We start from the raw sequence: 62,315 nt of genomic DNA, 5'->3' as shown, positions 1-62,315 counted from the left end.
CTAATTAGTGAGATATCTCTCTTGTTTATGATTACAATGCTTAAAAGTGCTTATGTTTTTCCTGGTTTTAGGTCTCAAACTAAATTAAAATCAGCTCGCACTTCGCGCACGCAAAATTTGATCGGTGAGATACCTGGCTAGTTTGTGATTGCCAATTCTAAATATAAGAAATTTCCAGTTTGGGCTTCTCGGTCGCAATATTAGTAATATACTTCACTTGTCTATGATTACAATGCTGAGAAGTGCTTAGAATTTTTCTTAGGTCTTAAAGTGAAAAAAATGAGCTTGCGTTTCTCGCTCGATATGAAGTGTGTCATCTTCAGCACAATCCCGCATGTCAATCAGTGCTTAAAACGTGAAATACGTGGCATGATCACAAAAATAGTTCTTAGAATTAACTATTTTCAGCTCGCCACGCTCCGCAGTATTTCATTAGTAAGATAATCAAGATACATAGGCCCTATGCTCTTCATCAATTCCTGCTAACATTATCTCTTTTTCAGAACATGCAGTGTACATAGCTATTGAGCGCACTTCGCGCGTTTAATAAGTGGCATTTTTTATCATGCCCCCAATTGACGTTACCCACGGTACGCCGCTGACTGAAACAGTCAAATATGTTGGGGTTTAAAATTTGATAAACTATGTTCTCTGCTCGCTTGTACTAATTCTAAAATATCTCTTTTCTACAATCTTGTGTCAGGTTTTGAAGCCACGAGACCAAATCCTGAATCTTCCTCATGGTTTCAAACATACTCCGAGGTATAAAATGTCTATTTCTAGTACATAATTCAATTCGAAGATCAGGCTAAGCGGAAATCTTTTCATGTATAGACAAACTATCACTCGGCATCATGATGGACCATTGGGCTTCATGGACCCTCATCCCTGTATATCTTATTCAATGATTAATTCTCGATCTGTATTTTGTTATGTGATTGGAGTCCCAGAGTGAACCCTTTTAACCCTGGTTAGTATTGAGTTCTTGGAAAGCTGATGTACGTCATAACATTTACTCTGAATTTGGGGGAGTGGACCATCACTTGGAATCATGCATGGCGTGTGTTACTATAGAGCGTCTTATGTTACGTCGGAAATGAATAACCTAATTTTTAAAGAACTGAAATCGGTTAAAGAATAACTTTTATTTTATATACATATATGTCTTGCTAAAAATGTGGTAATTCAGCGTTATATTACAATAAGAGTATGAGCATCTGCCTCACTGCAAAAACGAGTAGTTTTGGTTTTTTTCCTCATTTTTTTGTGTTGATAACAAGTGAAATGATATTTCTTTTAAATTGTGAGGCCTCAGGCTATGTCCTTCCAGTGACGTGATGAGACAATACTTTACGGGGCTGAGTTGTAAAAACAATCAAAGAATAAATTCAATGAAATCGTGAAAACAAATTAGACAAATAATGATAAAGTTACGAACATTTGGAATTTCGAAATCACTTACAATGCTAAAAAAATGGAGACCCTGTCATTATAGCTATGCGACCAAGTTTTGTGATGTCATAACTGTAAGTCCAACTCTCAGCTAAACTCTTTGTTTCATTAAAACCTGCATATCTTCCTCCCATGATAAACTCACCATCTATGAATAGAATTAAAATATGCAGATAACTGGTGAGTTGTACAAGGGTGGCATCACACGTTGTGGTCTCATTGCAAATGGGAGGATGACCGCATCATAGACAAACGCTAACTTCAAAACAAAAGAGTCGGTGTCCCTCTAAACTTTTAGTAGATGGGGTTTTGACTGAAGATCATGTACAAATGAGTAACGCTTGTAATCAATTATTTTCATGAATAGGAAATCAGTTGTCATCTAGTCTTCCCGCTAGTCAAAAACTTTTCCATGATTACCTTGGTAATCGACTTCCCTGTTCATGTTTCTTTACTCCTGTCGTTGAAAAGGAAGTTATTTACATTGTTCATAATTTGAAAACAAATAAGGCTGCTGGGTATGATGGCCTATCTAATAAGCTTATTAAAGAGGTTATTGGTGTTATTGTTTCTCCTATTACTCATATATTCAATTTATCTATTGTGCATAGAATCGTTCCTTTGAGTATGAAGACAGCCAGAGTTGTGCCGATTTACAAAAAGGGAAACCCTCAGGAAGTTGGAAATTACCGGCCCATCTCTCTTCTTACATGTTTTTCTAAAATTCTTGAAAAAATTATTTCTGTTCGTGTTATGAAATTTTTGAAAATTGATAATATTCTGGCTCCTGAACAATTTGGTTTTCGTGAAAAACACACTACCTCTCATGCTCTGTTACATTTTATTGACAAAATTTATTCCGCAAAAGATAATGGGCTACATACTGTCGGTATATTCCTAGACTACTCCAAAGCCTTCGACACGATTGACCATGACATCCTTTTGTATAAACTATCTTTCTATGGATTCCGGGGTAAGGCTTTGGAGTGGTTCAAGAACTATACCTCTCTGATAGAAAACAGTTTGTATTCTTAAATGGTGTTAAGTCTTCTATGCAGTCAATTACATGTGGAGTGCCACAAGGTTCACTCCTTGAACCTATCTTATTTCTCATATATATTAATGATTTCCCTCAGTCATCAAAAATCCTTTCATTTATCCTGTTTGCAGATGACTCAAGCATATTTTTTTCTGAAAAGAACCCCTGCAATTCATTGCAAACTATCAATTCAGAATTGATTTATGTTAACAAATGGATCATTGCTAACAGGCTTTCCTCAAATCTTGTTAAGACAAATTACATGTTATTCAGCAACACCCTAGCAACATTGCCAGATAATATTAAAATCAGTGATGCTCAGATTACTGAAGTCTTGAGTACAAAATTCCTTGGGGTACACATTGATAGTAAGCTGAATTGGAAAGTTCACATATCGTATTTATGTAAACTTCTTTCCAGAAATTCAGGAGTCATTAATTCATTGAAGAGTATATTCCCAAAAAAATATTTTATGCATGTTGTACTCAACTCTCATTGTGCCTTACTTGAATTATTGCTTCATTGCCTGGGGTAACGCTGCTAAAGTTCATTTAGATGGGTTATTAAAAGTCCAGAAAAGGGTAATTAGACTAGTATGAGGAGTAAGTTCACGATCTCACACTAATATTTTGTTTTATGAAAACAAGTTCTTTATTTTACATGACATATTTGATCTCAACCTCGGTTGCATTATGTATCAAAAGAGAACTTCCACTTGCCCTTGCTTCATTATGTGTTAGAAATGACCAAATCCATTCTTACTATACAAGACAAGTTTATTTTCTCCACTTGCCATTGGTCAAAACTAGGTTTCGGCTAAATACATTTGTTTATACAGGGCCAAAATTATGGAACTCCCTTCTTCATTGAAGCAATCAGTTAGCCTTAGTGTTTTTAGAAACAAGACCGATTTACTGAAGAAATACTTGGATCAGTAAACGAATGCCTGCTGGTTATATCTTGTCTAACTTTATAAATTGTATTATTCCCACAATTATCTATGCAAAAGTAGAGCTCTGCTTGTTTTCTTTATTTTTTCCTCTTTTCTTTCTTCTTTCCGAATTTCAGATTCTTATACTTTAGGTCTAATAAAATTTGTTTGCATCATGCATTTCACTTTTTTGTTACTTTTTAGTGTATCTTTTGTAAATATGTATGTCTGTACTTTGGTTATTTACTCAAATTTTTTGTTTGCTTGTTCTATGATGTTTTAAATGATTGCTAATGTAAGTTTATAACATTCTGGTGGCCTATGGCCCACAAGCTAAGCTTCTTAGTAGGTCACCACGTTTCATTTCCATCTATTATCATGGGTGTTACTAATATACCATAAAAAGTAGTGCATGTATTATGAATATTATCCTGTAATTATTAGTTTTGTTCTTTGCTATTTACTTGTATCGCAATGATTTACTGTTGTTGTTTAATATCGGAATTGAAAACGAAATAAAGATTCATTCATTCTTTCAACTTTCGATTTTTTGGGGGGTCATTTTTTTTCTCAGTCTTTCACCGATTTCTCTGTTTCACACAAGCTAACTTGATCCCTTGCATGGTGTATATGCAAAGAAACTCTTCAAAATTCTTGCTGCTCACAATTAGGACAAGTTTTGTTTCTAAAAATACTTTTTGTGGGTGAGGGGTATCAATCCCCCTATGACTCCATCAGTTGGCCAGTATACCCCTTCATTCCCGTGACGCAGTCGTAAATTCATAAACACTTTAAACAGAGGGTTGGTAAAATGTGAAGTAAAATATAAATACTAACTGATAGAGGATTCCTGGTGGGTGTTTCATAAAGCTGTTCGGAAGTTAAGAGCGACTTTAAGAACGACTGGTGATCCTTTCTTGTGGCAAATGGTATATTCATTGGCGATGGTTTAGCGCGTAAGAAAGGTTCACCAGTCGTTCTTAAAGTCGCTATTATCTTACGAACAGCTTTATGAAACGGCCGCCTGGGTATATTGTATGTTTATTACGAGTGAGCACGGCGAGCAAGGACAATACACATTTTTTTTTTAGTGAAAGAACATGACTAAGTAACGAATAGTTATCAGATAATGTACGACCACCTATCTCCAAATAATCATGTCTCTACTGGGGCGCTTACTTCATGTACTTACTTCGAGGAATCAAATTCTTCAGAACTTGGAATACGAAACCTGTTACATTTTCTTGTTATCATCAAAGCCATTTGAGATAATTAAATTTAAAGAAAATGCCATTTGAATATATATATTGCAAAGCAAGTCCTTATTTTATTGACTCTTTCATTCTTTGACAATATTACGGCAAAAGAAAAAGAAATTCCAAAATTGAATGCCAAGAGATGTAATATGAGGTGGGGGCAACATTTTGAAGATGCACAACCAAAATCAACTTTCAACTCTTGAAAGTCGACTGGAAATAGACAAGAGTAATTTCTTTAAAATAATTTTCTCCTCTTCTTAAAATTAATTTTTTTAGAAAGTCAAAAGGGGCCTAAGCTTTCGATCCTAGCAGAATCTTCGTCGGAGGCAAAATGACAAACATATAAAGTGGAACAACCATACCACAGACAAGCTACAGCAACACTAGAAACAAGGAGACAAAAGGGGCATTAGTGAGTAGAGAAGACCAATCAGGTTAGTGAAAGGGATGAAAGAAAAGGAGTAGGCAGACACAAAGGGAAGTTAGTGTAAGTAAGGCCAGTAAAAGACCTCAAGCCAAGAGGGATTAAGATAATGAGGCAGGCAACCTCAAACAGGATCTGGAACAAAACAGTGATAAAGGGTATGAGGAAGAGATGGATAGCAAGAGAATTAGTGAGAGGTGGGTCAAACGGGTTACAAAGAAAGGCATAATAAACTGGTGCATAAGAGTGGGGGGAAAAGGAAAAGAATGGGGAACAACTGATAATGTGCAAAAGACATATAAGTATATATGATAAAGCATTAAACAAACTAAACTAAGTGTAAAGATGTATCTATGAGTGATATGTTTATAAATATATCCAAAAAAGAAATGTATATGAAAAAATATAAATACACATATGGTGTAACTGATATTGTAATCCGCTATATAGGTGGGTGTGACGGGAAAAAAACATAAGACTATATAGTAGGAAACAAAAAACCTGTATATGTGAAAAAGAGGAAGCAAATTGCCTTAAAAGGTAAAAGCAAATATAAAAGAGAGGGGGTGTATTATGAAGAAACCATAGTAAATTTTTGTATGTCATGGGTGGGGATAATCAGTGCCCGGAACGTCCATATAGCAGGAATGTGTTGGGCTAATGACGAAAATCTGTGTTCGTGGAGCGATGTTAGGGGGGGGGGGAGGTTCTGCATCCTTTTCAGACAACGGGGGGCGGGGGCTTTCACGGAAGGCGGCGTTGAGGAGTTTTCGGAACCGGTCGGTTCAATGAAATGCATATGTTAAATAATGATAACAACAGGAAAAGGAACAATTATCGATAGGAATTATTTTTTCTTTGAGTTTGAATAAATTTGCATAACCAATGAAGTTTATAATTCTAGAACCCCCCCCCCCAAAAAAAAAAAAATGAAAAAAAATGAAAAAATAGCCTTTTGCGAAATTCCCTCCACCTTCGGACAAGAAGCGAATGTTCCAGTTTTCTCCATTGAAATGCATGCTAGCGCAGCAAGTGAGCATATTACCATGAAGCTATTAATAGCTTCATGGTAGAACACAGGCACTTACTGTAAATAGCTTGCTTCATGACCTCCCCTTTATGCGACCTCTTGGTGCACCATTGACTACCCCATCTACGTCAGTTGGCATATATGCAACCTACAAACTTCGTTCTGTAATATAATAAATTTCTTCTGTTGGGTTCAATTTGTATATGTAGCCCTTAATGCGAGGGGGTGCTCGAACCCTCACAAATCAGGGCCTAATTCATGGGCATGGTTCTTTATTGACACTTATTATATCAAAGTCGATTGAAATAAAATTTGTAATAAAATAATGAAGACACCGTTTTCCGTTTACTAATATCGTTATACGTCTAATCGAAAAACCAAGGTGATTTTACGTTTCCTATAAATATGATAAAACATAATACTCTATGGACATGACGATACGATATTACCAGCACACTACTACAGATCAAAATAAAAATGAAAGGCGTATGTGCCTATACATACCTCTGCTAGCAGTGGGCCTATTTTGTACCCCGACGACCTGCTTGCTATTTCTTTCACGGAAAGGTGGGCCTCAGCTAGCAAGCAATGTATGCCAATCTTTTTAATCCCAAATCCTTGTAATTCTCCTAGATCAGGCTCTGTTTTGGATCTTTCAAATGTCTAGTTTTGTATAACACATGCAGTGTTGAAAAAAAACGAGAATCCCTTATATTTTATTAAAATTCGCTTTGACTTCATGCCTTTAATCCTTCTAAGAGGAGCTAAAACTAATATACGTATCCCATAGGCGGATCCAGGGTGGCCCGAGGGGCCCGGCCCCCCCCCCCCCCCCCCCTATTGGCGGAGCAAAAAAATGAAAAAAGGGGGAAAGTAAAAAAAAAGGGGGGAAAGTAAGAAAAAAAAGGGGGAAGGAAGGAGGAAAAAGAAGAGGAAAATAAGAGAAGGGAGACAGGTGAATAAAATAAGGTCTGGGGAAGTCTTGGAAAAATGACTTTAAAAAATATTTCATGTCACTATATTAAATTTTCGCTCGCGCTTCGCGCTCGCATTGCCTGTTTGATAAGATACACATCTTGCTCAATAGGCTGATATGTAGCTCTAAATATCAAGTTTTAAAGTCAATATACAATGCATATTTCAGCTCAGACATCGAGTTTTCAATATTGATTGATTGATTCTTTATTTCCATGCAAAAAATGATTATACAACATAAAATATAATGACAAATTTTCACAGTAAAATAACAATAATCAATCACTGCATGGGAGGGGACAGTCATAAGCACAAAGGCTTGAAAAAAGGAAATCCCGCAAGAAAGACTACGGCCCTGAATATAAATCAATATAAGTCCATAGTTAAAAATTACAATAAAAGTAGGACCAAAAGGATTTATAAATCGATGTTTTTAAGTGCTCTGTAAAATGTCCGTTTTATGTTGTAAATATCATTTGCAGCATTTTGCGCTGTGCGCTCGCATTATTTGATTTGCCAAGTAGGCCTTCATAATTGTCTTTGTTTATTCCATAAGATTCTTTATATATTAATTCTATACCAAACTAGTTAAAATTTCACTTTTATGACAGTTTAAAGTATACATCCAAAGAATCAAAAGTATTTTATAATGACTTTATGTGGTCATCATTGTAAAGGGGAAGTATTACTAATCAGATATATAACTTCACTTTTCAAAATGATGATCAGAGATTGCAGAAATCAGCTCTCAAAAATGATTTATTTCCATGCCATATTTCTGCCTTCCACCGGTCCTCTTGCGAGCTCCAGCTGAGTGACGTCACACAATGAGCAGTGAGCACTGAGCTGAGCTGACAGCAGCCCATTGGAGACGATCTTTCCAATCAGCGTTTTTTGCTCTTAGAATTGTTTATTCCTCTTAAGATTGGTCTTGTTATATAGATAAAAGTTTGAATTTACTGAACAGTGAAAAAAAGTGCACATTTAACGTATTTTGGTAACCGATATTTAGTTTAGATTTTTTTTTTTTTCAAGAAATATATGTGAATAAACAAAGCATATTTTCACGTAGAAATCACACTTGCGTCACATTAATGTTATAGTCAATATAAAGCATAGACATTCTTCTTTATGACTGAACAAAAATTATGAAATTTCATTAAGTAGCAAAGTCAGGAACCACAAAAAAAACACGGCAATATCCATCGCGAAATGACTGAAATTGCAGTTGAATTGCCGAAGCATTATTAGTAAACAGCGGCGAGCGGACTTTATTTCATATATCTTAAAAATGCCTTTTTCGATAGGGCGATGGTCTGTGGCCAAATGCGTTGGCCATTGTTTTGTCATGTGCGAGGACCCTGGTTCGAAACTCGGATTTTTTTTTCTGGGTATTTTTTTTTTATTCCTTCCCCGTCCCTACCCATCTTTTTTTTCTCTTTTTATTTTCTTGTGAAATTCTATTCAGACCTGTATTTATCAAATCTTGCTTCTTAATTGCTGCTTTTGATTTTCAAGTTCTTGATTAGATTATTTCTACTCTTATTTGGGATGGGAGGGGTAGAGTTAAAAGTCAAGTCCACATCAACTAAAATTATTTGAATAGAGTAATTTCCCTTGTTGTTTTTACTCAAAACAGTCATATACACAAAACAATGATATGCAAATTAGAGTTGTCACTCACATCACATTCGTTTCTATTTATTGTGGCATTTTGTTTTTTATTCTTTGCAGATTTGACGATAGGAAACTCTTCATCTGATCACAATAGGTTATATTTACGGAACTGTTAAAATAGTAATTATATAAATTTGAATCAAAGTTTTTATGAAATTTCCTGCAATATCTTGTTATTTTTCTTTAAATTCAAATGAATTTTTGATTGCGTGGACTTCTCCTTTACTCTTAATGTAGGGAATGCATAGCAAAAGACTGTCGAGTGGACAAAATCGATCTTTCCAGTTCACAATTCAATAAAAAAACGGGCAAAATAACACAGTCCTGGTTCCCTTATAGTCTGAAGTTGTCGAAAACAGAATTCGGATGTCACATTACATGAAGAAAACGGTAAATTCGGAAGATATTGAAGAGGTCAGTAAGGTGGTTCAGTGTATTATGCACAGAGGGATGATGAGCTCGATGATTGTGTGACGTCATTATTCTCGACTGTTTTCACTGCGTGAACTGTCGGTCTGGGGGCGGCTGGGGGGCTGAGAAGGGTCTCTAATAATTTCATTTCTTGCATTTCCACGACATCAATAAGACTTTTTAGTGACATATTTGTGTATAAAAAGACAAGACCTTTCCATTCATATATAATTTGTCTATAATCATCACTTTCGTGAATTTTCTTTGGATGTATACTTTAACAAGAATTTCGTATCGCGATTGGCGCTCCCTTTAATATTTACAAATTTATCAACTCATGAATCCTATTCATGATTACAAAAGTGCTTAAAATATCCAGTTTTCAGGCCTCAATGTCAACAAATTTCATTCACTAATTAGGCTTATTACATTAATAAAGATGATAATAAAATTTTCATGAATTCCTAATAACTAAATTGTCCCTTTTTCAAAAACTAATATCGACAAGTTTCATATCGCGCTTAGAAAGAGGAATAGGAAGATAGTCATGATTTTCATATGATGACAAAATGTCCTTTAATAGGCATAGAATGTCCAGGTCCTAGGTCAAAATAATAATAAAAATATCAGCTTGCGCTTCGCACTTACATCATTTATTAAGTACTATCCACATCCACTTCACAATTCCCCTACATAGTGCTTAAATTCACCCTTTCATACCGGATCATATATTTTATGCTCTGATTTTCATGATTAAAAATTAAATTCATTCAGAATGCCCAGATTCTGTCTAACTCTAAAACACGCGCACACATGTTTATTTAAATACGCAGCTTGATCTTTATTCAAAACGTGCTAAAATTATCCAGTTTCAGATCAGAACATCAAAAAAATTCTGCTCGCGCTTTGCGGTCACATTATTAATGTAGTAAGATACCAAATTACCCATCCTTTTACATGATTTACAAAACATGAATAGGGTGTCCTATTTTTAGGTCTGAAATCTCTCTTTTCGCTCGCATCAATTGTTTGGTTATTTACCTATACCGTTAATGATTACAAAAAATGCTTAGAATGTCAATTGATATGTTGAAATGTCAAAAAAAAATAGCTCGCGCTTCGCGCTCGCATTATTTAATAGTTGAAATATGGCTTAATGGCTAACTGCAAAACGTCCTTAACAGGTCCCTTTCGATCAAGCCAGAACCCATAATAAAAATTTCTGCTCGCGCTTCGCGCTCACAGTAATTATCTAGTTACATACGCAACTTGTTCAGGTCTACGTCTACAAACATTGCCCAGGATGCTCAATTTTCAGGACAAAATACATTATATCCTACCTAGATTGAAGACTGTATAGTGATTGGTTCAAATAGCATCATGTGACAAAATATATTTCAGCTATGATGTTGCGTGACGTCAGACCTCGATATATTTTTCGCTATACCAATATTCTGACGTCATTATTTCAGAAAACTTGATATTTAGCTAAACTCTCGGGCGCACCGGCCAGTGAGCTCTCTCTCCCAGGCAAGTCCCGTGATGCGTCGGCGCAGGCACTAATCTGCGTTCCGCTGAGCGCGGTGGCTCGAAGAAAAGTAGGTAATTCAACGCAAGTAACCGGACTTTGCAAGCTCAGTGCATAGATTTTGGTTATAAATTATTAAAAGCAGAATATAAAACAAATATATCAGGCGTTTTATTCGAAAGCATAGTGGAAATTATTAATCCTCGGTTGGACTGGCAAAACTACTATATTTCCCTCTGGGCTTCGCCCTCGGGAAAAATAGTAATTGCCAGACCAACCTCTGATAAATAATTCCACTATACTTTATCAAAGCCTGATATATTTGTTTAATATGCTTAGCTCGCGCTTCGCGCTCGCACTATTCAAATAGGGCTTATGAGATTATTACACTTTTATGTTGTTTTATAAGAATAAAGCTAAGAAATGACTATTAGGACATGGGCGTTTTGCCCCCCCCCCCCATTTTTCACGACCAAGAAAAAAAAAGAGAAAAGGAAAGAGATAAGGGTGAAATATAAGCCTATTTTTCCAAGTGTTATGTAAAAATCTATCACAAACTTTGATTTATGTAATAAAAAGTCAATATTTTTGCTCGCTCGCTCGCAACTTCTTATTGATTTTGCGCAATATGCCGTATTGACCCCTCCAAATTTTTGGCACATTACGCCACTGGGAAGAAACAAACAAAAATCAACTTTGAGCGGCCGATCGGGAAAAATATGGGTGAAAAAAAATTCGGGCCCCCCCCCCCTATTGGCGGAAGCTGGATCCGCCCCTGTATCCGTATAAGAAATACCCCATTAATTGTTTTGGACTATATAGACGTGCACTTAGAAAATTGAATACACTTGTTGTCAAATTATAGGGGCCGCGGAACCGGGGCATGGGGAAAGAACTTTCAATGAATGTTCAATACTCAAGTAACTGGTAAAAAATTGTTATAATATTGTGATGTTATGCTATGATCAGCCTCTTATTAAGACACACAAGACCTATAATAATATTTTTTAGTATTGATTTTTCTGCATGCCCAATAAGTTTATGTTAAAAAGGTATGCCATAAGAAAATGGGCATTTAAATCACGTTTTATTAAACTTTGCGTTTGTCATGGTCTGTATAGAACAATGTCATGTTACATAGAAGTTTACATGAGTTTAAGATGACTGTATAGGTTGTAATGTGTATTCGTATATCTTTACATGGATACAAGCTGCTTTTTGTATGCATCAGGGGCCGCGGAACGGTTTTCAAAGTGGGGGGGGGGGGGGGGCTGGGCCAAAAGTGGGGGGGGGGCTGACCATGCTAAAAATCACAATCATATGGTCATTTTTACGTGTTTGTACACGGTTTTGAAAAAAAAGTGGGGGGCTGAAGCCCCCCCCCCCCCCAGCCCCCCGGTTCCGCGGCCCCTGTGCATTACGTTATAATGTCATGTTTTATTTTTGTTGTTGTTGTTGATTATTATTATTTTTAAAATCATTGGTATTTTTGTTTATGTTTTTTTATTATGTTGATTCAATCCCGGGAGGGGCCCCTTCCATTGACGAGTGGATACCATGCGCGACCATGGGGTCTCGAAAAGCACCCTAAACACGTATTTTCCATATTCTGAAAATGCACCCTTAACAAGTATTGGCGTATAAAACGATATACTCTTGACAAGTATTCCCTGAAATGTTTGTGTTTTTGACACCCTTATCACGTTACGTACGTAACGTGCCCTATCTTGAAAAAGACATCCTTTTTACGTCTTTTTTGATCGCGCATGGTATCCACTCGGCAATGTAAGTGCCCCCCCCCCCCCCCCCGGATTCAATAAAACACACGAAAAAAAATGTTTACATCACCGAGATTGATCCTACGACCATTAGTCTCGTTCCCAATCATGTAAAATATATAATGTAAAAACATGAACAGGACTTCAAATAAATGTGTTTTGCACCTTTACAAAATAATTTTAAGTATGATATAATACAAAAAAAATCAATAATTATTTTTTACTAAAAAGACAGTCTGATATTATTTAACTTGTAAAGTTTGTATGTAAATGAGATAAGAGCATCTGATTATCGTAGATTATGTATAGAAACCTTTAACCGAGATATTTTTCTTTCGAAAATTTCATTGAAAAATTTAGTTGAAATTTTCAAACAGATTTTCAAATATTAATATCTTTACGACATTGTTTTATTTTCTATTATCATTTTCTCCTTCAAGTTCATGATTACCGGATCATCCGAGATTCCGAGTCTTCCGTCGAGGTCTCGGAAAACTCAGTTTTAAAATAAGGTCTAGAAACGTAGACTTTAAAACCGTGTGACGTAGCGTTACGTATGTTATTATATATGCTGTGTGATTTGGACGGACTGGGTGACTGGATCTGGAACTGAGTGAAGTCGTGTGAAAATATACGCCAATACTTAGGAAAACTACAAGTTCCTGTATTTTGGGGAGCTTTTTGTAATATAAAGAACATACACTCTATTTAAAGCAGTCTCAGAAGTGAAACATCTGTCGTGAAACCTCCTCCTTCGGCCAGTTTGATTCAAGTTTTTTCAACTATATTCAGCAGTTGTTTGCACTTGACCAGGCCAACCGCCACGGCACCGATCCGCCGATCGCACCGGGAAGTCTGCACGGAGTTCACGTACAGCTCGGCTACGTAACTACTGAATTCACGCACGCATATCTCGATCTCGGAATCGGGGTTAAACTAGTGAACATTGCTCAAAAATAGTAATAATCACTTTGATTTCAATGAAATAATATATTTAATGAATAAGAACTCATGAGATAAATAGTAGGACAGCAACTAAATCCCTTTGTCTTAGAATAGAGAAGTGGAACAAGTCTTGGAAAATGCCACCGTTATTACGTCAGCCTGCCGCCGTGGTTCGGGTTGCCTTGTCCGGATCAAAACGAGCACAACGCCTAATTTCAACTTCAGGTAATTCTAATCATATGGTTACGTGTAGGCCTACATGTAAAAAGGGTGTGTCTGTTAAAGGGGAAGTTCACTCTGAAGAAAAGTGCGTTGCATAAATGGCAGAAAAAAAAATATAAAAAATATTGGTGAACAGAGGTTCGAGGAAAATCCATCAAGAATGTTCAGAATTTTAAGTTTTGGATTTGTTATGTCAGACTCAGATTCATGCATGGTCATGATCGCGATGTTCGGAAAATCAGTGGGCATATCGATGTGATTGAGAGACTTTGTAAGAAGACATTTGGATGATTTGCTAACAATTACTGGTGGGGAAATTCTTGCCAAGCCCAAGTCGGCTAGTGCGAAACTGCATTTGCGCCGCGCCAACAACAGTTCCATACATGTATGTTGCTTTATTAATATTTATGATAATAATCAAGTTTTTCACTCTTAAAACTTATACTACTGTTGTGAGTTATGTTTTTTGTATGAATTATTGCCATTGCATTTAGCCCACTCACACGTATTGCGAGGACCGAGGTTACACTATACTAACCTCGCACTACGAACGTGTTTACACAATGGATTTTAGAGTTGTCTGTTAACATCGCTTCATAACGCGAATAATGTTAGCCGAAACTCGTTCCGCTACTCACCAGGACTTTTTCTGATGAAAAGCGTTCCATTTTCAATTTTTGAAATGTTCCTTATAATATAAAAAGCACATAAAAAAGAGCAAAATCGCTTACCCTCAGCCTGGAAAGTGGCTTTGCATGTCTCTTCCATGAAAATAAAAGGAAAGCCGTTGATGGCGCTAATACAATTCACAACCTTAATTCAGCTTGTCTGTATTTTAAAAACTTGATTCTTGATTAATTGTATGCACAATTCCCATGATTGTTTGATAAAATATAGACACCAATAACTGCAATAACTTAAAAAAACTTTTTTTTTTTTTGCTGACGATAATACTTTTTGGAAAACATAGCGATGACAAATTAGACAAAAAAATTATAAAATTCTACGTACCTTGAACGAAGCCCCTAGTGCTACCGTTCTTTGTCAATAAACGTTCCACCAAAGTCTTTACTGTAAGAAGATTGGACACTGCCAACTTCGCGTAACGCTTTGCATTGATTTACGTGTAAAATTGTTTTTGTGCCTACATGTAGTTCTTTCCCTTGTAGTGTCTTTGATATGAAGATAAATTGCGCACCCTCTTCAGCTAATTAGACGAAAAATTTGGGAAATAGAAGCAAGCTCTGTATTTTGTCAATGAGAAGAAAAATCAATACTTAAATTACGCTATTTGAGGGATATTCATCATATTAGGGGGAATTGACTTCACATCGTTTGGTAAGTTTCGTAGAAGGACTTTATTTCATAAAACCTCTTCTGAAATTCGCGGGAGTTTGTTGCAATTTTGCATGCGCCGTGCCTTTAATTTTCCTGTACACGGCAGCATATTAAACAAATATATCAGGCTTTGATAAAGTATAGTGGAATTATTTATCAGAGGTTGGTCTGGCAATTACTATTATTGAATACTTTTTTTGTTTACAAGTTGGACTATATTTTAAAAGGTATTTTTGAGTGTGTGTTGCTGCCAATTTATTATTATTATTATTATTACATGTATTTAGTGATACTTTTCACGACCTACATGTATGCAAAGCACTGCCTAAATCTACTATTGTACATAATGTCAATTGGATAAAGCTTTAACATTGTAGTGAATGGGGAATTTCCAGGTCTCTTTACCACTTTTGAGTGTTTTTTTTTTATAGCCAAATTGCCCCAAGTCGCATTTTCTTTCCCTGTTTGTCACTGTTCTAAGACGCAACACAACTTGGTTGATTGCATACTGAAGGAGGGGGGGGGGGGGCTCAGGGACTTGCATTCATGTACTGTACATCTTGTGTGGGAGAGATCTTCCCTTCCTCTGAAGCCCGATCTGGAAAGAAAGGTCTGGAATACTGTACATGTAGGCCTACATGTATATTCAATGTACATATATATTTAGGTTTACATGTATATCAAACATTCTATGGGATGAGTAAATTTCAGTATACAATTTACTTATGTTCCTTTTTGCATGGGTACAGACAAGAAAATTTACAGGAGCCGAGAAAATTTAGATTTGTTGGTACATGTACAGTACAGTACTGTACATGTACATGTACACAATAACTTTGGCTTGCCATACTGTTCATGTACTTTCACTCTAATAAATCTTACTTTCTTTATCTTTACCAACAGTTTGCTCCAGACATCTTATACAAAGGAACTGCCTTAGGTCACATCATCTGAGTAGGTTAGCTATTCCTGTGCAATGCAGAGCATTGAGTACTTCTCTACCCCATCTCTCCACCTCGGGAGATGATGATGGGTCAAAGAATGACCCACCTCCACCAGCCAGGAGATCATCCAGGGGTGGAGGAAGTAGCAGCAGCAGCGGGGACGGCGGAAACAAATCAAGCCAGCTTAGTTGTCCCAAGTGTGGTGATCCGTGTACCCATGTTGAAACATTTGTCTGTGAGTACAGTACAGTTAATGAATTCAACAACAAAAAAAACAATACTGTACAAATGTAGTTCTATAAAATAGCAAAAAACTATGCCAGTTGAAATTTATGGATATGAAAGAAGTTTTTGCAAATGGTAGCACATTGGAAGCAGAAAATTCTTTACATGTAATAAAGTTTTAGAATAGAGGAACTGCCATATGAATACTATTTTTTAAATTATTACTTGCTTGTTTTAAAAATTTGATTGATTAATTATTACATACACGTACATCCGTTTGTAACAAGTTTGTGAAATACATATGTATCATGCTTTAATATACAAACAACAATTGAGGTGTACATGTATGAAAGAAACTGTGATAACCTGAATACGTCAACCTCCTTGAACACCATATCTGATTATTATGTTTCATATCTTGTTTTATCTCTGCAGCTTCTACACGTTTTGTAAAGTGTGAAAAGTGCCATCATTTCTTTGTGGTGTTGTCCGAATCAGATAGTAAGAAGAGTATGAAAGAAACTGTTGCTCCTAAATCAGATAGACCACCTCCTCCACCACCAAAGAAGGTAATTGTTATTAAAGCTTAATAATACATGCCTATATTGCAATATGCTATATGTACATGACTGCACTAGTATTCAAGCAAACAGGGAGGGGCTGAATGCAACATTTTATTTCAACAAGAATTTTCCCTTAGGGCTATAAATATCTTGCTAAATTAGTCGCAGAGAAAGACAGAAAGTTTCTATTAAACATACAGTGCAGTGTACATGTATGATTAAAACCTACATGTGCATGTGTTATAAGACTATTCATCTGACTTCTGGGAATGACCCCCCCCCCTTAGGTTTTACATGTGTAAAACCTAATAAAACAACTCTTCTGACTTCGGAAAATATCCCCCCAACTCTCTCTCGCTCTCTCTTCTTTAGAGCTTTCAAGTTAAAATGGACAAGGTACATGTATGTGTAGAGGAACAATAAATAAGAAAGCACTTGAGAGACTTACGAAAAACAACCTGTCCGAGTCATCAATATATACCCCAGGTCATCTCTCCCCCCCCCCCCCCCTCCATCCATCAACACATCCGGGTACAGATTTTTTTGCACAGCAATATTCAGCAATGAGTCGATTGAACACAAATGTGTGACCATCAGGAATGTTATTTTTTGTCAGGATTGCTATTTAAATACATGTAATTACAGTTCATGTAGATCAAAGTTCTACTACATGTACATGTACCTTTAGTACCATGACTTTATTGATAAACATCAGTGTTTACAATTTCAGAGGTGATAATCTGATGGACATCATTGTGCATACCATTTGAAAAAGGGTTGTCGTTGAATGCATGTTGGGTACATGTTGGGTACACTTTGAAACATGATGCATACATGTACAATACATACACCTCCAACAACATGTACATACATACATGTATGTACATTTACACAGTCAAGTTGCATAGTAAGTTCCCCGATAAGCACTTTATACAAAGTATTGATCGTTGAATACCCAATGAAAGCACATATATACATTGGACATGTACATGTGTACATGAACTGTCAAATGCTCGGGATACTGATAATCATACGTATACACATAATTACGTATGTCTTTGGGTGTTGCAAGAAACTTGCAATCAATTGCAAGCATATTCATCAATTATATGTCTTGCAATTAATTGCAAAATTGCGATTAGCTGCTAATCAGCTTCTTGTGACAAGGAGTGTTATTGCTACAGCTAAAATTGATATTGCACTTGTAAAATTGCAAAAGAATATTTGCCATTGATTGCAAATATTTTCTTGCAACACCCCTAACATTTACGTTGTACAAATGCACATGCAGCCTGATTGGCCCAGTACCTCAGCTACTCGGAAGCCTGCCCTGTTGTTTTCTTTGCTTTTTATAACTTTTCGTTTGATAGCATTTTTTTTATTAATCTCATATGAATCTTTTTAACATCATTTTTTTCTAATAGTTGAAATTGATTTTTTTCTTGATTGCAAATTTGAGTAAGATGCAGATGTTTGAAGAAAATGATGGCTGTAGGAAAAAAAAAACAATTACATGTACTGTAACAGATGTACATGTATGTGCATTTCAAGAAATAACACTTATACAAGGACACAATATTTGTCTTTTATTACGTACCAAAAATTGGTATTTCACCAATATCAGTAGCACTGTCTTTTTGGATGTTTACCATTATAGTGTATGTCCAGTTCAGTAGTGTGTACATAGCGGTCCTAATCTGTGTTTAGTAGACAGTGAGTATAAAGTCACCTTCATCATGAAAGGAAATACATTTTCAGTGTACAAAGGAAATGTATTTCCTTCTAAACCTACTAGAGAATGTTCAGTATCCCTCAGAATAGAGAGGTCGCTTTAAATACTGTTTTCTTTACTGCCTATAGATTCATTATGAAAAAAAGAATAACGCCAAAGTACAGTCGGGTGTACACTGTATGATGAAAATCTCCCCAAAGACAATCAAGTGTTGAAACTTACATGTACATGTACAGCTTTAAAACTTGCAGCTACATGTAAGCCCTACATGTATGCCCACGATAACTCTACATGTAGCTACATGTACATGTACGTTTGACAGGAATTGTAAATAAGTGTTTATATTAAAAATCAAATTATATGCCACAGTTACATGTACATGTACATTGTAACTTGGCCCTTTCAATGATTTGCAATATATATTCAAATCAAATAGAAATTGCATAGGATCTACAATTACAATCTACATCTAAGTTAACACCACACATTGAGATCTATTGCATTTTGAAATTGATTCAATTAAAAATTATTTGTGAGACATGGCCCAGGGTCCTGTTTCATGAAGGCTTTATTAAACTAATTTGCAAGTTTGATACCAAGTTTACTTTTAGCAAGGTATATTGGTTTTAGGAGGTCAATGCAAATTTCAATATTGTAACAAATTTGTCATGAAACGGATCCCAGATGTTGTTTGTAAGTAAAGTACATTATTCATGTATAGGCCTACATGTATGTATATGTGGTACAAGATAAACTCAAGCAAAATTGATTCATTTTGAAAATAACGGAACTACATGTAGTTTTGAACTTTCTCTGTAACACAGAATGAGACAATGAATATTTGTTGATGCATTGATTATAGCATTTTTTTTCTGGTTTCTTCCTTCCTCAGATTTTTGAGTACTTGGACAAGTACGTTGTTGGTCAGTCACAAGCCAAGAAAGTGCTGTCAGTAGCTGTATATAATCATTACAAGAGAATTTACAACAACATCCCAGCACCAGCTCAAAAAAATGGAGGAGACGCTGAGGGCAAAGGTCAGAGTGGAAACTTCACTCCCAGGGGTGAGTGTTTTATTGCCAAAACTAAATTATGACAGTTTGTTCCCTTTTCTATGATATACTCTCATTTTCTATCAAGAACTGGGCAAAGATAAAAGTAGATTATTCATGATAAACATTCAGAGGGGAATTTTTTGAAGGACACATGCCTGACTGGCTGTGTTATGCAGTGACACATTCTATAGAACACCAAAAATACAGATGTGCTTTCATTTTACATGTACAGTACAGTACATACATGTACACACTGTACCTAAAGATTTACTTTACTCGTTTTTTAATTCTGTCTCCTGACTGAAATCAATATACATGTACATTGGTAAGCTGCCGATTTGTCTATTGCCAACTCGTCCACTCATCACATGGTCTACATGTACCTTCATTAACGCCATTCCATCCATCAACATTTCGTCTATTTGGTCCAATAATCACTTTGTCTAATCACCAGTTCATCTATGACCATTTCGTCTAATAAAACCAGTTGGTCTAACATCTATTTTCTTTTCATTCATTTCGCCCAATTAACACTCATCCGATTTATGGTTTATGGACTAAATGGCTATTGGACCAACTGGTTATTAGACGAAATGGTGAGTGGACAAAATGGCAATTAGACCATGTGGACAGTGGGGAACTGATGACAGACCAAACGATAGAAGACGAGTTACAAATTGGCATTCTGCATGTACAATTCATAGGCAGTACATCTAGAATCGCATGTGAATACCTGAATATAGAATTCCCAGGCTGTTTTAGACTTGCATATTTTCTGTAAAATTATGTGTACATGTACATGTAGGTAATCTTGATGTCATACGTCTACTGTACCTGAGTTAAGTAACCGACATGCCATTGGACTTTGTACTCCCTTGTCAATATTTTCCTCTTTTGTTTGTCCGGTCAGTATTTATACTGTGATTAAATGTCGGTCAAAAACAACACTGACAACTCCCCCAGGGCATTAGACCTCATTTGAAAGGATTGAAAATCCCAGATCTATGATGATAACATGACGAAAAACCTCCATTTGAGAACACTATACCCCAGTTTTTCTCAATGAATTCTCTTCTCCAAGTACGACAAACCCTACTGCCCCAAGCATGCAATATTAAGTATCAAAACACCTGTTTCTTGACCTCGGTCCGAAGATAACACAACAGCCCGAGCGCGGTTCGGGAAAACATGCCGCCATTTTTTATTCACTTACTTTCCTAATTTCGAAGTTGATTTTCTTCGTTCGAAATTGAAAATGGACTAACATTGAATTTCTGAATGCAATATGCCTTTGAAAACGTGATTAAATATCGAATACAATAATTTCGTTCCGAAGGTCCTTCTACAGGCAGAGAAGTCTTACGTAATAGCACAGCTGTTGTTTATCATTTCGTCCTTGGCTCAACGCTCATAATCTGGCCTGTGGGGATTACCTGGCCAAGCGGATGTTGATCAGGCGGGTGTTTCATAAAGCTGTTCGTAAGTTAAGAGCGACTGGTGATCCTGTCTTGCGGTAAATGGTACAAACCATTGGCGATGATCACCAGTCATTGTTAAAGTCGCTCTTAACTTACGAACAGCTTTATGAAACGGCCCCCAGGGCTTGGAAATGATTTTTTAGATTTCAAATACAAATTGGGGTCTAATACCGCAGTTTGCAATCTGAACTGCTGTATTTCTGCAAACGGGGGTTTGACGTAATGAAGAGCATGTACATTACACGTGTATACTGTATAGTATGCTGCACACCCTGGGGAGTGGAGCATGACTCTGTGTACTGGAGATGTTACAATACATTTTTGGAGGAGTCTGTGCCTTTGATATTTTTAAATGGGTATACATGTATGTAGAGTACCGATGTGTGACTTCAGTTGCCATGGTGTCATGGCGGGCTGGTTCTAAACAGAGTCACAGCTGACGATCGTCTGTACACGGGCTCATCTGAAAAATAGGTTGCAATTCGCAAACCATCAAATTCCGATAGCAGCCATTTTCTCCTATGAGAAACACTCTCATTCAGTGGGTTCATTTGTTTAGAACCAGGCCGCCATGACACCATGGCAACTCAGGGGCCGCGGAAGCGGGGGGGCTGGGGGGGATGCTTCAGCCCCCCACTTTTTTCCAAAACCGTTTACAAAAACGTAAAAATGACCATATGATTGTGATTTTTTGCATGGTCAGCACCCTCCCCCCCCCCCACTTTGGAAACCGTTCCGCGGCCCCTGCAACTGACGTCATCGCTTCAGTACTCTCTAGTTTACATGTATGTGCATGTAAATATATGGCACCATTTGGATGCCATTCACCATCATCATCAACAACAGCAAATCATTGCTGTAAAATGTTTCTGCAAAATAAAAAACAGAGGAAAGGGCACTTAATATCTCCAAAGGGAAATGCAAATAGGCACAGTGAAAAACATGCTACATGTGTGTACAGAGTTCAGACAAGAGCTACTTGAAGAGTGCTGCCAATATGAACTTACTGTGGATAACCCGGAATGATGGGTACACTTCTGGTTTTGCTCTAGTTTATATTATTTTAAAACATACATGTACTTATTCATGTAATTGTGTTTATGTGCATGTAGAATCATGTGCATAAATTAACCAAAGCCCACTGTAGGCCATTGCCTAGGATGTCCTACTGCTACAATGTAGGCCCCGTTTCATTATGGTAACTTTGCCATCCAATGGTATCTTTAGTGAAATCATTGATTCTGATTGGCTGTTGAGCCATGTTGCTATGGTAGTTACCATTGTATGGCAAAGTTACCATAATGGTGCTTGTAACGAGCCCAGGTCTCCTTGTCCCTAGATTCTCTTGTGCTGTATGTAATGGAGATATGCCTTCTTAAAAGAAGTGTCATACATACATGTAGTACTAAGGAAATTATTGAATTTACTGCTGTGTGTACACAATATATTGCAGTACCCATTTTCAGCACTATTTATCAACAGGCCTTATGATATGCATTTTTTTTAATCCAGAACTCTTACAGCTCGCTGGTATCAGCAACCAAGGCAATGCATTAGGAGCTTCATCTGGTCAACAAGGAGGCCAAGGTCCAACTGAAACTGACCATCAGCACCGAGGCAGTGAACTTCTCTACGCCAATATCTTTGATTTGAAGCTGGACAAAAGCAATATCCTTATGCTTGGACCAACTGGATCAGGTAAGAGTGTTAAATCCTTGCCCTTGTGAAGGGGTTTAGATAGTTACTTGATAAATCCATCATTGGCAAAAGCAAGTTTTAGACCACCATTCCACAAATGCAGTAATTAAACTCGTAGTGTAGTGTAGTCTGAGAGAACTGCCTATGTAAACAGAAAAATACATACATGTACGATAGCACGAGAATGATAAACTTTGTTTACCATTTTAGTAACTTGTTACTATTGCATAGAACTTTCTACTACGATAACTTTAACTTTTAATGGCAGCTCTCTTAAGAGATAATTTGTATAAATTTGTCTTCTAATGATAAATTTATAATTTTGTTTAATATCACAGGGAAAACCTTATTAGCACAGACGATAGCCACTTGTCTTGATGTGCCCTTTGCCATCTGTGACTGCACCACACTAACACAGGCTGGGTATGTAGGTGAAGACATCGAGTCTGTTATAGCCAAACTTCTCGCTGATGCCAACTTCAATGTAGAAAAAGCACAACAAGGTAAGAATGAACATTTTTCATTGTAGGTTGCAATTTTTACAGCTATGCTCAGACAACAGTCACTACATAATTTAAAACCAATATTAGATATCTATCAGTCATTTCATATCAAATTTTAGATTAAGAATAATCTGCTGTTAATGTGTAACTATAAATGCCCACAATAAAATTACATGGGCTCATTGGGTTGTCTTTCTTTGTTAAAACAACTGTCATATCATTTGAGGTTGAGGTTTTTTATAAAAAAATAGGATAGTCTGGGAATATTCAGGTAGTTAAATGTATATAGGATATTTTAAAATGAATGTATTTCAATTTAGGTGAGTTCCTTTTCATTCTTTTGTATGATTGATCATCATTTACCTAACACCATGCCCCCCCCCCCCCCACACACTGAAATTGACTTTTCAGTGACTGTATGTTTAGTTTTGTAATGGAATACTTTTGTACCATCAGCATAACTCATGTCATGCTCTTTTTCACTCTATTCTGAAGGTATAATCTTCCTGGATGAGGTAGATAAGATTGGAGCCGTCCCTGGGATCCATCAGCTCAGGGATGTAGGTGGAGAAGGCGTCCAGCAGGGTCTACTGAAGCTCCTTGAAGGAACTGTTGTCAATGTCCCTGAGAGGAGTTCAAGGAAGCTAAGAGGAGAGAGTGTCCCTGTGGATACTACTAACATCCTCTTCGTTGCTTCGGGTGCCTTCAATGGACTTGATAGGATAATCAGTAGGAGGAAGCAACAAAAGGTAAATTATACCATCCAAACTTTCTTTATTCAATAACTTCATAACTGTATAAAGAAGTATTGAAAATTTTTGAAAGACTGTGGAAGTAGAGGGTCCTTTATCGGTTTTTAGTTTTGTATAAACCTTTCCTGCTATAGTTGAGTTGTGTCATTAGTTATATCTTGCTTTGTTGAATCTGCCCAAAGAAAAGAAGTAGAGCTTATTCAACAGTATTGGCTGCATGGATGTGGTAATCCTTCACCGTCTTCTTAATAGCTCATAAAGATTTTGCTTGTTTTTAGATCTTTTAATAGGCTTTGCAAACTTATCATTCGCAGCGCACAAAAGCAGGACAAAGTTTTGCTGCAGGACAGTTAAAGCAATGCAGTTTTGACGCTTGCTTGTATTTCTCTTGAAGAGTAGATATCTTGATCGGTGCGCCGTGTGTCATCCAGCTGTGATGGAGCGACCTGTATGTGTAATTTGGACATGCACTGATATTTACATAAGATTGATTTTGATACTGAATTACAATAAGATTTATGGTTGCCAGATCGAATTTGAAAATAATCCGGCAGCATTTAGTTTCATTATACTCAAGACAGTAAGCTACATGTACACATTCAAGTAAAAAAATCTATTCATGGTACAGTGTACATGTATTTTCTTAACTATTATAACATGAACTGGTTAACAATAAAATTAGACCAAAACAAGCATTATTTGCTGATTCACTGTCCCACACACTGATGGTTTGCTACATGTAATGTAATATTGAAGTCACATGTCTAGAGACTACCTGTGTGACGTTCCAGATTCATTATGTTGAAATAATGGAGTATTCCAGAATACCTTTGAAACAATTTTTCAATCTCGTAATTGATACCTTGAATGCAGTACCTCGGTTTTGGTGCTCCAGCGAATGTGAGTCCAGGCCGCCGAGCGGCTTCCATCGCTGACCAAACCAACCAATCAGAAGGCTCCAGTGCCAAGGAAGATAACGAGGAGAAGGACGCAATGCTGCGATTGGTGGAGTCCAGGGACATGATTGAGTTTGGTATGATCCCTGAGTTTGTGGGTCGTTTCCCAATCTTTGTCAGCCTGGGCTCGTTAGACGAGGCGATGCTACAGCGTATCCTGACTGAGCCGCGTAATGCCATCATACCTCAATTTGAAGCCCTCTTCAAGATGGATTCGGTAAGTACATATTTTTTATTATCATTGCAATAAAACATGAAATTACTGGGAGTATTAAATTCTAGATTCACCTGTCTCTTTTGATATGAAATAAATGCGCAATTTCCTGAACTTGATGGTGCTTGAGTCCCTTTTCTCAAAGATACTACAATGGGAAGATCGGATAGTAGACGTACATACAGCGCGCAATGAAATGCTTTGGAAGAGTGCCCCACAGCGTTGAGTAAGTAACAACCTTTTGTTACCTTTGCGTATCACAATCTGGTTGTGTACAAAACATATGAGAGAAATGGTGAAGGGATAGAAGATTTTTACATTTTAGAATTTTTTTCTTGAAATATTTTGTCTTAAATTAGAGATGAATATATTTCAGAGTTTTCTGCGTAATAAAAGGTGGAATTATTCCCATGCACTGCCCTTGTGCCCTCTCCCAAATCCCTTTTCTCATTTTCCCCATATCGTCGGCGTGGTGCAAACCCATTTCAGAGAAAATCGACTTCAAAGTTTACTATAATTTTCACATTTAGTTCCCAAGCCTCACAACATATTCGTTGCTAGAAAAATACATGGTTGGAAAGACCAAGACAATTGCTTGACAATGGTATCCTTATTTTTACACAAAAGCAAGGATCAGAGAAAATATCGCAAAAGAGCTACAACCCTGACAGCAATTTGGATGCGCGCGGTCAGTCAAAACGTATCGCTCTTCACGTGCAAAGTCAATGCAGTGCAGATGGCCGATGACAGTTTGGCTGACCATGCGCATTGAAATCACGGTCAGTCAAAACATCGTATTGCTCTGTTTCAGTACACGTCTCCAATGGGATTTGCGCATTTTATTTAAAAAGTGTATGGCATTGCCGTGAAAATCCTCTCATATCTCAGAAAATAGAATAAATTCCTGCCTAGAAATTTAGTTATGAATAGAGTTGGACTTTTAACTTTAATTTTCTGCAAAAATCTCAAAATTGATTTTTTTTTTTTTTTGACCAAAATTGACTGATACGATGGTTTGGATGACCACCGACGATATGTTTTATACACAGCTGCGTGCGGACATGTGAATTTTTACTTACTCAACACTAGTGGGCGTCCTTCCCCTTGAGCATTTATCGAGCGTTTCAAAAAATCGCTGAAGTGTCCAATCGTCCCCTTGTAGTATCTTTGCTTTTCTTATAGTTTGTCTTACAGAACAAGATTGTATTTTTCTTCTGTATTACCATTGTTCTTTTATTTTGTCTTGATACAGTGTCAGCTAACCATCACTGATGATGCCTTGAAAGCTGTCGCTCAGTTAGCCTTAGAGAGAAAGACAGGTGCACGTGGTCTTAGGTCTATCATGGTAAGATTCCTCCATTCTTCCTCCTTCCTCTTCCTTTCTTCTTCCCCCTCCTTTTCTGCTTCTTGTCCTCCATTTCCCTGTTATCCTCTTTTCCTTCCTTTTCTCCACCTCTTTGCTCCTCCTCATTCATATATTTTTCCCTGCCTCCCCTCATTCCTTTCCTTCTCTTTCCATGGTTCACATCTTTCCCAATTCCCTCTCCTTTTAATTTCATTTTTTTTATAACACTCATCTCTTCATGAATAAATTTGAAATCTGTTTATGATTCATTTATACCTAAATGCAAAGTCAAGATTAAGAACAGTAAATAAACAGTAAATAGATTCATGCACGGGCTCAATAATTTTGTGTCACTTTTCCTAAAAGACTGACCTTCTAGTCTTATCTGAGCTTTTACCGTATCTTACCTTCACAGGAGAATATCTTGCTAGATTCAATGTTTGAGATCCCAGGGTCTGACATCGACGAGGTGATTGTTGATGCCGAGGTCGTCCAGGGTAGGAAGCAGCCAGAGTTCATTCAAAAGACAACCAGACCCATAGACTCAGCTCCACCCATCCAAGCAGAAGCCGTCAAAGTTTGATCATCACTTCAAACCAAGTCATACATTTCCGTTAATATAAGTTGCCTCAAACTGAAACCTATTTTAAACATACAGCTAGCATCTTGCAAAGTGCTGAATCAACTGTATTATCCTCTTATTATAATTATATATTATTTTATAGCTGAAATTACACATTCTTTTCATACATTCTTCTTTGAATTACTTTTGTGTAACAAGATTATAAGAATTAATACATTATGTGGAAATCATCTTTAAGATTGTGTTGATTATTGTCTTTTCAGTGTGCTCTCAATTTTTTAGGAATATCATATTTTCTCTTCTTCATTTGATGTGAGCCAAGGTTAATGTGATCAATTATGGTTTTCCCAAAATCAATTTGTTTTCTTAGATTCTTCAAAATATGTTTATAAATTCCATTTGATTTGTTAAAAACTGTTTATTCCCACAATGCATCTGGAACTACAAAGCAAGCCTAGAATTTACATGTATGTAACACTATACAGTGAGTGATGTTAAAACCTACATGTAAGTAGTCGTCTCATTCATGCTGGGACCATTTTCCTGAGCAGAGGTCAAAAGTGAACGATAGATGATTATACCAAGGTGTACATCTTTTGTTTATTCAAGGCAATTCTTGTACAATGGCGCTTGAAAGGCTGACTACTTGCATGGGTTTGAATCTTCTTTACTGCCATGCAGTGCGCCTCCTTATGGTTTGCTTGTCTAGGATTAGTTGTATATATGTAATTTATTATATATGATTTTGCTTTACCTACATGTAGGTTAATCCAATACTTCTTCATGGAAGCATTTATGACATGAAATTTTATGGGACCCCAAAGACTCTAATATTAAGCTTTATACCCATTCCCTTGTTTTTTGTCGCAAATAGGATAGAGCTCCTCTTATGTTCCCGTTCATTAAAGTGTGAGCTTTGATTTAGCCAGTACCTCTGTCCAATATTTCCTATTAACATTTGTCCTGTATGATTTCCATCAAACTACATGTAGTTTTATTTGTATATTGTGTATATTGTATCCTTGCAATTATGCCTCTGTACATATCTATATGTAGTTCCGTGAATAACAAGCATGTAACTGTATAATTTCATGTCCAATTGAATGATATGATATGTACATAAGATTAACTCTCATTTATTGACACTTTACAAACAAGGAGTTACATTTATTGGCTTCGCAGCATTCATTAGATTTTTTTTTTCTCCTAGGAAAAAAGGTAGTTATTCGTGTGTGAGCCGTTACATGTATACCTCCCTTTCCCTGCTTGTTTCATCTATTACTATGTTTGGTATTCTTAATAAATGAATGTTCTTATTTCCCATTTCATGAGGATGCCCCTTTCTCAGTAATTTACCAGTGATGGAATATTTAATCTCACTTGGGCAAAGTTGATTGACTAGGGTCACTTTGGTTGCACAGCATGTGTTACGGAGACTACTTTGGTAAATTGGAAGGAAATCGTTGTGTTTCATTTGTAGTTAGGGATCAGTCCTGATAACCTATAAATTTTCCTAGTATTTTTTTTTTATTATTCTTAAAAAATGGATATTGTACATGAATGTTGGTTAGTGGCAATTATTTTCTTATTTTTTTCTTTTTTCTTTTTTGTTATGGGAAATCGTGTTTATGTCCTGATGATAAACGTTATATGTATAATGAATGCTGCTGCATATTCATGCAGTATTATGTTTTATGTATGATTCTGTATGAAAGAATTACTGCAATATGCACTCGATTTGTTTCATGAAATCAGGTGATACTATTTTTCTACACATAATTTTTTGTAGACAAGTTTGTAACTGATTACATGTCTGTTTGTAAAAAAAAGAAGATGAGAGAATTCAACAACATTGCATTTTTAAGGTTCATATAATCTACGTAAAAGAGTTGACCTACCAATACAGTGCACATACGTATTGCTTGAATGGGGACTGCACTTGCTTGATTTATAATAATAATAATAATAATAAAATTTCATTTTTTATGTAGTGCTCAATACATTAGACAACGTATTTAGTGTGTAACAGATGTGTTATTACCCCAGCCATAGGGAGTCTTTGCTTACTGGTACTCATTGTACATACTTTATAGATATCACACAGCGAGTGTTATATTCCCCAGGGGAATACATGCATTTAACCAAAAACAATTTCAATTTCTGACCTTTTTTTATGGGAACCTTTTGGCAAATCAATTGGTCATCTAAGAAATACAGCAAATTGTTATTCAAATCTCCATAGCACAAACCATGCATTTCCTTGTGGTACAGGAGAAGTAGATGTAGAATTTTCAGGAAGTGAGGTCTAAAAATTATTAGAAAGATTCTACCTCACATTTCATGTATCAAAGACAGGACTAGTTTTATATCAAGCATGCAGTATTGTCCAATTTGGGCCTTATAACATTCAAAGTCTGTCCCTACTTTATGCGAATAATATAATGGGCCATGCCCAATATTGGCATCTTTAAAGAATTTATCTGATTTCAATCGCAACCACCAATGGAATGGGGTCATTTTTGGAATGCAATGAGCTATTGAGCAGTCATTTGAATTGGAAATGGTTTTCTCAAGCTTTTTATTTTTCATGATTTTGATTTATTCATAGCCTTTGAATAAATTGATAAAAATTCAAATGATTTTACTTATGTTTAATGTCACTTCTGTGCAAGGATATACATGTACCATGAGAAGTTTGACGGTATTGATAAGTCATGATCCAGAAATGTTAAGATTAATTCATTTTGATACAATAATTAGTAGGTAATAGTGCATCATTCTAGTTGGTTTGATTTGATATCTGTTATGCAGATCTGGTTCTTTGTCAGTCATGAAATTCCTGACAATTATGGACCTCTCTTGTTATAGGGCAAGCATTGAAGAATCTATTTTGAAGTGCCATTAGTATAGTTAGTATACATGGTGACCATTGGCTGTATTCTGAACCAGTTCTAACTGTAACCTCCATATAGATTACGTGGTAAGAAAGTCAAATATATAAAAACTGTGTTCACATAGTATGGTTATGATGTTTTCCATGTTTTGTTTTTGATGCTTTAACAGCAAACAGATAGTAGTTATTCCACACCACATGTTTATAGTTACGGTGCCAAATGTAGTTATAAGTTGAGGATTCACTGTAGATTCTGTGAAACATTTGGCCGCCCTTACATGTAGGTCAAGCACAGATCTAAACTACAATTTATGTTAGACAAGTGTTCAGAATACAGGTCTATATTCATATAATCTGGGCCAGGTTGCATAAAATATACTATTAAATAGTAACTTTGCTATCCAATGTAACTACCATGATAGCAGGGCCCAACAGCCAATCAAAATCAAGAATTCCATGCAAGTTACCATTGCATGGCAAGTAACTTTTGTGCAACAGGGGCCCTGCACCTACATTTATGCCTTTTATTACCTGATTATTAATTTTTAAGTGTTATGTCTAAAACAAATTTGAACATCGGGTTTATGGTATCCCTCTGACATTAGATACATTGTTTAATTTGCTATCCACATCAGCACCGCCTTATTCTAATCAAGAGTTTTAATTCATTAAGAGCAGAAACTCAAGGAAACAGTCATTGAGAATCTATAAATTAGTAAATTGAAGTGACAATTTAAGCGTGTAAAATGTGTAATTGTTTTTGATAGATTGAGAGATATACCGTTTCTCTTCCTAGTATGTTTCCAGAAATACACAAATTTATATTTTAATCCAACTTGAAAATTAATGTGACAGGGCTCTCTTATGTACATGTTCGTAGGTTTCTATTTGTAATTCTCCCTTGGGTGATGTTATGAGAATAGAAGCAAACAAGGTATTGATGACATTTGTATATATTTTACTTCTTTCAGCGATACTGTACGGTATATCATGGTATAATACTCTTAATAAAAACAGATGAAAATTTACTCGGTTTGATCGTCATGATATTCTTGATAAAGTGTCTGTGACAGAATTTGTTTATTAAAAAAGATTGATGTATGTTTTCCGAGTTGATTTCTGCGGCTTCCCCTTCTTGACCATTTGCCTGAGAATATGAGCCTACCATATCCTGCGGACCATGTCTAGCTTCTTAATTTCTTAATTCTGTGATCTTAAAATTGTGATTGTTGACTACTGATATATGGAGTATAGCAGTCATTCTCAAATACTTTTGTTGAAGCTCCACATTTCTTGTTGAGAATCTGTACTGCTCCACTAGCGCTAACGAGCCAAATATTGCTGAGGGGCCCCTGGTGGGCTCGAGGGGGGGGGAACCCTTGAAGCTTTGGAATATTATGAGGCTTTTTAAATGGCCAAGAGGGGATCAACTATATCAATACAAGAAACACAAATGCAAACTTTAGTATACATATAACTGATGCCATAGTGACAACGGGGAAACTGACTCGACTGACCAACGACTTTCGATGATGATCGATGATGGTTTGGAGTCGGAACCGTTGTTGTTTACTGTAGCACGACAGTCGGTAAAAAACCTGGCAGGGTGATGGTTTCATAAAGCTCTTCAGAAGTTACTAGCACTGACCTGTATGTGGTTACTCGCGACTTTACGAACGACTGGTGATCCTTTCTTGTGGTATATGATACCAGATTTTTATTGGTGTTGATGTAGTTCCTAACTAAGAAAGTATCACAAATCGTTTTTAAAACACCCACTAGGTGCATCATTTCTTTTGCATCTAACAAGTCAGTAACCTATTGGAAGTTGGTTACAATCTGTACAGTTCTCTGGACACATCACCGTTGATCAGGCCTTCGAGTTAATTATGAATTGCGCCATCTTCAGCTTGAGACGAGATTGGCAAGTAGAGGAAATGAGGTATACATAACCCCCCGAGGTGTGCTTGTAAAGTTGTAATAGCCACTTGTTTGCAGTGGTTGCTTTTCTCTGGGGCTGTGGTGCAACGAGTTATTGTGAACTCTTCTTTCTTTGTTTTCTTTCTTCTTTTCTTTCATTTTGATTACCCTTCCCGTTTATAGATTTTCTTTCTTCTTTCTTTCATTCTTTTTGTTCACCCCCCCCCCTTTTTTTAAAAGAAAATCTAGGCCTATTTATTCATTTATCTTGTGGGGAGGGGATATCTATCGAAAGGGAAATTGCCTCTTGAAAAATTGTACAACAAAAGGACTGTTATCTAAATGCTGATGGTGATCGTTATGATGGTTGTGTTGTTGAAGGAGGAGATCGAAGGAGCGCGGCATATAGGCCTATCTGGTATAGGAATATTCATTGTATTACCTTAATAATCTCATGAAAACTGAGTATTTTTAACAATGCTCATTTACTTACACATTGCAGAAGAAGGGCCAATAATTGTCCAATTGTATCGTATCCAATTTTATTGTGTGCAGGGCTGATGAGAGCTTTAAGACTATACATAACCTTTAAAATTGTGGAACATAATGTAAAACCTGGGTTTCGAATGTGGGTAAACCACATTTTATTCCATCGCGGTAGGCCGTCAACTTCCTCTTACCGTTTTTCTTTGCCCCTACCATGCCCACCACCATGTTTTCTATGTAGTAAGATCTTAAATTAAAAGTGATTCATTTTGCAATAAACGGGCAATAAACAGAATGCTTATCTCATGCAGGTATGATCGGAACTTGTGATTATTCTTAAAATAGAGGAACTTGTTTCTTGAGCGTTGGAAACGGATGTAAGTGAAAGTTGAACATTTCCACAATGAGAACAACTTAATGAGGTATCATGCCCCAGGGGTGTGCCTATAAAATAATTGAAAATTATTATCAGGGGGTGCATGGAAGGCTTTCAAGCGGTGATTCTCCACTAGAATGGGATCTAGATCTATAGTATGATGGAAAGGAAACTCCGGAAATAGCTTTTGATGTATTATTTGGCTAATTATATCATTTCGAATTCAGTACAGTCGCCATCATTATCATTTTGCAGTTTGCAAGCTGTGTGTTGGCATGAATTTCATCAAGTGAATTACTGAACATTAATCAGCTACACCACGACACATCGACATAATCGATTCCTGACAAGCGCATCATTCAGAAACACGCTGCATTAAAATTTCAGTTCGCTGTTAGTTATTGCTTGATGGGATATTAAAGGTCAAGTCCACCCCAGATAAATGTTGGTTTGGATAAATAGAGAAAAATCAAACAAGCATTATGTTGAAAATTTCAGCGAAATCGGATGTAAAATAAGAAAGTTATGACATTTTAAAATTTCGCCTATTTTTCACAAAACAGTGATATGCACAACTCAGTAACATGCAAATGAGACAGTCGATGTTGTCCCTCACTCACTATTTCTTTTGTTTTTTATTGTTTGAATTATACAGTATTTTATTTTTTTAAGATTTCACAATAAGGACCAACTTGATTGAACCATATATTATTAAACAATGTTAATAGCACATGTTCAGGGAGGAATTAATCGTTGTTTCACACGACAACAGTGAGAAAATTTGAATATTTCATATTTCACATAATAAAATACAAAAGAAATAGTGAATGAGTGATGTCATCAGCCTCCTCATTTGCATTCCGACAAGGATGAGAATACAACTGTTTTGTGAAATTAGGTGAAACTTTAAAATGTCATAACTTTCTTATTTTACATCCGATTTTGATGAAATTTAGTGTTTTGCTTGTTGGATTTTTCTCTTTTTATTTGAATCAACTTTTTGTTGGGGTGGACTTGTCCTTTAAGAAAAATGTATCCATGTACTGTACAGTGTAGAGGGATTTTTTCCAGTATGAATAAGCCTTCAACTAAGTTTACTCATTTACTCGATATAACCATATATTTATCACCTGCCTCATGTAGCGAAAGCCCATTATACAATAACTCGAACTTTTTAGATTCCGTCCACTTTCGCTTTAAATCCAGGGACGGCGATCCTGGGGGACCGGAGGCACAGTGCCCCCCCCCCCCACTTTTTGAAGCACTGTAAAAATGCCCCTCACGAAGGTGTACTGTGCCTTTTCATCTGAGGAGGACCCGTTTTATGTGTTACCAAGTGCCCTCTCTCGTATAAGTGCTATTTTTTAGCAAAATTAAGATGCCCCCCTCGAACGTGTTCTGCGCCACTTTCTCCTTAGAAGGACCGATTTTATGTGCTAGCAAGTGCCATTTCTCGTATCAGTGCCAAAATAATGCTCACGAACGTGTTCTGTGCCCCTTTCACAAGTGCCCCCTTGCCTTCTCGTAAGTGCCCTTTCTCGTATCAGTGCCCCTTTTTATCCAAAAAGTGCTACTCGCATACATGCTCTTTGTCCCTTTCACCTGAGAAGGACCCGTTCTACGAATGCCCCTTCGGAACAAGAATACAATTCTCATGTTTGTATGTTACTGCTTGTGAAGGAAAAATCCTACGTACGTTAAGTTTCATGAGTCATGTGAGTGGGGTACAGATAGGGGGCACCCCCAAAAAAAATCACAACCAAGCATAAAAGGGAAAGAGAGAAGGGTGAAACATGATACCCTTTCTGAATATTATGTCAAAATCTATCACAAAATTGGATTTTCGTTATAAAAATGTAAAAAATTTCGGTCACTCGCTTCGCTTCTCTATCAGCTCTTATACATTTTACATGATACGATATATCTAGCCCCCTCAATTGTGTTTCTCATTACACAACTGTAGATTAGATAAGTAATTTTTTCTTTGCTTTAAGATAGTGCCCTTTTTCCCTGTGCCCCCCCCCCCCCCCCACTTTCAACTTTGCTCCACCGCCCCTGTTTTAATAGCTTATACGATTACGACTAGAACGAATCGAATTCGCTTTCTGGTTATGGTTATGCTTACTCAAATTACAGACAATGCATTGTACAACTTGGTAAGCTTAGGTGTTCAATCATTAATTAACATTTCTGGATTTACACACTGCCTACAAGTAAAATCAACTTTTAATAAAGGACAATCCCAACTAAAATCCAACAATCATATGCACAGACAATTTCTTCAAAATCAGATGTAAAATAAGAAAGTTATGACATCAGTATGCAAATGAGGAGACTGATGACATCACACACTCACAATCCTTCTGTGATTCACTAAATACTAGATATATTAATTTTCTCATCATTGTTATGATGTGAAAGAAAGTTTTATTCCCCCGAACATGTGGAATTACCATTGTTTTAATATGTTGCCGTTCTGTGAAGTTGGTTACTATTGTCAAATCTGTAAAAAATTGAAACATTGTATAATCCAAACAAAAACAAAAGAAATAACTGAGAAATATAATCGACTCTTCTCGTTTGCATATCACTGAGTTGTGCATTTAACTTTTTTGTGAAAAGTAAACGGAACTTAAAAAACGTCATAACCTTATAATATCACATCCAATTCTGATGATATTTTCAGCGTTATGCTTGATTGATTTTTCCCTAATAATTAAAAACAACATCTTCCTCTTGTTTTTGTGGTGGGGGGGGGGGCTTGACCTTTCAAAGCATAATTATGCTCTTTGTTGAATGTTTCATTTATCCTGTATGTCAAGAAAATAAGTCACCCCTGGTGCCTTTTCTCTTCAATCTAACTAACTTCATATAAGTTATTCTACATCATACAGTCATACCCTTTTTGATAAAGACAGTATATATTCATACTTCAATGCAACCCCATTTCCAATTCTCAAGCCTATAAGCGCCGCCGGCAACAGCAAATTTGGTCGTCGGTTAAGTGGCCTCGACATCATAGCCCCCACTCGATCAACGCCTGTAAACATGGTAAAGAGGGCGGATAGAGAATTTGTTAAAATAGAGTTGGATCCGGCTCACAACTCCCACGGGTTTTATCCAGACAGGTAAAGCTTGATGCTAGCCTATGTACAGTCACACCAACGATACCGACCGACCATACCGTTTGAAATAACCAGGGACGTGCGAGGGTCCGTCTGGAGTCGGTTTGATGATTGGTGTGGCAGCAGTATCAGAAAGCGATTTGTGATAGGGGAAGCTATGCAGTATTCCTTCGGAAAATGAATATAGGCCTATTTAAATCTAGATTGGAAATCAAACTGGTGGTACAATCGAAATTGTATTATTTTGACGTGTATTCCTTATAAAGGCAGATTTTTTTTCGTCTGTCGAGTCTTAAAACAAAGGGTACTAATTAAATGCTTAGGTTTTTAAAGTGTCTTATGTCTCGTCAGGTTATTTTGAAAAGGAGTAGCCCTACGTGTATATAGGAATTTTTCGCCCCCCCCCCCTTGCCACGTCAATCTGTTATTCATGTTGGAGATCACAGTGTATTTTCAGGAGCGACAGACTTTCTAAACATCCAGTTGGACTCTGCATACTATTGTGACTTCAGGAGCTAAAATTCGAAGTAAACAAGTTCAAGTTATTTGACTTTAAATCAAACAATCGTGTCATATCAGAGCCAGAATGTTAACATTTCAAGGACACCATTACAGCTGTACTTTTCATGTTTTGTTTGTAGCTTTCGATTCTACTCATTTATAAAGATCACATAAAAAAAGATATAGGTAAAATAAAACATGGGGCCGCTAATGTTATGAGAAAAGTATTTCGATGTCCATATACAACATACTAATACTTCACATTATGATATCGGTCTACATCAAAATCCGATGGCAAATACAGTTTTCAAGAATGGGAGGAACCCCTTTAATTTCATGAATTGTCATCATGGTCATCGGAACAAAATAAAAATGTTTATCGCTTGATTTTGATTGGAAATCAAACAACACGACACCTTTTTAACAATTAAGGCATCCGCACACCGTGCTGCTGGTCTACGATCTGACTGATTGCAAATTGTTGCAACACCCCCTTTATGTATGAATACTCCCCAGGGAGTGGAGGATGTGCACAAATTGTGTGCGGGAATGACTGATTGAATCCGACGACCGGGGTAATAATATATATGTAAAGCGCTTAGACACGTCGTTCCGATGTATTAAGCGCTATATAAAAAAGCGGATTATTATTATTATTATGTAGTAAACAAGCACAAGATCACAACTTTCTTCCATTAGTCACACATTTCGTCACAACTACCCTTTTCTGTATAAATATGAAGCATTTTAAGGCAATAGCAAGTGCTTGAGGGGAAGTCCGTGCCCCTAACAAAAAGTTTATTTGAATAAAAACCAAGCTGCACACTGGTCGGTGTTCATGTGATTGAACTGATGACGTATACCCCACTCTTTCTTTTGTATTCTAAATATCAAAACAAAACATGTGAAATATCAAAAGGGTCCTTATTTTTAAATATGTAAATATTGAAATGTTTTATAATTCGTACCATAAAAATGAAAAGCTGCGTGGGTGACATCATCAACTCTCTCATTTGCATGTCAAGGATATGTGCATATGCATCTTTATCTTGTCTATTGTGAAAAATAAACGCAATTTCAAAATGTCATAACTTTCTTATTTAAAGTCCGATTTTGATGAAATTTCCAGCATCATGCGTACATGTTTTTTTTTTCTTCTTATTCAAAACAAATACTTGTTGAATTGGTCTTGCCCTTTAATATAATTTTAGGGGTTCAAGGGGGGGGGTACATCCTCTTCCGATAGGCATCAATCAGCATTGGTGTACGTACGGGTAATTCTTGTTATCATGACCGTTCATAATCAATACACGCCGGGTCTGGAGCGGATGAGTAAACGGTGTCACATTACTTTTCGTTTGCGTTACTCATCTCATGAAAGGAGCTAGAGAGCATTCGAATGTCACGGACGGTTTAGTGAATTCAGTGATTTCAAATGATTTTTTTTTCTTGAAAATCTAATTTCAAAATATTACATGACTCAAGTGGCCCGAGTAAAGATACTCTCTTGCAATATACTGTACATGTTGCTTTTCAGTCTTTAAAATGTCCAGTGTAGGGGATCGATCATACTAGAAGTAAACAAAAAAAAAAATCCGGAGACATGACCCCCCCCCCCCACATGATCGCAGTCGTTTATATACAGACCGTATTCTTATGCTAATAATTTCGCATTTACCCCCTCCCGATGAATTCACAAAATAATATAATTTCACAATGTAGTACGATCATATATAAGTTGTTATTCACTTAGCATTTCTTATATAATTCCTTCGCTTGCTGGGTACTCTCGTATATATAGATTTAGGTTGGTTCTGGAAAGCAAAAATTATGCAATACAATATATTAGCAAGTCAGGAAAAATTGTAATATTTGACAGCGATCTGACTCAATATTTCGTTCCTAAACTGCCGTTTAAGAGGATTCAGAACGCAAAACATTAATTCTCGGTTTGTCAGTAAATTGCCAAAATATTATTACATTTGGCAGTAATCTGATCGACATATTGATTTCTTTCCAATCAGGGAGGGTTTATTATTTATCGCTCATTTTTGACATTTGAAAAAAAATGTTAGCCATGTTTATAATGTTCATACCCAATGTCTCCAAACAAATTGTAATGTGTAATTTACAAATTAATTTGTAAATATAATATTTTCAGCCTGCGAGCTGCTTGTTAGATGTTATTTTAAAAAATATATATATTCTAAATGTCATCACTGTGGGAAAATCAAGTTGTTCAACACCCCCCCCCCCCCCCTTCAAAGCAATCTAGCGAACACCCCTGGTATAGTGAGGTCAATGGAAGTGTCAATTATACGCTATTTTGACGTCACTCTCTCTACCTAGATATATGTACATGTACTATTAGTCAGGGGAGGTCAAGGATTGGCTGCGGGGCAGCTAGGGTTTGAAAAATTCCTGCTAGGCCCCGCGCCCTCCCCACCAAAAAAAAAATTAGCGAATCAAAAGAGGTAAATGGGTCTAGACTAGCTGCTAGAGGAGGTTGAGTTATAAGGCAACCTCACCCCCCCCCCCCCCCCATCGGCCTCTGCCCGTTAGCTCCCCTTACTTCCTTTGCTGAAATAATGAGCAAGAGCAACGCGACGATTCCTCCACCCTCCGTTTGGTGAGGGGAGAGGGGGGCTTCGATTAATGACACTGCGTGCTATCCATACCTGTGAAGTGAGTGAACCATCCGTAATCGAGCAGTGCCTACTCAGATTGCGTTTGGCGGTGGAAGGAGCTCATTTGATTCTCTCCAGAGTCCAGACCATGAACGCTACACACATGGGGATATTTTGTCGCACCGAAGTTAAAGTCACTTTCCATGTCACTATATATTATATGCAGAGCTGATATTTTGGATCGAGAGAGTCACGAGGTCTCACTTGGCATGCTTGGAGGATGCTGCCGGCGCCATAGATATTTCAGCGTTCATTTTATTATCATCAGGCACGTAAGAGTGTGATGCTCACGATGTTGTGCTGTTGACATCTCATTGGTATGCAATAATGCCACCCTGGATAAAAAACTGATCATTATCATAATGAAAAGTGTCTGCGAAACGAACTGAAAGTGTCTTCAGTTATAATGAATTCCGGAATATCTATCATCAAACTTGCACATGAATAATATACGCAAGTATCGGATCACCTTTTTTTATGTACAATTATTATTTTCATCGTTATTGTCCAATTCAATCCGTCCTTCACCAAATATGGAATCCTAGTCGTTGTTCACAACACCGAGTTTAAAAAGGAATTAGAATCTGTTTGTTAATGGTATTGGATTTGATTTCAATTATGGGACGCTGTCGTATCCGCCTAAAGGTTTTGACATATACATTTATGTGCTTTGTAGGAATGTCATTAATGGTCATTCTTCAGGGGTTAAACAAACTGGTTGACCAAGAATCTGATGAGAATCCGTACCCGACTCGAAAACGCCTTTCTCCAGCTCTAGCTCCTGGAGACGCTAATCCTGCATCCATATTGAAAGTGGTACTACGAGATGATAATATCATGCAAATTGAATTTTTGGTTAACTATAGTTCTATGATGTCTGCAAAGAAAGTGGTTCGGGAGGACTATGGTTCCACACATCGAAAGACTCCGGTGAGTAATGAGGAGAAGGTGGTATTAGACAAGCAAAATGATAACAGCTACCTACATGATGTAAGTCGAACGAATCTGTCTGAAGTGGTCCTGAAAAGGGATTCTGTCAGGATCCAAGACATTGGCACTCTGAGTCGTAAGCCTCCGAGTGAGAAAGATATTGACGAGGAACGTCATAATGGTGACCGTGCCGTAAGACGACGGGATCTGCCGAATTCCCAGGAGGGCGAGGACCTGGACAAAGCTTCGTATGGGAATCATAAGAACTACTCCACAAATCAGAGGCTTCTGATCGAGGATGAAAAAGTCCTCGACAAGGGTTTCAAAATACCTGATAGCGATATCATAGGTCGGCAGCAAGTGACTGACGAGGAGAATGCGATTCATGACAATGATTATGAGGCCTACGCTCAGGAAACTAATTACTTCATCTCTCAAAAGCCTCTGACGATGACTAAGATCACAGCCAAAGGTTCAGCAGCTTATAGGCCACAGTTTGTTATCCTGCTAGCGCAGATGCGAACTGGTTCATCTGCAGTAGGACAGATATTGAATCAAAATAAAGACATATTCTACCTTTACGAACCGCTTCATGTTACTCATGACTGGGTTACAAAGCACAGAACTAAAGCTGAAGTTAATAGTAGAATGGCCGAAGTATTAAGTAATATTAGCCACTGCGAATTTTCCAAGGGTTTCGTGAGGAGTCACGGATCCTGGGGTGGACGAACCAAAAGCCGAGCCCTAATGCCTCTCTGTAAAGATATAAAAACATGTAAGGAACTCCAACCAACGCTGTATAAACAAATTTGCTTAGCTTACAACGGGAATGTTGCAGTCAAGCTTATTCGCAGCAATCTATTGAACCTAAAACCATTACTTGATGACGATCTGGTGGACGTCCGAATCATCCAACTTGTCCGAGACCCACGCGGCACGGCCAATTCCCGACTGGAGTACTTCTCGGCCAAGAAAGACGAAATTCCTCCAGGTTTGAAAAGGAACAGTTTAAATCCAGTAAAGTTTGATGAAGGCATTTTTCTTCCGCCAAAAGACATGTTGAAATTAACAACACAGACATTCTGCTCCTGGTTACGACAATCACTCAAAATAGCCCTTTCCCAACCTGCATGGCTTCAGGGGCGCTACATGTTGATAAGGTATGAGGACTTTGCGGAGAGGCCACGGATGACTGCTCAAGAGATCTACAACTTCCTAGGTCGTCCGACACCCCCTGAAGTCCTCGAATGGATAAAAGAGAACACGCAAGGCAAGACTAAAGGGGAAAATCCCAATCATCCCCTATTCAGTCTGTCGAAGAATTCTTCGAGCACCGCATCGAGATGGAGGTTGAATTTATCGAGAGAACAGGTTATGATAGTTCAGAATGAATGTGAGGATTCGATGCGTCTTCTTGGTTACCAGATAGTAGGCAAACATTCACCACTCAAGGACCTCTCCGTGTCCCTAATCAAGGAACTTGGCCTCCAGTTTGCGTGATGTGAACATGTTCACGGATTAACATGCACAGAGTCATGATTTAAAAGGTCGTTGTTGAAAAAAACCCACAAAATCATGCACCAGTTTCTCGTGGAAACAAGTCAGCTCTATCAGTATTCTTGCATGGTTAAAATAAAAATTATGGATGATCAAAATTGATGCATAGGACTATATTAATGTCTAGTCAAGACTTTGGCAGTGAAAATGCTACAATGCACAAATTCTACGGTATAATGACTATATGTCATATGCCAAAATAACCAGTTGTAACATGTTGTTTCTCTTTGTGTGAAGAATCCACCAAAATTACTCTGTAAAAAATGAAGTTTAGCACTTACAGTGCTTGAATAGTGACTGCTCTACGAGTGCTGATTATCTAGTTCAAATCTAAACTAGAAAATTAGCACTCGTATAGTGCAGTCACTATACAAGCACTGTAAGTGCTAAATTGACACTTCATTTTTTACAGTGTACAGCAAAGGTTAAAACCCCGATTAAAACTCTATTTAAAATATTTTAAAATAAGTATAACTTACGCTTTTGATGACAACCAAGCGAGATAATATTTTGTCGATTAATTCAGGACTTTTATGTTGTTTTCCATCATCTGTGGATCAATCGAAACACTGAAATGGAGTTATAATGAGATTTCACAGATAATGCTTTAAATAAACATTGGTATTACTATTGATATTATTTTCATGTTATTATCATCATCATCATCATTATTATTGTTGTTATTATTATTATTATTGTCGTTGTTGTTGTTATGGTTATTATTATCATTATATTAGTAGTAGTGGTAGTAGTAGTAGTAATAATAATAGTAGTAGTAGTAGTAGTAGTAGTAGTAGTAGTAGTAGTAATATTATTATTATCATTATTATCGCTATTATTTCTTAAATCAAACATTATCACCATCAGCAGCATCAGCATCGTCTTTATAACTGTAGAATTGCGGTTTATGCTGTTATTTTGTTGTCACTATCATTGATAATGAAAATAACCAAAACATCCAAGTAAGAAGCTAAAGAATAGGATGAATATATTTTATACATGCAAATGTATATAGATTTGAATAATACATGAATTTCGCCAGTAAAAGGTCAAGTCTACCCGAGGAAAATGCTGACTTGAATAAATAGAGAAAAATCAAACTAGCATAGTGCTGAAAATTTCATCAAAATCGGATGTAAAATAAGAAAGTTATGACAATATAAAGTTTCGCCTATTTTTCACAAAACAGTGATATGCACAATTAGGTGACTCAGTCGATGATGTCCATCACTCACTATTTCTTTTGTTTTTTTATTGTTTGAATTATACAATATTTCATTTTTTATAGATTTGACAATAAGGACCACCTTGACTGAACCATATAGTATAGGTTTTCCCGCTCAATTTCGCACTTAGTGCATGCAAGAGTATAAATAGTTCATTCAATTTCGCTAAAGAGCAACCAAAAATTCAAACTAGTCATTCAAAATCGCCATAGGGCCGCCAAAAATTCATAATGGGCATTCAGTTTGGCTATAGAGCAATCAAAAGTGTAAAAACATCATTCAGATTCGCCATAGTGCACTCAAGTTAACACCGGAGGTCACGTGACTGAAGACAGAGCGTTCAATTTCGCTATTGGGTATCCATGTTCATAACTAGTGCATTCAATTTAGCACTGTACATGACTTGTAATACATATTCAAACATTCTTCGCTTGTTTTTCCCAACCTGCAGTATGTGTGCCACCAGTGACCATTCATAAAACTGCACTGGACAATTTACATTATTCTTTACAGATGCTTGTAAAAAATCATGTAAATTACATAAAAGCAGTGGCCTGCTTATTTAGGAAGTTATATACCATCTGCAATTACGATATCATATTAAGTATATACATTTAGTTATTATTTTTTAAAGAATATAAAAGGTTCAAAAAGAATTATATAAGGGAAGATGACCGTAGTCAATGTCTTAAGTTTTGATGAAAAGATTATTGTTTTAAATGAATAAAGGCATATGAAAACAGATACAAGATAAAAAAAAAAACAATAAAAGTATGTTATGAAAGAAGAAAATCATGATATTTTATACATGCTAAAGTAATCAAAGGCTGAAAAAAGACCGAGTTTTGTGCTTGGAACTTTAACATTTAAATTTCATACCAAAGATCTGTAAATTTATAACCATCTGCAATTACGATATCATATTAAGTATATACATTTGGTTATTATGTGTTTTTTTTAGAATATAAAAGGTTCAAAAAGAATTATATAAGGGAAGAAAACCGTAGTCAATGTCTTAAGTTTTGATGAAAAGATTATTGTTGTAAATGAATAAAGGCATATGAAAACAGATACAAGATAAAAAACAAACAATAAAAGTATGTTATGAAAGAAGAAAATCATGATATTGTAGACATGCTATGATTATGTCTCTAGTCAATGCATATATCGAAGAGATGGTGCAAATGACAAGAAAATATACATTAAGAAAAAAAAAATTACAAAGATAAAAAAGACATATGAATTAACACAGGGAAATGTCAATAAATTTTCCGTCTGTGAATTCATATGCCTTTAGCCATCCGATATTTATATTTTTTCCGGTGACTTAATATGGACATAGTAAGCCCATAAAATGGAAGAAAATATAAACATGAGAAACAGTGGCGTACCTAGGATTTTACACAGGGGGGGCAAAATCGGCCGCCAAAAAATTTGACAAGCAAAAAAAAAAAAAAAAAAAAAAAAAAGGTCTTCAATGAAAAAATGAAGGTTTTTCGTACCAGAAAAAAATTGACAAGCAAAAAAAAAAAAAAAAAAAAAAGGTCTTCAATGAAAAAATGAAGGTTTTTCGTACCAGAAAAAAAATTGACAAGCAAAAAAAAAAAAAAAGGTCTTCAATGAAAAAATGAAGGTTTTCGTACCAGAAAAAAATTGACAAGCAAAAAAAAATAATAAATAATAAAAAAAATAGGTCTTCAAACTCATCAGGGGGGGGGGGGCAATAAAGGTCTTCAAGCTCGTCAGGGGGGGGGGCAAAAAAGGTATTTTAAGCTCGTCAGGGGGGCAGGTATATATCTTTTGTATGGGTTGTGGCTCGTCAGGGGGGCAGAGTGCCCCCCTGCCCCCCCCCCCCCGTAGGTACGCTAGTGATGAGAAAGTTATAAAACAAATAGAAAAAATTACGTGTGCTAAATTGCATGCACAAATTGTATAATTGGATGCACAATGGCAAAATTGAATGCTCTAACATAGCTCGAGGGGGATTCACGGGCTTGGTTGCACTATGTACAAATTCGTATGCCGAATGGCGGATTTGGTTGCTCTAAAGCGATTATGAATGCCAAATGGCCATTTTGGTTGCACTATAGCGAATTTGAATGCCGACTGGTGATTTTGGCTGCCCTGTCTAATAAATTGAATGACCTATTTATACTTTGTCATGCACTATGTGCGAAATTGGACGGGAAAACCTATATTAAACAATGCTACTTCCACATGTTCAGGGAGGAATTAATCGTTGTATCACTTGACAATGAGCCAGGAGAACATTAGAATATTTCATATAATAAAATACAAAAGAAATAGTGAGTAGATGACGTCATAGTTTCCTCATTTGCTTACCAGACAGGATGTGCATATAACTGTTTTGTGAAATAAAGCGAAACTTTAAAATGTCATAACTTTCTTATTTTACATCAAATTTTGATGAAATTTTCAGTGTTATGCTTGTTGGATTTTTCTCTTTTTATTCAAATCAACTTTTTGTTGGGGGGACTTGTCCTTTAAGTTTGTATTATCAAAATGTTTTCGAATGTCGTGACAATACCAATTAATGTAAACAGTACTATTCACATCTTTTCAACATGTTCAAATACTGTGATAATATTGAATATATGTGTTTCTATAATTATGCTGTGCTGTGTTGTAAACACAATAGTTGATTAGGGACATAATGCTGAACTGTTTTTTTTTTTACAATTATCCACTCAATAAACAAAGACAAGAGCCTGATTTCTCGATTTTCCTGCCCATGCCCATTAATAACAAAAAACCGTGCAATACGCGCGTAAACCAGAGGTTATTCGCGCTGATTTAACTGAATGATGACTCCCAAATCTACCAATATCATGAATATGGTCATGATTGTGTAATAACTTTATCCAGTCTAGACTCCGAGGTCGAATACGGAAATCTCTTCGCCCGGCGATCTTGCCGTGGACATAAAAGTGGTCCAGTTTGAGGGGCAGCCCATTTGCCACCTGTTACCCCTCCCCCATCCATTGCAAGTGGGCATTTCGTACCCCCCTCACCTGTTCGGGGCCTGGATATGACCCCTGCCCTCCCAGGCCTTTTTACGACTATCTGCCCCTAGTCCAGCGACCAGCCTCATAAACCCGCGATCTTTTTTTTTAATGTGTAGGATCCATGATTTTTGGTAACGTTTCGTTTCTATGCTATTTTATCTTATGCTTATAGAATAAAAGTGTTCGATCACGATGATCAATAGAACGATTGAGTAGTTTTGCCGGGAGTGAAATCGGTTTTGAAACTGTGTTTTAATTAGGATATGTGTCCATTTCAGTGACAAATCACCAATGCAAACGGCAGGATGTCCTAATTAAAAAAATGTCAGATTCTCATAAATGGAATTCTCATTTCCCCCTTTTACGTGTTTTACGCAAGTTTTTTTTTATTATTATCTCGAAGGCACATCCCCGACATGCAATTTATGTGGAACCCCGAATTAAGGCAAGTGGTCATCTAAACATGCAATTATGCAATTTCTTTTTGTAATGAAGTTGAGGGCCGAGCATAGTTCTTGTAAATATCCATTGGCGTTGATTTTTATTTGGGAATTATAACTCTAAATATCCAGTTTACCAATGTCATTTTGTTGTTTGCATAATCTCCTCAAAAAGTTTGGAAATCTGACTTTGATCGATAATCACTCCTCGGTTTTAGTAAACATTAATGTATGATTGATACCAATGAATAGATCATTTAATTTTCTTTAAAATGATACCATACATGATATGAGTATGGTTCACATAGAGGTGCAGTGCCTTGAAATGTGGGGCAATGTCAAAATTCTAAAGTTGCAAACTGTCACAATATTGAAAGTCACTGTACTTTTTTTCCCGTGGTGATGAGTGAGTTTCTCATCGGTTTCTTGTTACATTAACATGGAAACAAACACACCTCCACACAAGCAAACACATAAACAAACAAACGAATATGCATGGGTATTTCAAACCACAACTCAAACCATGTTATCTCACAGAACCATCACTACATCATGTACATAAACCACAACAAAACATCAAAAATGATGAAGCAGGGGCTTGATTTGAATGGATTTTCATCTCTATTGACACAGACAAAAGAATCATGTTCTTAATTGACCTTCATGACTATTTCTGCTCGTTTTGCAGCTTTTCAATTCAGACCTCATCCAACACTTTTGAATCCCGCTCTTTTCGTAATGACATGATCATAACAAGCATGGTATCCTTTTAAAGAGAATTAAATGATCTTTTGAATGATATTAAATGGGTTTTTGTGTAAAATTGGGAGTTGAAGGAAATTAATGGCCAAACTCAGATTTTCGAACTTTTTTGGAGGGGTTTATATATATATATATATATATATTTCGGGAATTCTATCCTTGTATAGAGTGCTCGATGTCCTTCACAGGAAGAGCTTTGAATAATAAACACAAGTTCACAAGGTTGACTGGAGTTCATCAAATTTAATTGCAACTCTGAGTTTCACGCAACCTACGTGAGGTGCGATCTTCAGGCAACTGATAAAACTTTTCAATACCATTGAGCGTAGCAATGCATGTCGCGCAAAGCGCGTTACACCAAACACGCACATAGTGGGCGCAGGGAGCTAGGTAACCAGTGCGCGCTGAGGTTTTTATCATTTGAATGTTTTTCAAATAATCGATACTCCGCGATGGGTGGTTGATCGATTAATCGATAATAAGAGGAGATGCCATAGAATTGATAATAATGAAAGTGAAAATGAAAATTATGCCTATAAAGGCATAATTGCAATTAAGGCAGAGTTGCAATTAAATTTGATGAACCTCCAGTCAACCTTGTAAACTTGTGTTTATTATATATATATATATATATATATATGAAACTATATTTCTGAAGTTACTGTGCAGGGCCGGCGGAGCGAAGTTGAAAGTGAGGGGGGACAGGGATAGATATGGCGTACCACGTAAAATTTATGAGAAGTAGCGAGCGAGTAAAAATTTTGACAAATTCTGAAATATAGGTTCACGCAGAAATAGAGTTAGTGTTGGAAATATATAGACAACCACAGACAGTGGCGTATACCGTGGGTCACGAAATGGGGGGGGGCACCATAATAAAAATTGAGTCACTTAGTAGTGGGTGCGCAAAGCGCGCTCAATTGCCAGGTATACTGATCTAATAGAGACATTTTAAGGACTGTGCCATTAAAGGGATTGTCCGGGCTGAAAATATTTATATCTTAATACATAGAATAGAATTCACTGAGCAAAATTTCGAAAATTTCATCAAAATCGGATAGCAAATAATAAAGTTATTGAAGTTTAAAGTTTAGCAATATTTTGTGAAAACAGTCATCATGAATATTCATTAGGTGGGCTGGTGATGTCACATCTCCACTTTCCGTTTTCTTATGTTATTACATGAAATCATATATTTTTCATTATTTCATACTTGTGTGAATAATATGTCTCCCTTATAATGAAATAAGTTGCAGCAATAAATATCTAATGCACAAAATCAGTTGTCAATCAAATTTTTCTAGTTCTTGGAGGAAAAATTTTGAATAAACCTAATTTCATATAATAAAATACAAAAGAACGGGGATATGACATCATCAGCCCACCTAATGAATATTAATGACGAATGTTTTCACAAAATATTGCTAAACTTTAAAAGTCAATAACTTTGTTATTTGTTATCCGATTTTGATGACATTTTCGGCATTTTGCTCAGTGAATTCTACTCTATCTATTAAGCTATAAATACTTTAAGCCCGGACCATCCCTTTAAACGCATATGTTTCTCACACATCAAATGATGCGAGCGCGAAGCGCGAGCTGAACATTCTTAATATTCAAACCTAAAAAGGGACATTATAAGCAATTTTGTAATCATGATACGTAACTGTCTCACTAATCGAACAATTCGAGCGCGAAGCGCGAGCTGAAATTTCGTATATATCAAGTGACCGCAAACAGGGACATTTTTAAGGACTATTTTCAGAAATTCATGAAGAGCATACATGTCTCACCATAGTCGTATAATGCGAGCGCCAAGCGTTTGCTGATTTTGTTAGAATTACACCTTAATACAGAAGCACTTTTTGCAGTCATTTTAATCACGAACATTATACGTATTTCGCTAATCATATATTGCGAGTTTTTTTTAATTCAGACCTGGAGAGGGGCATTCTAAGGCTTTTTTTACCAGGAATTCACTAAGACCATACCTGTTTCACTAACTCAATAATGCGAGCTGAATCTATTTTGATATTCAGACCAGAAAAAGAAACATTTTAAGGACTGTTTTAATGAATTCATGAAGAACAGTCATATCTCGATCATCAATCCACTAATATGAACTTAAGTGCGGACTAGAAATTTCAGACCTTAAAGGAGGCAATCACTTTAATAAATCATGAAAATGTCAGTACATAAAACAATAATAATTCAAAGTGCGAGGAATATATTTGGTGCATATTGAAGTGAATGAAAACTGGATGTTTTAGTACAACAGGATAATGCGAGCACCAGGAATGATTAACACATAGGCTCTGAGCAAATAATGTTTCATAAAGTTACGAAAAAAATAATATAAATATCATATACAATTATTTATTTTCCCCCTACTACGTTTCTCTTTCTTTCTCCCTCTTTCTCTCCTTTCCCCCGTTTTTTGACCACGTTCACACAGAAAAAGAAAGTGTTGGAAATATAAGGACAACTTCCAAAATATTGACGAACACAAAATTAAACAAAACGACTGAATTATGAATAATAGTCTATCGCGAATAGCCATCTTGTATTCTTGGCACCAACAAGTTGACTTGCCGAGTTGCAACAACTCGTCATCTTGTCTTCTCGTCCTGATAAAGCCGACTTGACGAGATTGAGGATCTTGTCTTCTTGTCTTCTCGTCCTAAGTAAGTCGACTTGACGACATCCTGGATCACGTCTTCTAGACTTCCCGTCCTGCATGTCCTGACGAAGACGTCTTGACGAGATTGAGGAACTTGTCTTCATATCTTCTCGTCATAACGAAGTCGACTTGACGAGATTTAGGATCTTGTCTTCTCGTCTTTTCATCCTAAATAAATCGACATGACGAGATCATGTTTCTTGCTTTATTATGTATTCGTCCTAAATTAAGTAGACTTGACAAGATTTAGGATCTCGTCTTCGCGTCATCTTGACTCCTTATCTCGTCTTCTTATCTCGGCTTCTGGTGGCACTTTTAAGCTTCCGTAATGACGAGATCCCAGATCTCGTCATGTCTTCAAAGAAGAAGAAGAAAAGGAAGGGGAAGAAAAACAAGAAGAAGAAGAATAAAAGGAAGAAGAAATGGAAGGGGAAGAAAAAGAGGGAGAAGAAGAAGAATAAAAAGGGAGAAGAAGAGGAGGAAGAAGAAGGAGAATGAGAAGAAGAAAAGAGATCTGGGGGAATCTAAATAGAGATATCTTGCACCCTTAGAAGAACGCCTTTAGAAATCCCAAGAGCATATTCTTTGCCGATCTTGTAAACTCAATCCCGTTTTCTATGTCAAGGCAGGCCAAGTGCAGTCTTTATTATGATGCTAGACATTACCGGCTTAGGATGAAGAGGAAAGATGAAAGCTTTCCCGTCTATCTGCAACGCCCATTATACCCGGATATGACACATCTAAAAGCAAAACATAAGACAAAATATCAAGAACACGTTTAAAGTTCGTTTGTCTCTGTCAGCTGTCTACACGAAGCCCTTCCTATCTTTAAAAAATGGATTAAACAGTGTTAAAGACACACATAAACATATATCTTTGATTGTGCACAAAGAGCTCCATATTTTCAATCCTAGATGCTGTACTACTGAAAAAAAAACGCCCCTCACTATTGGTTAAGCACTTGCAGAATTAAAAACAATCCTTGTATAATCAATGGGTCGGGCTATTTTAGTGAAACGTACATCATCATTAATGCTGTCATGATTTAACAAAATGCCTCGGAAAATTCACCTGTCTCTGAATTCGAACATTTTTCTTAATAACTAACATTGTTTTCTGTATTATACTTTAAAAATGTCACCCCTAATGCGAAATAATGATATTATTTTGTCGATTTTATTCGAATCAAATCATTGTTCAGAATTGGGATTTTGATCATGATAGACTGTCAGATCCCTTGACAGCGGACTGAAAATAATTATATATAAATAAATAGAGTAAAATTCACCAAGCAAAATGCTGAACATTTCATCAAAATCTAATTACAAATAAATAGGTTATTTATTTTCAAAGTTTAGCAACATTTTGTGAAAACAGTTATGCACGTTCTCATGAATATTCATTTGGTGGGCTGATGATGTCATTTCCCCCACTTAATCTCATCTTTAAGTCATAAATATTTCATATTTTCATGTGGATATGGTATGTCTTCCTTATAAAAATAAGTCGCAGCAATGAATATCTAATGCAATAAATTAGTTGTCAATCCATTTTTTTTATTATTCCCATAGGAAAAACAAATGACAAAAAACATAGCTCCATATAATGAATAAAAATACACAAGAACAAGTGGGGATATGACATCATCAGTTTGCTTATTGAAAGTTCATACATACAATGCATAGAACTGTTTCACCGAAATAATGCAAATCTTTAAAATGTCTTAACTTCGTTAATCCTTGTCCGATTATGATCCGTGTTTTTTTTTCTTTCAGTTCATTTCATAGTTTTCCAGCCTTGAGTACCCCCTTTAAGACGGTGCAGATAGAGTGAATATGAGGGGAGGGGGGAGGGTATCAACAAACTCTGCCTTCTCTGTCATGGTGTCTATAATCGGGAATTCTCAACGTACATGACGAATTCTAACCAGCACTTGAGATGGTCATGGCCGTGTCAGCTTAGTTCCCACTGCTATTTTTATTGATGTCCCATGTTCATGTATATGTTGACTCTATAATATGTTGGGCTCTTGACATTACGGGTTAATACAAACTGTTTCGAATTACAGATGTCTGTATTGAAATGTACAGTGTAATTGTTTGATCCGCGGGACGCAAACACTCTGGGTGCCAACACATGGAGCTACGCCTTGCACCCCCCCCCCCCCCCCAGCGGCGTAACAGGGGTCGGTGGCCAGGGGGGGGGGGCAAGAGCCAAAAATTTCCCAGTCATAATTATCATGGTATTGAACAGGCGTAATGGTGTAATGAGGCGACTATTTTGAGAAGGCCAGATATTGTATATCGGGCAGAATTTATCTTTAAAAAAAGTTGCGAGCGAGCGAAGCGAGCGAGCAAAAAATTTTACCTTTTAAATACACAAATCAAATTTTGTGATAGATTTTGACATGATATCCAGAGAATAATATATTTCACTCTCCTCTCTTTAGATTCCTTTTTGTGGTCTGTACGCCACTGTTAACTTGCAGCAGTAGAGTGAAGAGTAAAAAACAAAACGAGGGGCGCAGTATAGCACATGTGTTAAAAAGCTGCTTTATATAAGTCCCGAGCGAGCGAAGCGAGCGAGAAAAAAAACACCTTTTCATGAGAATCTAATTTTTTTTAAAGCTATTTTTTTGACATTATATTCAGTAAATAAAATCATATCCTACACTTTTCCTTTGCATTTCTTTCCTCCCCTTTTTGTTGTTCTTGTTTGTAGAACTTTTCGGCGCCATGGCCCAACCCTTCCATACGCAGTGCTGTGCGGTTGGGGTCCGGGGCGGAGCCCCCGGAACTTCTCAATATCAAAGCCACTTAAACCTCGCAGATTTTAATCAAATCGCGGGCATATACAGAATATAGATTTTACTCAACACATTTATTCGAGCCAGTTGCGCAACGAACCAAAGATTTTGAGGGGGCAAAACATAGCAATGTGGGAAATTTTTTGAAAAAACGCCAGCGTGCAAAGTGAGCTGGAAAAAAAATGCCTATTGAAATCAAATTCTAATCATGTGATATATTTTTCCATTATATTCAGCAAATAACACATTTCATTGTTTCCATTCATTTCATTATACGTTGTCTCCTATAATTAATTTATTTCCTCTTTCCTTCCTTTTCCATTTAAAGAAAGTGTTTTTTTCTTCGTTTTCTTTTCACTTTTCCTTTTCCCTTCCTTTTCCTCCTTTCCTTTCCCCCTTTCCTCCCCCCCTTCCCTTTCTTTCTCCCTCCTTTTTTTCTTTTTCCCGTTTTTCTTTTTTTTCCCAGTGAAATCCGCCAGGGGGGCAACTTGCCCCCCTGCCCCCCGCCTGTTACGCCATTGCCCCCCCCCCCCTTCCGCCCGCCAAGTCCGTTCGGAGGGGATGAGGCAACACACCCCTTCCATCAAATACCCACATAAACACACTTTCCCCTCAAACATGATGGTGGGTGTTGCAGCGGCTCCAGAATATTTTGAGGAGTACCCCACCACCCCCCCCCCCCGAAAAATACGCTTTTATTCATGCGAACGAATGGGCTTACGGAACGAGCGAAAACTTTAAACGTTTATCAACCAATGAACAGAGGGTGGGGAACTGTATACTTGGTATAGGATGCCAGTGTCCCCTCAAAATGTTCTGTTACAATTCATATGCGAAAGCTGCGAGCGGGAAACTTTCATATTTTTTTAGGGTGAAAATGTACCTTACTTATTTATTTGTATGTATTATGCCGTATCTTCTTGTTACAGTAGAGCTTTTCCGCGTTTGAAATAAATTAGTTATTGCGTTGCATTTTCCCGCGTTGTAGCCTTTTAACACATCCATTCATGATGATAATCATAATCAGCATGATATATTAATTTATACCCCTCTGCAAAGCAGTGTTGGTGTGACAGCATGCAATGTGAAAGAGGGTCTATTATTCCATATTCTTTTAACACTGTATTTGTTTTATTTTTTTGACAAAAACGAATAAGAAATCCCACAATACTCTAGGAAAATATTAAATACTCTTAACGTTGCCGACTTGTCTGCTGAAAAGTGATTTTCACGATAAGGGGTCCATTCGAGGGAGCTTATGCAGCGAGAAAATTTGCAATTGGAATATTAGAAATGTACATTTTAGAGCACCTATGGGGCTTCTGTGCAGCCCAGGCTTCCAAAACTCCAATTTTTTTTTTATTATCCATCAGAAGTTAAAATTAGGCCCCATATATGATTTATAAGGCTTATGTACCAAACGTCTTTGAGCCAGCTTCGTCATCTAGTGTTCACCCAGTGTTTATTAAAATCAGTGCACATCCCCAACAGGAACATTTTGGAGGTGCATGGCCAAAAGGCTCGGTGTAAAAATGGCAGAGGTAAAAATGGCAGAGGCAATAATGGCAGAGGTAAAAATGGCAGAGGTAAAAATGGCAGAGGTAAAAATGGCAGATGTAAAAATGGCAGAGGTAAAAATGGCAGAGGTAATAATGGCAGAGGTAAAAATGGCAGGGGTAATAATGGCAGAGGTAAAAATGACAGAGGTAAAAATGGCAGAGGGAAAAATGGCAGAGGTAAAAATGGCAGAGGCAAAAATGGCAGAGGTAAAAATGGCAGAGGTAAAAAAAAATGGCAGAGGTAAAAATGGTAGAGGTAAAAATGGCAGAGGTAAAAATGACAGAGGTAAAAATGGCAGAGGGAAAAATGGCAGAGGTAAAAATGGCAGAGGTAATAATGGCAGAGGTAAAAATGGCAGGGGTAATAATGGCAGAGGTAAAAATGACAGAGGTAAAAATGGCAGAGGGAAAAATGGCAGAGGTAAAAATGGCAGAGGTAATAATGGCAGAGGTAAAAATGGCAGAGGTAAAAAAAAATGGCAGAGGTAAAAATGGTAGAGGTAAAAATGGCAGATGTAAAAATGGCAGAGGTAATAACGCCAGAGGTAAAATGGCAGGGGTAAAAATGGGAGAGGTAAAAATGACAGCTCTAGGTAAAATATGGCCAGTCTTAAACCCCCATGCAATAAATTGTCAAAAAGCCCCCGCATGTACACACATTAAATAAGTAGTGCATGTCACGGTTAGGCATTTCATCATCATTATGTCTTCATCGGCCTAACAATGCTATTTACGAATTCGTTGGAGGTGTACCGTGAACGCTTTTTAAAAAGAAATCAAACGACAGATTTTTTTCATTCAATTTATCAGGAGAAAAATGAAACTGCACTATTCTCATTCATCATTTCATAACATTCCTTTTTGTCTGGCTGGTTTTTTATATCTAAAGTTTTGCCAGGTTTACCGACGCAAAAAGGAGGAAGAGTAGACATAAGAGAGGTGGTGAGACAGAGAGGGTTACGGGGGCGGAGAAAAACACAGAGAACATAGCGGGGAAAGCTTAGACGTTGAAATTGTCACGAATGATTGTGGTTAAATATTATGTCATTATTTGGAATGTCATCTGTACTATTCTTTTTAAATATTTGAATGACAATAAGCATGCGTTCCCAGGCTTGGCACTGAATATGTAACTGATTATGAAAATCAATAATAATCCTGTTTTGACTGGTAAACCAATTTGGGGTCGATCGAGGGGGACCGTCTGGTTCAGATTCTTTGCATAAAAGAAGACCCTGAACCTTAACCACTGCATCCAATATGATATAAACGCCTTGATGGCCATAACCCTTGGAAGCGGAAGTACTGTTGGGTATTTTGTACACCATAAGCAGCACCCTCTTGGTAATTAGCTTGGTATGCTAAAATGTAGAGATTTGATACAAATCTCTGTTATTTTTCAAACAGAAGAAAAAACATTGTTTATTATCTAATTGTTATTATTTTTGTTATTATTTTTGTTGTAATTCGTTTTCTGACCTAAAAGAACTTCATTTAGTTGAAATAATTTTTGTGTCATTTTCCCCCTTAACCAAATCCCCTTTCATTTTAGATTGAAAACTTTTTTTCTCGGCTTTTTAACAAACCAGCACCCCATTTTTCAATAACTTTTCAAAAGTAAGTGGTGCTCACTCAAGCGGAAATATTTTTCGACAGTTATTTCGTCATTTGCTTAAATGGATCTGTACCAATGTTAAAATGTGGAAAAATCTTCAGGATTTTACATGCGGGGGCTTTTTGACAATACATTGCATGGGGGTTTAAGACTGGCCATATTTTACCTAGAGCTGTAATTTTTACCTCTCCCGTTATAACCCCTGCCATTTCACCTCTGCCATTATTACCTCTGCCATTTTTACATCTGCCATTTTTACCCCTGCCATTTTTACCTCTGCCATTATTACCTCTGCCATTATTACCTCTGCCATTATTACCTCTGCCATTATTACCTCTGCCATTTTTACCTCTGCCATTTTTACCTCTGCCATTTTTACCTCTGCCATTATTACCTCTGCCATTTTTACCTCTGCCATTTTTACCTCTGCCATTTTTACCTCTGCCATTTTTACCTCTGCCATTTTTACCTCTGCCATTTTTACCTCTGCCATTATTACCTCTGCCATTTTTACTTCTGCCATTTTTACCTCTGCCATTTTCACCTCTGCCATTTTTACCTCTGCCATTATTACCTCTGCCAATTTTACCTGGCACCGGCCAAAAACCCCACCCCACCCCCTCCTGTACGCCAGTGCTATACACAAAATAATGAAGTCACTTTCAACCTTTCAAAGAAATGGCATTTGGGGGATTCAGATCACCCAGATTTATGGAGGAGCTGGGGGGGGGGGCACTTACATTGACGAGTGGATACCATGCGCGACCCCAAAAACTCGTAAAAGGGATGTCTTTTTTAAGATAGGCACGTTACGTACGTAACGAAATAAGGGTGTCAAATGACTAAAATAATGAAAAAAGGGTATCTATTTCGCTAGAAAAGCTACGTGTTTAGGGTCAAATTTTTTAGGGTAAAAAGACTAAAAACTAAAAGGATGTACTTTTTGCCCCAACAGTCAACATTATACGCGTGCTTAGAGTCCGACTTGCGCGAGGTGTGGGAGGTGGGGCCGTAGTAAACCCAATGTATAGGTAAAGGTAAAACCAACGTCCGTGACATGATAATAAAAAATATCGCTGTACTTGTTTAGGGGTTCATTTCAGGGAATACTTGCCAAGGGTATCGTTTTGTTTCCAGTACTTGTTAAGGGTAGGGTATCACACGCCAATACTTGTTTAGGGGTGCATTTTCATATTGAAAATACTTGTTTAGGTGTTTTCAAGACCCCATGGTCACGCATGGTGGCCACTCGTCAATGGAAGTGCCCCCCCCCCCGGTCTCTGACGTCACAAAATCATTCATTACTCCGTAATTCATGTTATTCGATGGATTTTATCTAAACTTTTCCAATATTATCTCACATTTATCTTCTTTTATTAAAACAATATCGTCAGGGTGAGCTGCCCTTTACTGCTGGAGAAAATATGGTCGAACCCCCCCCCCCCCCATTTTTTTAATGATTTCTTTCAACTCAGTTTTATTCAATTTTCAGCTGAGATTTTGTTTCGATGAGTCAGCACAAGACCAGCAAGAGGTATCTTCTTAAACTCAAACGCAACTAATATTAATTCCAGGCTGAAACTAACGTCTTGCTCATCAAAACTCACACTTACATGGTTGTTGGAGCATTTTTGAAGGACCAGACATTTCGTATGGTATTTTTTATTTCAAAAAAGCTGCGAGCAAGTGAAGCGGGGAGCGAAAAAGGGACCTTTTATATACAGAAACTCTAATATTGTGATTGATTTTGACATAATATTCAGAAGAATATAATATTTCACCCTTTCATCTCCTTCTTTTATTTGTCATGGATCTTTTGTGGGATCCATGGCCCCATCCCCTCTCCCATTTGTACGCAAGTGGGGTTCTGCCTTGTTTGTGCAATAAAGATTGCAATCCGGAAGGCAAGATTTTCTCTTCTCAAGCGGGCCCCATTTTTCCGTAAAAGTTACAAGCCAAAAATGGAGGGTTATCAGCACTTAATATGACGTATTTGCCTTTTGGCGTTTGGGGGAAAAAAATTACAAACAAACACAAGCAAATGTCTCCCCCCCCCCCCCCCCCCCCCCATCTGCGCCTAATTTCAGCACTTCGTGCTTGTTTGTATGCTGTTATTGTTTAGCTTCTTTTTGGTTTGTAGTTTACAAATTTATTCCAGTACAAGATAAATCGATGCATCCTATTTGAGATAACCCGAAGCTATACAAACAAGACAATGCTAAAATTATAGCCACTCAAGTAAGAGTGGTCATAAGGTTTAAAGATTTTCGCACTCACTTGAAATATAATTTGATACTGAAAATTCTCCCCCCCCCCCTCCCTCTCTCTCTATATATATTTATCCCTCTATCCGTATGAGGCAGTATCGTGAGATTTTTGGTCCCTCTATACTCTATCTAGCGGAAAGAGACAACCCCCTCCCATCATCCCTATAGACATTGTTTGAAATTCGAGAGGGAACAGACCCCCCTCCTTCTATATCACCACTCAAATTCAAATTCAATTCAAATTCAAATTCAAAAGTTTATTGATATAAAATCCTGACATTTAAGGATCATCATCAAAAACAAAGAAACATAAGAACAAATAATAATACAACATAAATATAACATAGTAACAACGAGGTATTCAAATAAAAAAAAATACAAAGGGAAAACACAGAAGAAAAATACCAATCTTGGATGAAATGTTAGATACGAGATACATAAATGCATACAATATACATACACATACATAATATGTACCTAAACATTAATGCACCCATATACAAATACATAAGTATAATATCATATTTTTCTTTCAAGCATCCTAAGTCTCTCCTCGTACATATAACTTATTCCTAAAACACATAATTTGCTAATATCCATGTCATTGCTACCTAATATTAATTGGAATTTGTTTTTGTTAGTTATTTTGATAAAATCGGGCAGTACTTCCTTTAACTTGTTAAATAATTTATTTTGGGGTTCTTCGAGGGCCTTACAGTGTACAGTGAAATGGTATTCATCCTCTACAAATGACGAGCAAACCGGGCATATTCTATCGTTTACAGCAATCCTATTATATCTACCTTGTTCTATCATAAGTTTACTATTGCTTATTCTTAACTTTGCAAAATTAGTGATGTACGTCTTTTCAATATCTAATAGTAGGTAATTTTCAATCTTATAATCTTTTTTCAGTGTTTTATAGGTTCTTAGTTTATTGCATTGGTCATGGGAATGTTGGGTGTTATCGTTGAGACTGTTTTTCCATGATATTATATAACGATCATTGAGTTTGTTTACAATTGCTTTCAGGAGTGCCTTTTTTGAGAAGGTTCCCTGGTTTTCCCACACATGAAGGAAACCGATTTGTTTTAATAATATTCGTATGTAATTTTGGAACCCGTTATTAAAATGAAGCGATATATCGTATGCTCTTTTTACAAGACTGTTATCTTTTATTGAAATTATGTGATGCCAGTATCCAATGCTATGTTTTACAGCTGATATATATAACGGATGTCGCCCAAATTCGGCCAAAATAGCACTATTAGTTGCTGATCTATGAACGCCGCCAAGAACCGTTTTCAAGTATTGGTTATGTATCTTTTCAGGAAGAAATGATTTATACAGTTTTCTATGTCTTTATCTTCACGTAAGAGCGTTGGTAAACTCCAAATTTCAGTACAATATAATAGGATGGGTTTTACACATGAGTCAAATAATTTTAAATGTGGAAGTGCTGCAACTCTATTGTCTGGTACGGTGTTTCTGATACAAAAAGTGGCTTTCTTTGCTTTCCACATTAACTGTTTGATGGCTGCCGTGAAGGAACCCGAGGGTTTAAATATGAGTCCTAAATATTTGTATTCATCTGTTATTTTGACGGGGGCAGTATCTATAAGGAAGGATTTTTTTCTTATTACCCGTCCGGCTTTATTAAATATCATTATTTGTGTTTTTTTTAAAGATCCCATCTATTACAGTAATCATTTAATTTATTTAATCATGTTTGGAGCCCAGGTGCGGTCTCGGAAAGTAAAAAGAAAGAAAAATGAAACTGCACTATTCTCATTCATCATTTCATAACATTCCTTTTTGTCTGGCTGGTTTTTTATATCTAAAGTTTTGCCAGGTTTACCGATGCAAAAAGGAGGAAGAGTAGACATTAGAGAGGTGGTGAGACAGAGAGGGTTACGGGGGCGGAGAAAAACACAGAGAACATAGCGGGGAAAGCTTAGACGTTGAAATTGTCACGAATGATTGTGGTTAAATATTATGTCATTATTTGGAATGTCATCTGTACTATTCTTTTTAAATATTTGAATGACAATAAGCATGCGTTCCCAGGCTTGGCACTGAATATGTAACTGATTATGAAAATCAATAATAATCCTGTTTTGACTGGTAAACCAATTTGGGGTCGATCGAGGGGGACCGTCTGGTTCAGATTCTTTGCATAAAAGAAGACCCTGAACCTTAACCACTGCATCCAATATGATAAAAGACGCCTTGATGGTCATAACCGTTGGAAGCGGAAGTACTGTTGGGTATTTTGTACACCATAAGCAGCACCCTCTTGGTAATTAGCTTGGTATGCTAAAATGTAGAGATTTGATACAAATCTCTGTTATTTTTTCAAACAGAAGAAAAAACATTGTTTATTATCTAATTGTTATTATTTTTGTTATTATTTTTGTTATTATTTTTGTTGTAATTCGTTTTCTGACCTAAAAGAACTTTAATTAGTTAAACAAAAATTTGTGTCATTTCCCCCCTTAACCAAATCCCCTTTCATCTGTTCATTTTGGATTAAAAACTTTTTTTCTCGGCTTTTTAACAAACCAGCACCCCATTTTTCAATAACTTTTCAAAAGTAAGTGGTGCTCACTCAAGCGGAAATATTTTTCGAAAGTTATATCGTCATTTCCTTAAATGGATCTGTACCAATGTTAAAATGTGGAAAAATCTTCAGGATTTTACATGCGGGGGCTTTTTGACAATTCATTGCATGGGGGTTTAAGACTGGCCATATTTTACCTAGAGCTGTCATTTTTACCTCTCCCGTTATAACCCCTGCCATTTCACCTCTGCCATTATTACCTCTGCCATTTTTACATCTGCCATTTTTACCCCTGCCATTTTTACCTCTGCCATTTTTACCTCTGCCATTATTACCTCTGCCATTATTACCTCTGCCATTATTACCTCTGCCATTTTTACCTCTGCCATTTTTACCTCTGCCATTTTTACCTCTGCCATTATTACCTCTGCCATTTTTACCTCTGCCATTTTTACCTCTGCCATTTTTACCTCTGCCATTTTTACCTCTGCCATTTTTACCTCTGCCATTTTTACCTCTGCCATTTTTACCTCTGCCATTATTACCTCTGCCATTTTTACTTCTGCCATTTTTACCTCTGCCATTTTCACCTCTGCCATTTTTACCTCTGCCATTATTACCTCTGCCAATTTTACCTGGCACCGGCCAAAAACCCCACCCCATCCCCTCCTGTACGCCAGTGCTATACACAAAATAATGAAGTCACTTTCAACCTTTCAAAGAAATGGCATTTGGGGGATTCAGATCACCCAGATTTATGGAGGAGCTGGGGGGGGCACTTACATTGACGAGTGGATACCATGCGCGACCCCCAAAACACGTAAAAGGGATGTCTTTTTTAAGATAGGCACGTTACGTACGTAACGAAATAAGGGTGTCAAATGACTAAAATAATGAAACGAGGGTATCTATTTCGCTAGAAAAGCTACGTGTTTAGGGTCAATTTTTTTAGGGTAAAAAGACTAAAAACTAAAAGGATGTACTTTTTGCCCCAACAGTCAACATTATACGCGTGCTTAGAGTCCGACTTGCGCGAGGTGTGGGAGGTGGGGCCGTAGTAAACCCAATGTATAGGTAAAGGTAAAACCAACGTCCGTGACATGATAATAAAAAATATCGCTGTACTTGTTTAGGGGTTCATTTCAGGGAATACTTGCCAAGGGTATCGTTTTGTTTCCAGTACTTGTTAAGGGTAGGGTATCACACGCCAATACTTGTTTAGGGGTGCATTTTCATCTTGAAAATACTTGTTTAGGTGTTTTCAAGACCCCATGGTCGCGCATGGTGGCCACTCGTCAATGGAAGTGCCCCCCCCCCCGGTCTCTGACGTCACAAAATCATTCATTACTCCGTAATTCATGTTATTCGATGGATTTTTATCTAAACTTTTCCAATATTATCTCACATTTATCTTCTTTTATTAAAACAATATCGTCAGGGTGAGCTGCCCTTTACTGCTGGAGAAAATATGGTCGAACCCCCCCCCCCCCCCCATTTTTTTAATGATTTCTTTCAACTCAGTTTTATTCAATTTTCAGCTGAGATTTTGTTTCGATGAGTCAGCACAAGACCAGCAAGAGGTATCTTCTTAAACTCAAACGCAACTAATATTAATTCCAGGCTGAAACTAACGTCTTGCTCATCAAAACTCACACTTACATGGTTGTTGGAGCATTTTTGAAGGACCAGACATTTCGTATGGTATTTTTTATTTCAAAAAAGCTGCGAGCAAGTGAAGCGGGGAGCGAAAAAGGGACCTTTTATATACAGAAACTCTAATATTGTGATTGATTTTGACATAATATTCAGAAGAATATAATATTTCACCCTTTCATCTCCTTC

The 62,315-nt window shown here is 36.8% G+C and overlaps 2 protein-coding genes across 2 annotated transcripts; both read left to right on the top strand.

The window, feature by feature from the left end:
* Positions 1-13,035: 13,035 nt before the first annotated feature.
* On the top strand, positions 13,036-30,978 carry LOC129260997 (ATP-dependent Clp protease ATP-binding subunit clpX-like, mitochondrial). Its single transcript, XM_054899023.2, has 10 exons — positions 13,036-13,674; positions 15,913-16,188; positions 16,614-16,747; positions 19,366-19,537; positions 22,519-22,704; positions 23,043-23,207; positions 23,703-23,956; positions 24,833-25,132; positions 26,382-26,474; positions 26,890-30,978. Exons 1-10 carry the CDS (start codon positions 13,587-13,589, stop codon positions 27,055-27,057), a joined length of 1,836 nt encoding a protein of 611 aa, XP_054754998.2. The 5' UTR covers positions 13,036-13,586; the 3' UTR covers positions 27,058-30,978.
* Positions 30,979-37,128: 6,150 nt separating this feature from the next.
* On the top strand, positions 37,129-42,144 carry LOC129261181 (carbohydrate sulfotransferase 1-like). The gene has a single exon (XM_054899244.2). The coding sequence runs from the start codon at positions 39,640-39,642 to the stop codon at positions 41,473-41,475; it is 1,836 nt and encodes a 611-aa protein (XP_054755219.2). The 5' UTR covers positions 37,129-39,639; the 3' UTR covers positions 41,476-42,144.
* Positions 42,145-62,315: the final 20,171 nt, after the last annotated feature.

This window comes from Lytechinus pictus, unplaced genomic scaffold, assembly GCF_037042905.1.
Source record: "Lytechinus pictus isolate F3 Inbred unplaced genomic scaffold, Lp3.0 scaffold_19, whole genome shotgun sequence".
NCBI lineage: Eukaryota > Metazoa > Echinodermata > Echinoidea > Temnopleuroida > Toxopneustidae > Lytechinus > Lytechinus pictus.
Note: the sequence above shows the minus strand (reverse complement) of the source record. Positions and strands in the feature narration are given on the sequence as shown.

Excerpts from the sequence above, each read along its gene's own strand:
- LOC129260997 (XM_054899023.2), top strand. The coding sequence starts at position 13,587 with ATGCCACCGTTATTACGTCAGCCTGCCGCCGTGGTTCGGGTTGCCTTG. Across the intron at positions 23,208-23,702 it reads TGTAGAAAAAGCACAACAAG|GTATAATCTTCCTGGATGAG; the intron begins GTAAGAATGAAC and ends TCTATTCTGAAG. Across the intron at positions 26,475-26,889 it reads GTGGTCTTAGGTCTATCATG|GAGAATATCTTGCTAGATTC; the intron begins GTAAGATTCCTC and ends TTACCTTCACAG.
- LOC129261181 (XM_054899244.2), top strand. The coding sequence starts at position 39,640 with ATGGTATTGGATTTGATTTCAATTATGGGACGCTGTCGTATCCGCCTA.